This window comes from Bos taurus, chromosome 5, assembly GCF_002263795.3.
Source record: "Bos taurus isolate L1 Dominette 01449 registration number 42190680 breed Hereford chromosome 5, ARS-UCD2.0, whole genome shotgun sequence".
Classification (NCBI taxonomy): Eukaryota; Metazoa; Chordata; class Mammalia; order Artiodactyla; family Bovidae; genus Bos; species Bos taurus.
Genome location: NC_037332.1, coordinates 22,253,082 through 22,325,170, shown reverse-complemented (window position 1 = coordinate 22,325,170; position 72,089 = coordinate 22,253,082). Strand labels below are relative to the sequence as shown.

At 40.9% G+C, this 72,089-nt stretch overlaps 1 long non-coding RNA gene across 1 annotated transcript; it reads left to right on the top strand.

The window, feature by feature from the left end:
* The first annotated feature begins 31,465 nt into the window (after positions 1 to 31,465).
* Positions 31,466 to 63,592, top strand: LOC132345246 (uncharacterized). The gene is made up of 3 exons (XR_009494468.1): positions 31,466 to 35,033; positions 58,787 to 58,997; positions 60,304 to 63,592. It is a non-coding gene; the product is annotated as an uncharacterized lncRNA (long non-coding RNA).
* Positions 63,593 to 72,089: the final 8,497 nt, after the last annotated feature.

The following is a 72,089-nucleotide window of genomic DNA, read 5'->3' as shown; positions in this document are numbered from 1 at the left end:
TTTACTCTTTTCAGCCTGGAATTTTTAGTAGATAAAGATAAAACATTTCAAGCTGTCTCTAATACAGTGCCATCTCTTCAGAGAATCACATTACTCTCCTTTCTCTCTTTTACAAAAGACTCATGTCTTTTTTTTTTTTTTTTCATGTCTTAATTTATCACATGAAATAAAACATTTACGTAAACCCTGAAAATTGCATCCCTGAGAAACCACAAAAATCAAGAGAAAGTAATTAAGGCAGGATTAATCAAATATATGGTTATATTTTTAACTTTCTAAAAAGCCACATGGTTTGGCAATTTATGAGGCTACAATAGTGAACTTGATAGGGAATTACAACTTCTGAGATATTCATGTTTAGCAGCTGGTAATTTATGACAGTATCATTTAGTACATAGAAGAATATGATCTCAGTAGGTATTCCTGACCACATTAAAATTTAGGGGATTCTTGATAAACTGATAAAATAATGATGATGATAATTATTAGAATTAAAGCCAGTTCTTTTCAGCAGCTGAACAGAAAAGAGAGGTCAAGATTAATGATCCTTTAGAGCCAAGAAAGAAACTTAGCGCCTTCTGTGTTGTGGGTTACTCTGCTTTGTAGGGCTTGGCTGTGAAACACTAGATGTAGGATGTATCCCCTTAATATCACTAACCATCAAATAGGATCAATACAGAAATGCGAAAGGTAGAGTTTCAAGTTCTATAGTTTCCACCTGCAATTTCACTGCTAAGTGAAAAGCCTGGGTTGATTACTTCAAAGATTAAATTGCTATTACTGTTAAACTGGTATGGGGAGCAGATTATATTTCCTTTGTAAGTGTGCTCTGCTCGGAGAACCTATGGAATATATTGGAAAGAGCTGAGTTGAAAGTCATAAGACTAACTCTTGCTCACAGTAGACTAAATATGACCTTGGCCAAGTCACTTAATCTCTATTTGTCTGATTCCTCATCAGTAAAATGAAAACCAGAAAATATTGTTTCTTTTGTCCACTTCACTAGATTTTTGAGGTTAAAACAAAACACCTGGTTATCTGTGAGACAAAATACTTCTACATTGATCGCTATATTTTGTTATACAGCAGAGATCAGGGGATTGCTGTGTGGTCACTATACTGTGGTTAGTGTTTATGCCATGTCATACTGAGTCACCCACCCACATTTTTGGAATCCAAAGGACAGCTGTACCTTAGGAGATATTACATTGTAGGAGAGGCATTGTGGATGTATTTGGGTTGGTCAAAAAGTTTGTTCAGGTTTTTCTGTGACATCTTATGGAAAAACCCAAGCAAAGTTTTTGGCTAATCCAATACTCTGTCTTTTCGGTCTCTTACAGGAGCAACTCTAGCACACTTCCTTTTGCTTATGATTCTATGGTGTGATTAGAAGAAGAGAATTCTTAGAAAGCGAACAAGGCAGCCAGGTGGGTCTCTACCAGTTGAAACTTTCATCAACCCCATTATACACTCTCACTGCTGGTTACAAAAACTGTAAATAGAGCAAGCTGCCTAGTGGGTGTCTTTTCTCACGTCTCACTCAACATGACTGCAACTGAATTTGTTTATCTTTCTTCTGAATTTGTTTATCTTCCTTCTCATAATGAATAATAACATTATCATCTCTTTCATTGCCAAACCCAGAAACCTGAGATTTGTTCTAGGTTTTTCTTCTGTTCAACCCCCACATCTACACCCAATATCAATCCTGTAGATGCAGTTTCCTTAATTCATTGTACGGTCATACATTCCATTCCATTTGTGTTGTCTCTGACTTGGTTCTGGTTCTTATGTTTTCACAGCAGAGTTACTCCAGCACAGTAACTTCCTAACTGGGCTCCTCTGTCCAGAACCAGCTCTTATAAGTCATCCTCTTCAGTGATGACTAAGTTCCTAACTTAGAGAGTTGACCGAATTACTCTCTTGCTAAGAGTTTGTTAATGCTCGCCAGAACTCAAGTTACAGGTTCTTAGCATGTATGGCCTTTACTCTAGCTCCTCTCTCAATCAAGCCTGATTATCACATTCCTCTCAGTGTATCCTTTACTCTGTCCACATCATGCTTCTCCATGCTTCTGTACTTTCTCACATGATGCTAACACAGTCTAGAAAATTCTCTTCCCCATTATAATACCTACTGTTTTTCAAGCTTCAGCTCTACTGCCATCTCTTTCCAGAAGCTGCCTTGGTGTCTGTTCATTTAACTGCTCCTTCTCTGGGCTCTGCCACTGCCTTATTTATACTGGTCTGTATTCACTAGTCCTCAGCAGTCCTCATCTTAAGGTTTTCCTGAATATCCCTGGACACTAACAGTGACTGGCTCATGACCTGGTATTCAATGCACTTCTTTTAAATGGAGAAGTCAGCACAATCTATATTTGGCAGTCACACCAGAGTGAAGATGAAAGCTCTACACTGACTAGGTTGAAAGAAAGAAGGGAAATCAAACTGTAAAGACATTACCTGTGAAGACTGAAAGGGAATAAATGGAGCAAGAGAGAGAAGCAAGGAGATGAACAGTGGCTTAGAATGAATCTTAACGGTACTGTAGCCAGGGCTGACATGTCATTAAGTTACAGCCTCATCCTTAAAGTTACAAGATTGCAACAGGCATCATTGTATTTTGCAGTATTTGAGAGACAAGGAATAGACAGTGCAAAGGCAAGTCGTATGTTTGAATAACACGTGAAAGGCCCATTTGGCTGGGGCAGAGTGAGGGAGGGTACTGTGGGCTGAACTGTATCCCCTCAGATTTCATGTTGAAAGCTTCACCTGTGGTACGTGAGAACATGACTGTGTTAGGAGACAGCTAAGTCAAAACGAGGACATTAGAGTGGGCCCCAAGGCTATCTGACCGATGTCCTTGTTAAAACAGGAAAGACCATGGGAGGACAGAATGAGGAGGTGGCCGTTTTTAAGCCAAGGAGACAGACCTCAGAAGAAACCAGACCTGCTGAAACTTTGGTCTTAGACTGTGAGAAAATAAATTTCTGTTGTTTAAGTCACCCATTCTGTGGTTCTTGCCTGCAGAATCCCAGGGATGGCGGAGCCTGGTGGGCTGCCGTCTATGGGGTCGCACAGGGTTGGACACGACTGAAGCGACTTAGCAGCAGCAGCAAACTAGTACCAAAAGGAAGGGTAATAGAAAAAGTCAGCAAAAGTTTGGAGTTTGGGCAGAGGCAAAGGGGGAGAAAGTTGTGGGGCTTTACAAGTCGTTGTAAAGGCTTACGATTTTATTTTAGTAAAATGGGAAGACACTGGAGGATTTGGAGCAGGTGAATATTATGATCTGACTTTTGCTTTTGTGGAGATTGGGAATTGATAATCAGAGTAATACCGATCAGATAGTTAACATTGTCAGTTGTGTAGAGGAGAAGAGGGGAAACAGTCAACAGGGAGAGAGCATGGGAAATGTTTCCTCCCTTCCATTAAACAACTGAAAAAACTAAAGATCCAAGGAGGATCCCAAAGTGACTTGCCCAAGTTGACAGAATAATTTAATAGTGGTCCTGGGAATAAGAATCAGGCATCCAGTTCTCTTTACTACTTGTGCTGGAAGGGAGATGCATTTGGCTTCTCCTGTAAGGAACACTTAAGTTGGGTTGCCTAGTATTTGGGGGAGGCTGGGTGTATCCTTGTGAGCAGCTATTGACACTTGAGTGAATTATAGTGGCCATGGCGTATGCTGTAATGCTTTCGGCTACCTGTCCATGTCTCTATGACGCAAGAACACATAGTGTAAGAGACTGGCAGGAACAAGTGGAAATCATTCAGAGGCTCTAGTCACAGACTGAGTTTCCACAGATGTCCTTCATGGTAGATCATTTCATTGACAGAAAATTTTCAGCGATGATAATAGCAATGGCTGATCTCTAAACTGTCCTCCAACATGCCAGGAGCCTTACATGCTAGGAATGGGAGCTTTTGGTTCTAGGTTGATAAAGAATTTGTATGTGTGTCTGTGTTTATACATATACACATATATATTGTGTATACATCAATTATATATTGTATACACATAAATACAATATACTCATATGTTTGTATGTATGTGAAATGCATATGTATATATGCATATTATGTTGTATTATATACTGTATATACTAACAACACAAGAGAAGACTCTACACATGGACATCACCAGATGGTGAACACCGAAATCAGATTGATTATATTCTTTGCAGCCAAAGATGGAGAAGCTCTATACAGTCAGCAAAAACAAGACCAGGAGTTGACTGTGGCTCAGATCATGAACTCCTTATTGCCAAATTCAGACTTAAATTGAAGAAAGTAGGGAAAACCACTAGACCATTCAGGTATGACCTAAATCAAATCCCTTATGATTATACAGTGGAAGTGAGAAATAGATTTAAGGGACTAGATCTGATAGATAGAGTGCCTGATGAACTATGGAACCAGGTTCGTGATGTTGTACAGGAGACAGGGATCAAGACCATCCCCATGGAAAAGAAATGCAAAAAAGCAAAATGGCTGTCTGGGGAGGCCTTACAAATAGCTGTGAAAAGAAGAGAAGTGAAAAGCACAGGAGAAAAGGAAAGATATAAGCATCAGAATCCAGAGTTCCAAAGAATAGCAAGGAGAGATAAGAAAGCCTTCCTCAGTGATCAATGCAAAGAAATAGAGAAAAACGACAGAATGGGAAAGACTACAGATCTCTTCAAGAAAATTAGAGATACCAAGGGAACTTTTCATGCAAAGATGGGCTCGATAAAGGACAGAAATGGTATGGACCTAACAGAAGCAGAAGATATTAAGGAGAGTTGGCAAGAATACACAGAAGAACTGTACAAAAAAGATCTTCACGACCCAGATAATCATGATGGTGTGATCACTGACCTAGAGCCAGACATCCTGGAATGTGAAGTCAAGTGGGCCTTAGAAAGCATCACTACGAACAAAGCTAGTGGAGGTGATGGAATTCCAGTTGAGCTACTCCAAATCCTGAAAGAGGATGCTGTGAAAGTGCTGCACTCAATATGCCAGCAAATTTGGAATACTCAGTAGAGGCCACAGGACTGGAAAAGTTCAGTTTTTATTCCAATCCCAAAGAAAGGCAATGCCAAAGAATGCTCAAACTAATGCACAATTGCACTCATCTCACACGCTAGTAAAGTAATCCTCAAAATTCTCCAAGCCAGGCTTCAGCAATACGTGAACCGTGAACTTCCAGTTGTTCAAGCTGGTTTTAGAAAAGGCAGAGGAACCAGAGATCAAATTGCCAACATCTGCTGGACCATCAAAAAAGCAAGAGAGTTCCAGAAAAACATCTATTTTTGCTTTATTGACTATGCCAAAGCCTTTGACTGTGTGGATCACAATAAACTGTGGAAAATTCTGAAAGAGACTAAAATACCAGGCCACCAGACCTGCCTCTTGAGAAATTAGTATGCAGGTCAGGAAGCAACAGTTAGAACTGGACATGGAACAAGAGACTGGTTCCAAATAGGAAAGGGAGTACATTAAGGCTGTATATTGTCACCCTGCTTATTTAACTTCTATGCAGAGTACATCATGAGAAACCCTGGGCTGGAAGAAGCACAAGCTGGAATCAAGATTGCCGGGAGAAATATCAAGAACCTCAGATATGCACATGACATCACCCTTATGGCAGAAAGTGAAGAGGGACTAAAAAGCCTCTTGATGAAGGTGGAAGAGGATAGTGAAAAGGTTGGCTTAAAGCTCAACATTAAAAAACAAAGATCATGGCATCTGGTCCCATCACTTCATAGCAAATAAATGGGGAAACAGTGGAAACAGTGTCAGACTTTATTTTTTTGGACTCCAAAATCACTGCCGATGGTGACTGCAGCCATGAAATTAAAAGACGCTTACTCCTTGGAAGGAAAGTTATGACCAACCTAGATAGTATATTGAAAAGCAGAGACATTATTTTGCCAACAAAGTTCCGTCTAGTCAAGGCTATGGTTTTTGCAGTGGTCATGTATGGATGTGAGAGTTGGACTGTGAAGAAAGCTGAGTGCCGAAGAATTGATGTTTTTGAACTGTGGTGTAGGAGAAGACTCTTGAGAGTCCCTTGGACTTCAAGGAGATCCAACCAGTGTATCCTAAAGGAGATCAGTCCTGGGTGTTCATTGGAAGGACTGATGCTGAAGCTGAAACTCCAATACTTTGACCATCTCATGCGAAGAGTTGACTCATTGGAAAAGACTCTGATGCTGGGAGGGATTGGAGGCAAGAGGAGAAGGGGATGACAGAGGATGAGATGGCTGGATGGCTCACTGATTCGATGGACATGAATCTGAGTGAACTCCAGGAGTTGGTGATGGACAGGGGAGCCTGGGGTGCTGCAATTCATGGGGTCACAAAGAGTCAGACAGGACTGAGTGACTGAACTGAACTGAACTGATATACTGTATCATATATGTGTATTATATAATAGAAATATCAAATTTGAAGATAAAATATTCTTAATAGTATAGTGAAGTCGCTCAGTCATGTCCCACTCTTTGTGACCCCATGGACTGTAGCCTATCAGGCTCCTCCATCCATGGGATTTTCCAGGCAAGAGTGCTGGAGTGGATTGCCATTTCCTTCTCCAGGGGATCTTCCCGACCCAGGAATCAAACCCAGGTCTCCTGTATTTCAGGCAGACGTTTTATCATCTGAGACACCAGGGAATAGTATAAAAAAGCTCAATTAAATCTGCAGGATGTTGCATAGAGATCTAGGTTTAAATCACAATTCTGGCTCTCACCTCACTAGATGGACTTGGGAAAGTTATCGAACCTTCAGTTCAGTTCAGTTCACTTCAGTCACTCAGTCGTGTCCGACTCTCTGCGACCCCATGAATCGCAGCACGCCAGGCCTCCCTGTCCATAAACAACTCCCGGAGTTCACTCAGACTCACGTCCATCGAGTCAGTGATGCCATCCAGCCATCTCATCCTCTGTCGTCCCCTTCTCCTCCTGCCCCCAATCCCTCCCAGCATCAGAGTCTTCTCCAATGAGTCAACTCTTCGCATGAGGTGGCCAAAGTACTGGAGTTTCAGCTTTAGCGTCATTCCTTCCAAAGAAATCCCAGGGCTGATCTCCTTCAGAATGGACTGGTTGGATCTCCTTGCAGTCCAAGGGACTCTCAAGAGTCATCTCCTACACCACAGTTCAAAAACATCAATTCTTCGGCACTCAGCCTTCTTCACGGTCCAACTCTCACATCCATACATGACCACTGGAAAACCATAGCCTTGACTAGACGGACATTTGTTGGCAAAGTAATGTCTCTGCTTTTGAATATGCTATCTAGGTTGGTCATAACTTTCCTTCCAAGGAGTAAGCGTCTTTTAATTTCATGGCTGCAGTCACCATCGGCAGTGATTTTGGAGTCCAAAAAAATAAAGTCTGACACTGTTTCCACTGTTTCCCCATTTATTTGCCATGAAGTGATGGGACCAGATGCCATGATCTTCGTTTTCTGAATGTTGAACTTTAAGCCAACTTTTTCACTCTCTGCTTTCACTTTCATCAAGAGGCTCTTTAGTTATTCTTCACTTTCTGCCATAAGGGTGGTGTCATCTGCATATCTGAGGTTCTTGATATTTCTCCCGGCAACCTTGATTCCAGCTTGTGTTTCTTCCAGTCCAGCATTTCTCATGATGTACTCTGCATATAAGTTAAATAAGCAGGGTGACAATATACAGCCTTGACGTACTCCTTTTCCTATTTGGAACCAGTCTGTTGTTCCATGTCCAGTTCTAACTGTTGCTTCCTGAACTGCATATAGGTTTCTCAAGAGGCAGGTCAGGTGGCCTGGTATTTTAGTCTCTTTCAGAATTTTCCACAGTTTGTTGTGATCCACAGAGTCAAAGGCTTTGACATAGTCAATAAAGCAGAAATAGATGTTTTTTGGAACTCTCCTGGTTTTTAAATGGTCCAGCGGATGTTGGAAATTTGATCTCTGGTTCCTCTGCCTTTTCTAAAACCAGCTTGAACATCTGGAAGTTCATGGTTCACATATTGCTGAAGCCTGGCTTGGAGAATTTTGAGCATTACTTTACTAGCGTGTGAGATGAGTACAGTTGTGTGGTAGTTTGAGCATTCTTTGGCATTGCCTTTCTTAGGGATTGGAATGAAAACTGACCTTTTCCAGTCCTGTGGCCACTGCTGAGTTTTCCAAATTTGCTGGCATATTGAGTGCAGCACTTTCACAGCATCATCAAGGCTCAATTTCCTCATCTGAAAAGCATAATAATGATTACTAAGTTTAGAAAAGATACTTGGACTTAAAGCACTTAAGACAATTCCTGGGTCATAGTATGTGCTGAACTAGGGTAGCTTTTATTATTATTTTTCATTCTGCAAGTTCAGATGGTAAAGAATCCACCTGGAATGCAGGAGATATGGGTTCAATCCCTGGGTCAGAAAGATCCCCTGGAGAAGGAAATGGCAACCCACTCCAGTATTCTTACCTGGGAAATCCCATGGACAGAGAGGCCTGGTGGGCTATGGTCCATGGGGCTCCAAAGAGTTAGTGGTAACTTAGTGATTAAATAACAACAACAACAAACTTTGGGTTATATTCCTCTTCTTTTTCTAGTTTCCTAAGTTGGAAGCTAAGATCGCTGATTTATCTTGCTTTTTTTCCTAATGGAAACATTTCATGCTATAAACTTCTATATAAGCACTGTTTTTGTTGCATTCCACAGATTTTGGTATATTGTGTTTTTATTTTCATTTAGATCAAGACATTTAAAAATATCTTTTGTGATTTCCTTTTTGATGCATGAGTTAATTTCAAAATGTTTGAAGAGTTTTTTTAGGTATATTTCTGTTATCAAATTCTGGTTTAATTATCTTATGATCAGAGAACATACTTTATGATCAGAGAACATAATATCAATCCCCTTCAATTTACTGAGAGTTATTTCATAGCTCAAAATAATATCTGCTTTATTTTATTAAATGCATCTGGGTATCTTATTTCACCTGCAAGGAGAACAGAACCTTGGATTTTGCCCTATTTCAAGGGAAGGTCTCTGTGAGTGTGTGTGTATGTATGTGCAGATATACATGTGAACGTGCCTGTATGTACATGTGTGTTAGACTGAGGAAGAAGAAAGTTAAGTGCCCCAAACTATCCAGGAGTATTCACCAACATATAACTAAAAGTTCTGTGGAAATGCCTCACAGGAAGTCCTAACAAATTCAGATTGATATCAGATCTTTTCTGAGTGAACAGAGGAGGAAACGTGGGGGTGTGATGTCTGATACATAGGAAGGCGTCAGGCCCAAGAAACAGAGAAGTGGACAGTTCTGTGACTTTATCAAAGTTTCCATCCTAACTAAAACTGACCAAAGATAGAAAAGGAATCTGAAGCGTTGGTGTCATACTCGACTGTGAATGTATGTTTATTCCCTTTTACAAAAATGTGTCTCTTCTTTTTGCATATACACGTATAGTTTCTTTTTCAAATTCTTTCCCCATTTTATATTGTTACATAATATTGAGCAAAGTTCCCTGTGCTATACAGTAGGTCCTTGGTGGCTATCTGTTTAAAATATAGCAGTGTGCACATATCAATCTCAAACTCCCTAACTATCCCTTTCCCTTTCCCACATCTTTCCCTGCTGGTAACCGTTAAGTTCATTCTCTAAGTCTGTGAGTCTGTTTCTGTTCTGTAAATAAGTTCATTTGTATCATTTTTTTAAACGATTCTGCATATAAGAGATATCATGATATTTCTTTCTCTGTAAAAAAAAGATCTCTTTTACAAGGCAGTTTCGTTCTCAGGTGATTTGTATATTTGTGTTAATGAATAGCTTTTCAGTGGCAGAATTCTGGAAATGGCATAGGGCATGTCTCTTTTAAGAGAATTCTGCAGAAGAAGGTACTCAGCTAAGCAATCTGTTAGAATATCATGTCTTTTAGGGAAGGGATGATGTCTAATGTATTTAGTTAATCCCCAACTTCCATGCCTGCATATAGTAGGCATTCAGGAAATACTTATTGAATGAAAACCTGAAGTTTGAAGAATAAGAACATTTAATGAACAAATGAATATGAAACTGCTTTATCTTAAACCCCATTTTATAGATTTCACAGTGTGTATTAAACTATTAGAGACTCTTAGAGTACTTACAGCAAGAAAAATCCATTTATTTTTTTGAGAAAACTAGTTTTCTGCCAATATCTTTGACCATGGAACTCTTCATAGGATCTACCTATTACCATTTGCAGAAATTCTTTCGTAACTCAATATGTAGCAAAGCCGATGACAAAGATGAGAATTTGAGCAGATGGTTGGGACATCACATCTCACCCTTGCTAAACTGATTCCATGCCACAAAGACCTTTTCAGTATTCAAGTTAAACTGGCTTCTTGTATGAGCTGGACTTGGTTGGTCACACACAGAAAGCAATTTTAATTTTGCTTCTGCCCCTTTGAAGCTGGTGTTTTGACTGTTCACTCTGAACCCCTAGATTCCACTAACCAGTACAACTCTGGGTAGCTGTCCATCAGAGCTTCTGACTACCAACAGGTAGCAAGTGATGGTAAAATGTCTAGTGTAGAAGAAAGTCCAATCCAGGTACACGGTAGCTCTGCTTTCTCTCACAGCTATTATCATCAGGCTGGAGATCCAGGCAGAGGAGGAGGGCAGCTGGGTCCCCTCTCTTTCCCCTCTCGCTGTTTTCTCCCCCTTTTCTATCTGTGCTTTCTGACCATCCAGCAATAGGGGAGGCAAGGGGAAAGCAAGGCTCAGGTGGAAAGGGGGAATGAGCTTGACCGGTAGTCTGCCATTGTGATCCTCTATGTACAGTGGAGTCCCAGCTGACTTTTCCCTCAGGGGGCACTTTGGTGAGTTTTTGTGAATATATCTCCTTTTGCCTGTGTTCCAGGGCATGTTTCAGGAACTGTTCTGCTGACTCTAGTTATGCCTTCTCAGGCCACTGATTATTTCTTCATTCTCTTGGCTTCTAGTGGTACATCCTTTCTAATGAGGTCATGTTAGCCATCCAGGCAATCTCTTCCAAAGTGACCCACTCTTCTTTTTCTTGAGTAGATCCTTAGTTGCCCCACCAAATGCTGGAAATGCTGCTTATTCCCCATGTAGCTGAGTCCTGAATACCAGAAAAGGCTAATTCAGGCCACAGTCTCCTGTATTTTTAAGTGTGAGTCAGGCATCAGTCCCTATGACTCTTAAAGACTGGAAGACATGTAGCAAGCTCTGAGTGGCTCCACTGATATGCCTCTCTTTTGGTTTGTGTTAAAGAAGAAGCACGTCTCTCTGGAGTGGAGGATGAGGATGGGAACACTTGCTGAACTGATAACATCCCCCAAAGAAATCCTTATGCCAACTTCTTTAAAGTCACTCTCTACAGGCTGGAAGTTGCCAGTGTGATTACCTGGGTAGAACCACTTCCATAACCTCTTATGGGGTCCCTGAAGCTACCATCTAGTTACAGAATGTGGGCTTTTTGGCATAAACTATATTGGGCCTGTTCTGAGACTTCTAGAAAAGAGGAACTTCCCATTGCACATGACTTAATGTACTTAATCCACACTAGTACCTTTTATGAGAGATATAGCAAGAGAAACCAAAGCTGAAATAAAAACTAGCCAGAGATCTAACCACTGACAATTAATCATGTTTTTTTTATAATGCATAAAACCTACAAAAAAAGGAAGAAAAAAATGGAAAATACTAGTTTTATGTACCAATTATTACCTTCATATGGTGAGTTTTATAGGTATTAGGATACGATAGAGACTGAATTTCACTTGTGAAAGACTCAGTTTTCTCTATCCCCTAGTTCATGGCCATCAGACAACAAATTAATTTCCCCTATAAATACTTATCTATGCTTAGGCTTACTCTTGTCTTTTGGTTTTTGTGGTGTTTGACCTTTATAACAATACAGTAGCCTTGTTTTCCCAGAGATGATCTGTTGTCAGCACTGGTTCTTAATGAGCTCAAAGACATTAAGGCCACCAGCAGTGAAGCTAGATTTAGGAGTCCCAGCTAAAAACAGAGAAAGAAGTTCATAGTGAATGTCAACTCTGACCGATGTCCAGGAATTAACTGTGCATTTTATCAAGTTAAAACTCACACACGTTTCTGAAATTCTTCCACCTTTTTTTTTAATAACACCCTAACACTGCTGCTGCTGCTGCTGCTGCTGCTGCTGCTGCTGCTGCTAAGTCGCTTCAGTCGTGTCCAACTCTGTGCGACCCCATAGACAGCAGCCCACCAGGCTCCGCCGCTCCTGGGATTCTCCAGGCAAGAACACTGGAGTGGGTTGCCATTTCCTTCTCCACTGCATGAAAGTGAAAAGTGAAAGTGAAGTTGCTCAGTCGTGTCCAACTCTTAGCGACCCCATGGACTGCAGCCTACCAGGCTCCTCTATCCATGGGATTTTCCAGGCAAGAGTACTAGAGTGGGGTGCCATTGCCTTCTCCAACACTATAACACAATGTCTCTCAATTGGAATTGCATACTAGAATCACCTGGTAGTAATTGAAAATTCTAGTACTCAGACTGCAGCCCTCCGTAATTAAATCAGAAGCTTCGTGTGGGGGCCCAGATATCAGTGTTTTTAAAATTTCTTGGTATTCTCATGTGCATCCAAGTCTGAACAACACTGCTAATACCTTTTGCCTGTTGGGTAGCTTCTATCCATTCATAGCAGAGCACGTAATTAAAATTCTTATGAAACTCTATTCCACCTTTATGTAGAAGAGATGGGGAGTGTATAGCTTAGCCTGTGGTAAGTTCAGTTTGTCTGTTCAATTCCTCTTTAAATGTTGATTAGACTCCATCATTTAAAATCAAGTTCTATCCTACAGCTCAACTCCAGAAAAATAAATGACCCAATCAAAAAATGGGCCAAAGAACTAAATAGACATTTCTCCAAAGAAGACATACAGATGGCTAACAAACACATGAAAAGATGCTCAACATCACTCATTATCAGAGAAATGCAAATCAAAACCACTATGAGGTACCATTTCACACCAGTCAGAATGGCTGCGATCCAAAAGTCTACAAGCAATAAATGCTGGAGAGGGTGTGGAGAAAAGGGAACTCTCTTACACTGTTGGTGGGAATGCAAACTTGTACAGCCACTATGGAGAACAGTGTGGAGATTCCTTAAAAAACTGGAAATAGAACTGCCTTATGATCCAGCAATCCCACTGCTGGGCATACACACTAAGGAAACCAGAAGGGAAAGAGACACGTGTACCCCAATGTTCATCGCAGCACTGTTTATAATAGCCAGGACATGGAAGCAACCTAGATGCCCATCAGCAGATGAATGGATAAGAAAGCAGTGGTACATATACACAATGGAGTATTACTCAGCCATTAAAAAGAATACATTTGAATCAGTTCTAATGAGGTGGATGAAACTGGAGCCTATTATACAGAGCGAAGTAAGCCAGAAAGAAAAACACCAATACAGTATACTAACGCATATATATGGAATTTAGAAAGATGATAACAATAACCCTGTGTACGAGACAGCAAAAGAGACACTGATGTATAGCTCAGTCTTATGGACTCTGTGGGAGAGGGAGAGGGTGGGGAGATTTGGGAGAATGGCATTGAAACATGTATAATATCATGTATGAAACGAGTCGCCAGTCCAGGTTCGATGCACGATACTGGATGCTTTGGGGCTGGTGCACTGGGACGACCCGGAGGGAGGGTATGGGGAGGGAGGGGGGAGGAGGGTCCAGGATGGGGAACACAGGTATACCTGTGGCGGATTCATTTCGATATTTGGCAATACTAATACAATATTGTAAAGTTTAAAAATAAAATAAAATTAAAAAAAAAAGAAAAGCTCAAAAAAAAACATAAAGAAATAAAATCAAGTTCTAATGACAAAATTTTTAATTGTTTAGTTTCCCTTGAAAACACAGTTATTCAAGCCACAGTGGCCTGCTTCTCCCCATGACAAGCAGCTGGCGCTGGGCTGCAGCAGATGGCTTTAGAGGGGGCTGGTACTTCCCCCTTTGCCCACAAGCCTCACTCACTGGCATCTCCTGCCTGGCCCCTATAGGCCCTATAGGTAGAGTTCTGGACGCCTGCCATTGTCCAAGTTTGGAGAAGTCTTTCAAATCTTAGCCCCTTCTGTGTTAAAACACAGGCAACTCCAACTTACTCCAAAGAGCCCTCTTTGATCTAAATGGCTCAAACAGTCCCTTAACCCCTGGATTGTTTAAAAGGTTATGTGTTTTCTCTATTCCATTCTCTGCCAGCTCATTTTGTACCCACCCTCCCCCGGCCCCAAGAGAGAATTTGTTCTGTTCTTTTGCTTTAAAAAGGAAAACAAAGTGTGACTACACATCTATTCTCCAAAGGCCATAGCTTCTCAAGGCTGAGAGCCAGATGCTTGATTTGTTTTCCATCCAGAGCTGTACATACAGAGAAAGTCGGCAGCACAAGGCCATTCTGCTTTTGACCTTCCTAGGGCTGAATGCACGGCTGGTCAACAGGGGAGCTGAAAATAGAACCCAGGACTTTCAAATCATTGTTCTGCTCACTGGGCTGTGCTTCCTCCCATAAGTGCTTGGTTAAACAATGTCCTGTTTTGCAAAAGTAGAAATCCTAATATACGTATGAGAAGTTGGACGCAGAACTACAGGCCTCACCATCAGGAGAGATGGCCCTGTAACATAAAGGAGAGTGAATTCATTTCTAGCCCTGAAGCATAGAGGTTGGGAACACTCAACAATGTGTGTTGAGTCATCATCTGTGTAACGTGTGATGTTTTGAACAAGAAGCTTTCACTGGGTGCCAGGCTATATTTGCCTGACAACCCACAGAAAGGAAATTTAGAATATCAGAAAGGTTGCCTCGAAAATGACAGGATCTGTGTATAGAGATGGTCGGGGACCTGGAATCTGGGAGTGGCTTTTCAAGATAAGGTGGCAAGTGTTGTGGGGAGGGACCAGAGGTTGCTAATGCTGTGGTTCTCAGCTCAGGGTATGTGTGTGGCCCACAGAATGCGGAGAAAGCAGTTCTGAACAATAGAAGGATTAAGAGTAGCTGACACTTGCCCAAGCTCCAAGGAAGAGCTTGGAACTGTCTCTGTTGTGTGCAGAGAGCTTACCTCTCTTAGGGAGACTGCACTGGTTTTCAGTGAGCTCTCTGAGGGCTTCCCACATCATGTTAGTGGTGAAGAATCCCCCTGCCAGTGCAGGAGATATAAGAGACGTGGCTTTAGTCTTTGGGTCAGGAAGATCCCCTGGAGAAGGGAATGCAACCCACTTTGGTATTCTTGCCTGGAAAATCCCGGGGACAGAGGAACCTGAAGGGCTACAGTTCATAGGGTTGCAAAGAACCAGGCATGACTGAGCACGCACTACTCCTGAGAGGGCAGGAACCACCTGGTTCTCAGTGCCGTTGCCCCCATGCCTGGCACACGTAGGGAGGTGAAAGCAGAGCTCAGAACCACTTTCTGAGTTTGAGTCCCAGCTCTACAGCCTCCCATCCTCGAGACTTTGGACAAGTGTTTTATCTCTGTATTTCAATTTTCTCATTTGCAAAACAGACATAGTAGTAATGGTTCTCACCTCAAATGGTCATTGTGAAAATTGAGTTACTACCTGTGAGGTTCTTAGAATGCTGTGTGTGTGTGTGTGTGTGTATGGGTACATGCGCACACATGCACATTAAGTCGCTTCAGGCGTGTCTGACTCTTTTTGACCCTATGGAGTGTAGCCCACCAGGCTCCTCTGTCCACTGGAGGCAGAATACTGGAGTGAATACTGGAGTGGGTTTCCATGCCTTCCTCCAGGGGATTTTCCCTACCCATGAATGTAACCTGGGTCTCCTGCATTGCAGGTGGATTCTTTACCACTGGGGAAGCCCTCTTAGAATGGTGTGTGTGTGTGTTAGTTGCTCAGTCATGTCCAAGTCTTTGTGACCCCGTGGACTGTAGCCTGCCAGGCTCCTCTGCCCATGGAATTCTCCAGGCAAGAATACTGGAGTGGGTTGCCACCTTACACTTTGATACACAATAAACATTCACTAAGAGAAGAGGAACTAAAAAGCCTCTTGATGAAAGAGAAAAAGGAGAGTGAAAAAGTTGGCTTAAAGCTCAACATTCAGAAAACTAAGATCATGGCATCTGGTCCCATCATTTCATGGGAAATAAATGGGGAAACAGCGGAAACAGTGTCAGACTTTATTTTTTGGGGCTCCAAAATCACTGCAGATGGTGATTGCAGCCATGAAATTAAAAGACACTTACTCCTTGGAAGGAAAGTTATGACCAACCTAGATAGCATATTCAAAAGCAGAGACATTACTTTGCCAACACAGGTCCATCTAGTCAAGGCTATGGTTTTTCCAGTGGTCATGTATGGATGTGAGAGTTGGACTGTGAAGAAAGCTGAGTGCGAAAGAATTGATGCTTTTGAACTGTGGTGTTGGAGAAGACTCTTGAGAGTCCCTTGGACTGCAAGAAGATCCAACCAGTGCATCCTAAAGGAGATCAGTCCTGGGTGTTCATTGGAAGGACTGATGCTGAAGCTGAAACTCTAATACTTTGGCCACCCCATGCGAAGAGTTGACTCATTGGAAAAGACTCTGATGCTGGGAGGGATTGGAGGCAGGAGGAGAAGGGGATGACAGAGGATGAGATGGCTGGATGGCATCACCGACTTGATGGACATGAGTTTGAGTGAACTCTGGGAGATGGTGATGGACAGGGAGGCCTGGCGTGCTGTGGTTCATGGGGTCGCAATGAGTCGGACATGACTGAGCAAGTGAACTGAAGTGTTAGTTATTAGAGACCATCAATACATTAGTAATGAAGGATAAATAGTCTAGCAAATGATATAGAAGAGTTAGAGCAGGCCAAATGTTTTCATGGAGTACCTTATTTAATTTTAAAAACAAGTGCACAAAACACTACTCCGATTGCTCCATGTTACAGATGAAGCACAGGGGGGTTAAATCAGTTACTCAAGGTCACACAGCTGGTGACAGGAGAAGGATTTGAAACACTGTGACTAATACCACATCTTTCACCACTCTTCTGCCAATTAAGTATTTCCTAGGAGAAATACTGAGGTAATAGCTGCTTCATGATGGTCTTTTGAGGCTTAAATATAACTTATTGACACTTTAAAAGTCGTAAAAATATGTACACATATGTAAGATGATGGTGATGACTAATAAACACGCAAGAAATCTGCACTTAGTAGCCTCACTTAGCATATCAAAGGGTGTTAAAAATAATAATTGGCTTTAGGAACCAAAAAACAAGTAAAACCAGTCATTTTGACACACAAAAATGCCATTTTATATGTGGGTGTCACCTACTCAAGATAACAGCCATTGAATAAATTAACAGTTCTTATTGAGAACTGAAGTGCCATGATCCTTTCCTTGGTTTTTTTTGCTAAAATATACTTAGTTATGATACACTTTACTTATTTACATGCTTTATCTCTGAATAGTTTCCCCAGCCATAAATATGAGGAGAAATGATGACATTTTTTTCATTGCAGGAATTATTTGGAGTGTTGTGGTATCATGGAAAGCAAACCAAACTTGAGGATGGGAGATGAGGTTTCTGGCTCCGGCTTCATTATCATATAATTCCCTCTAGAACCCGAAGCAAATCTCTTAGCTTTCCTAGGCCTCAGATTTCTCTGTTGGAAAACAGAACTTTGGATGCCACTGATTCTAAAATTCCTAGTACCTTTAGAAATCTTTGATTTCTCTCCTGGAAATTTTTAGGATAGAGCATACCTTTTCCTGGGCTTCCCTAGTAGCTCAGACAGTGAAGAATTTGCCTGCAATGCAGAAGACCCAGGTTCAGCCCCTGGGTTGAGAAGATTCCCTGGAGAAGTGAATGGCTCCCCACTCCAATATTCTTGCCTGGAGAATCCCATGGACAGAGGAGCCTGGCAGGCTACAGTCCATGGGTTCACAGAGAGTCAGACACGAGTGAACAACGAACGCTTCACTTCAGCTTTTTCTATCCCCACCCCCATATGTATATTCCAGTATGTTTGAAATCAGGTTATTTCGCAAATAAAGCATACATTACATTTAATCTTTACCTTCTCCTTCTTCTTCCCCTAAAATATTAGCATTAAATCGATAGTGTATCTTAGAATTAAGGCCAAGAAGTAAATCTAAACATAAATGAACAACATAACATCCACCACCATAAACAATAGCTGAAGCTGTTCCAGAGGCTTGGTTGATGTGTGAATGGACTTGTGTCCAAAAATTAGAGAGAAAGAGCACTTAACACATCCCTACTGCTTCGTCTCTTCAGAGTTCAGGCCCTGTTCCAAGGAATGAATTATATTTTCTGTGCAGCAGCTAAGATCCGGGGGTATCCTTTGCCTGTGTCAGCAGCACCCTATCACAGACAAATACCTGTAAAAACTAAAATGTCTCAGTACATTGACAATAAAATGTCATCTCTATGTCCCTGTGACTGATCTGTACAAAGTCATTTCTTTGAAGTCAGCTGAGAATACCAGGGGCCCTTCTTTCCTCCACATGGAAGTGGGAGAACAGCTGCTCTTTGTTTCAGGAAAGGACAGGGCGAAGGTTAGTTCATGGGTAGAGTTTCCTGTTTGTAATGTCTGAATCCAAGGGAGGTGCCAAGAATTTTGAAGGTTTTATTCAAGGGAAGATAGTTTCTTGTTGGGATAGAATTGCAATGAAAGTACAATTTCCTCCCCAGTTGATGCCTTGGATCTTCAGAAGTACTTAAGATTAATCATATAGTTGTCTTGCTAATGGCCATTTGATGGTTGTCCTTTGTCTACCAGAGAATGTCCAAACCCTTTAGCCCTTTCCAAACTCTACCAAGAGTGGCTCAGATCATGAACTCCTTATTGCCAAATTCAGACTTAAATTGAAGAAAGTAGGGAAAACCACTAGACCATTCAGGTATGACCTAATCAAATCTCTTATGATTATACAGTGGAAGTGAGAAATAGATTTAAGGGCCTAGATCTGATAGATAGAGTGCCTGATGAACTATGGAATCAGGTTCGTGATGTTGTACAGGAGACAGGGATCAAGACCATCCCCATGGAAAAGAAATGCAAAAAAGCAAAATGGCTGTCTGGGGAGGCCTTACAAATAGCTGTGAAAACAAGAGAAGTGAAAAGCACTGGAGAAAAGGAAAGATATAAGCATCTGAATGCAGAGTTCCAAAGAATAGCAAGAAGAGATAAGAAAGCCTTCTTCAGCGATCACGGCAAAGAAATAGAGGAAAACGACAGAATGGGAAAGACTAGAGATCTCTTCAAGAAAATTCGAGATACCAAGGGAACATTTCATGTAAAGATGGGCTCGATAAAGGACAGAAATGGTATGGACCTAACAGAAGCAGAAGATATTAAGAAGAGATGGCAAGAATACACAGAAGAACTGTACAAAAAAGATCTTCACGACCCAGATAATCACGATGGTGTGATCACTGACCTAGAGCCAGACATCCTGGAATGTGAAGTCAGGTGGGCCTTAGGAAGCATCACTACAAACAAAGCTAGTGGAGGTGATGGCATTCCAGTTGAGCTATTCCAAATTCTGAAAGATGATGCTGTGAAAGTGCTGCACTCAATATGCCAGCAAATTTGGAAAACTCAGCAGTGGCCACAGGACTGGAAAAGGTCAGTTTTCATTCCAATCCCAAAGAAAGGCAATGCCAAAGAATGCTCAAACTAATGCACAATTGCACTCATCTCACACGCTAGTAAAGTAATGCTCAAAATTCTCCAAGCCAAGCTTCAGCAATATGTGAACTGTGAACTTCCTGATGTTCAAGCTGGTTTTAGAAAAGGCAGAGGAACCAGAGATCAAATTGCCAACATCTGCTGGATCATTGAAAAAGCAAGAGAGTTCCAGAAAAACATCTATTTCTGCTTTATTGACTATGCCAAAGCCTTTGACTGTGTGGATCACAATAAACTGTGGAAAATTCTGAAAGAGATGGGAATACCAGACCACCTGATCTGCCTCTTGAGAAATTAGTATGCAGGTCAGGAAGCAACAGTTAGAACTGGACATGGAAAAACAGACTGGTTCCAAATAGGAAAAGGAGTACGTCAAGGCTGTATATTGTCACCCTGCTTATTTAACTTCTATGCAGAGTACATCATGAGAAACGCTGGATTGGAAGAAGCACAAGCTGGAATCAAGATTGCCGGGAGAAATATCAATAACCTCAGATATGCAGATGACACCACCCTTATGGCAGAAAGTGAAGAGGAACTCAAAAGCCTCTTGATAAAAGTGAAAGTGGAGAGTGAAAAAGTTGGCTTAAAGCTCAACATTCAGAAAATGAAGATCATGGAATCCGGTCCCATCACTTCGTGGGAAATAGATGGGGAAACAGTGGAAACAGTGTCAGATTTTATTTTGGGGGGCTCCAAAATCACTGCCGATGGTGACTGCAGCCATGAAATTAAAAGACGCTTACTCCTTGGAAGGAAAGTTATGACCAACCTAGATAGCATATTCAAAAGCAGAGACATTACTTTGCCAACAAAGGTCTGTCTAGTCAAGGCTATGGTTTTTCCAGTGGTCATGTATGGATGTGAGAGTTGGACCGTGAAGAAAGCTGAGTGCCGAAGAATTGATGCTTTTGAACTGTGGTGTTGGAGAAGACTCTTGAGAGTCCCTTGGACTGCAAGGACATCCAACCAATCCATTCTGAAGGAGATCAGCCGTGGGGTTTCTTTGGAAGGACTGATGCTAAAGCTGAAAGTCCAGTACTTTGGCCACGTCATGCAAAGAGTTGACTCATTGGAAAAGACTCTGATGCTGGGAGGGACTGGGGGCAGGAGGAGAAGGGGATGACAGAGGATGAGATGGCTGGATGGCATCACTGACTCGATGGACGTGAGTCTCAGTGAACTCTGGGAGTTGGTGATGGACAGGGAGGCCTGGTGTGCTGCGATTCATGGGGTCGCAGAGAGTCGGACACGACTGAGCGACTGAACTGAACTGAACTGAATTGAACTCTTCTTGCTCCCCTGTGCTTGGAATGGCTTGTCTACAACTTCACCTGGACAACTCACCTGTTAAGATTCAGCACAGGTGTGGTGTGAATACACCTTAGTAGCCCTTTGGTAATTATCAGTTAGTATTCAAGCCTCTTCTTTGTGGTCTCAAAGCATCCCATGGTTTCCTCTGTAGAGTGTTCTCCAACTTGCTGCAGAATGGAATCACCTGGAAATTTATCAAAACACAACAATACCCAGACCCTACTGAGGGACTTTGATTCCACTGGTCTAGGTTGGAGTCAAACTGAAACCAGGCAATTCTAATGTGCAGCCAGTCTGGAGAACCACTGATTTATTGTAGACCTTATGACATATTATATTAGAAGCTTTGTGTTTATCTTCTCCCAGATTAAGTTTCTTGAGGACTGGAATTATTTTATGTAAATAGGCATGTCTTCTGATATTTAAAAACACCAAGTACTAGGAGGTGCCCAATAAGTCATTTGTGAAGAATTAATGAATAATTAGTATATACATATGCCAACCTCCCTTTCACTTATGTTTAGAAGCTCATTTATGTGCAGTGCAGTTGCTCAGTGTAAGAAACTGTGGAAAATAGAATTGATATGGATCCCAGGTGTTTGGGGACAAAAGATACATTCTAAGAGAGGTGTCTGAAGAAACACAATAAGGGCCAAGAGAAAACCTGGAAAATTTTGAATTAATTAATAGCAGGTGCTAAAAGACAAAACCAGCCATGCAATCTGACCTGAATAGAATTTGGGAAGAGAGACTAACGCAAGAGATTCTGGGCTGGAAATCAGAAGGGACCAACAAACTTAAAAAGTAAGAGACTGAGAAGCAATTTTAAATTCTCCCTACACAGGATAGAAATACGAGACACATGGACTCTATCCAGAAGAGACTTAGCTTTCCCTCAAGTCCCAGGGTCCAGAGGCTCTAAGGCAAGGTACTCTAGTAGCTTGAAGGAGAAGCTGCACAGCAAGATGCTGAGCATCCCTGGACACTGCTGTACTCTAACCACGCGATGAATCTGTGTTTTGTGCCTCCTAGTATGTGCTCAGTGCTTTATATATTTTCCCACATAATATGCAGGATTAGGCTTATGAAGGAGCCTTTATCTTAACAAATTTTATAGATGAGGACACTGACGTTTAGGAGAACTAAGTCCCAAGCCACCTGTACTACAATGGGTAAATGTCACCTCTTACATGGCCAGTGAGCCCTCCTGATCAGATGATTCTCTGTGGAGGGGAGTTACTGGAGAATATGGAAGGATGGACAAGAGCTCCAGAGTCTCAACCCAAGAAGGGAGGTTTCTCCTTCAAGTCCTGCCAGTGGACCAGGAGACAGCAGGTGAAGGAACCTTTGGTGGGTGATTGGTGTGAGTGTTTTGATTTTAAAGAAACGCCTATTTGTGTGTGCCCAGCACCATGAAGTGGCCTTGGACAGTGAGAACACAATGCTGTCCACTTCTGGACTTGTAGTGAATGTATTTGTGAAAGCATGTGCCCTTTTTCAGAAGAGGGAAGATGAATGAGAACACTTAGAATCTTTCAGTGATTCTACAAGATGGAAGAGTGTTTGGGTATAAAGTTTGGACTGTTTTTATTTTAAAGAATGATTCATTACTTTCATAACATGGGGTTTTGGTTTTACTTTCTATAATACGCCATAAAAATTTTAGTCTTGTAATATTTGGTTTTGCATTTTAAGCGGAATTCCCTCTCCCACAATCTCCCTCTTGACTATTGACAGTCTGTGTTTTAGGAAGCGTCTTCTCTCTCATCTTAATAAACTTTTAGGTTCCAAAACAAAGTCTGATCTTAACGATTAGTTTAACCAATCAGTTTAGTCTGTCTACATAATGGTGCAATGAAGATGCTTGCAGATATTGATTCCCTAAAGTCAACTTCCCTTACCAGTCAGCTGTGATGACTAGTTCGTCTGGATTAGTTCCTGCAGTTCCAGCCTTTGTGCCAAGCACGTTGCAGCTGCTGGCCTTCCCCCCAGCCCTGTACACAATTCCCGTCTGTGGAAAGTATAATCACCTGCTGGAAGAGATACTTGCTTGTCCACACGCCAGGAGGAGGCTGGAGTTGGGACATTTCTTTGGCTTGCTGGGAAATAACCTGGACTTTAAACTTAGCTGAACCTAGGTTCAAATCCTGACCTTGCTGTTTGTAAGCACTTCCAGGGCTAAGGGAATCTCAACAAATGTTGCTTTCCTCCCTTGTCTGCCTTTGAGAAACACTGCAACCTTCTTTCCAGTGGATCATTTCTGTGATCCAACCACATGGACATTCTGTCCAGCACATCCACACCAAGAGCACGTGGTTATGGATTGTGCTCTCTGTTGCCTTTGGTTCTTTCTCACAAAGCCTGCATTTCAGAAACAGCTCGTGAACAGTCTGTATTTCAGTGATTTTTTTTATCTCACCTTTCTCTAGATATGGATGTTCTATGACTCCTGGCTTCCTGACACGTGAAAAAATACATTCCTTCTCTCTCAGTCTGTGTCTCCTGAGAACAAGTTCAGACGAGCCTTTTCTAAATAATAAAAGAGAAGATGGCCGCCACATGTTTTTATAACTGACCTTATTTCAAAATTCGGTTGGGTAACTCTTACCTCACTTTCCAGAGAGAGGCAGTGTGTGTCGTGAGAATGTGTGTGTGTGTGTGTGTGTGTGTGTGTGTGTGTTAGTCACTCAGTCATGTCCGACTCTTTGCAATCCCATGGACTGTAGCCTGCCAGCTTCCTCTGTCCATGGGATTCTCCAGACAAGAATACAAGAGTGGGTTGCCATTTCCTTCTCTAGGGGATCTTCCTGACCCAGGGATTGAACCCAGGCCTTCTGCATTGCAGGAAGATTCTTTACCATCTGAGCCACCAGGGAAGCTGAGAATCTCTCTGCTGCTGCTGCTAAGTTGCTTCAGTCGTATTTGACTCTGTGCGACCCCATAGATGGCAGCCCACCAGGCTCCTCCGTCCCTGGGATTCTCCAGGCAAGAAAACTGGAGTGGGTTGCCATTTCCTTCTCCAACTCTCTAGAGGTAATCAAAACAAATGGCTGTGCCTGACCTTGGCATGTTCCCTGGCCCTCTGTGGTCCTGCGTTTGCTCCTCTTTGTGAAAGGCAGACAGTGTTATGTGACATCTAAGGTCCCTTCCTCCTCTAAACCTTCCAGCCTCTAACCCCAGGCTACTGCTTGCTGATTTATAAGACAATATATTGACTTGCCTGAAGATATTAAATGGCAAATATTTTAAAAAGTGGGTCCTTCTCCACTTTTTTATGTCTAGGTTATAAAATTATGATAATGATTACTTTTTCATTACTCACCTAATCCCATAAAACACCTCTCACTATATAAATGCACATAGGCTTTTTTCAACAACAATTACTCATTTTGTTGAAGGGAATCAGGTCCTTGCTAAAGGCCAGTAAGAAAGCACCAGCTTTCTGCTAGTAGACTCTACATTTTCTCTGGGCAAAAGGTTTACTGTGGCTGAGACCAATACAGCGTCACCCAGTGGCCCTCTCCTAAGGGAGATTACCGACTATTCATTAGTTGCTCCAAAGCTGGTAACGTGTGCCATGAGGTTGAGGAGAATAGAAGGAACATTTACCAGAAAGAAAAATTTAGATGTAATAGGTTCTTCCTCCTGGGTCTCTCTCTATTTCTTACTGTTAAACTGAAACCTTTTACATTGAAATCTTGTTTTCCTTTTTTATACTCATGACCATGTTTCAAAGCAAGTCTTATACCTCTTTTACAGCTGAGACTATGGAGGCTCAGAGATGTTAATGAATATCCCAAGCTCACCCAGGAATTCCTAAATGTGTCTAAAATGGATTTAAAAAATTGGAATGTTTAGGATATGGAGAAACCCTGAAATGATCACATCACTAAGGCAGGCCTGCCATAATGTTGTTTTCCACATTTGTAAAGTTTCAAGGAGGTACCCTGTGAACTGGAAGCAAATACTGAGGTATTTCACACCCCTATATCAAGAGGGTTTTTTGTGTTTTTTTTTTTATAGCTTATTTTAAATTTTATTTTATTTTTAAACTTTACAATATTGTACTGGTTTTGCCAAATATCGAAATGAATCCGCCACAGGTATACATGTGTTCCCCATCCTGAACCCTCCTCCCTCCTCCCTCCTCCCTCCCCATACCATCCCTCTGGGTCGTCCCAGTGCACCAGCCCCAAGCATCCAGTATCGTGCATCGAACCTGGACTGATTTGGGAGAATGGCATAGAGACATGTATACTATCATGTATGAAATGAGTTGCCAGTCAAGAGGGTTTTGAATCCTTTTCCCCAGTAGATTTACAGAAGTCAGGCATTATTTGAGATGTGATAGTAATGGATGCCATTGATTGAACTCATTATGCTCCCAGCTCTGTGCTAACCACTTGATAAGCATCATCTCATTTACACAGACATTGTTCCATAAGATGGTTACCACTGTCTTATGCAGACATGGGCACTGAGACTTATAAGGAAGTGTCACTTACCCAAGTATCATGGATTGAAAGATTGGGAATCCAGGTAATATCTGAATCTAAAGCAAATTGCTCCTATTGATTACTCTATAATGCCTTGGCACTGCAGGGCAGAATGGGACAAGGGAACCCCGTTTTCTCTCCCCATTGGAGCTGCACTTCCATATGGTAACTTGAAAGCCTGCATAAATCACTATTGTGACTAACGTCCACACCTAGCAATAGCAATTATGACAACCAGCCCTGTAAGTTCTCACCCTACTTTCATTCATTAAAAGTAGAAATTAAAGGGGAGGAAGGCAGATGGGAAAACCCCTGTCCCAAATGGTCGTTTGAGCAATAGAACAATCTCTGTAGTTATTTAAAGGGAAAAAAACCTGATTATTTATCAGAAATAGAACTATGAAAAGTCCACCTCCAGAAGCACCTCCATTGCAGCATTTCCCAGAAAGATCATTTATTGTTTACTTTAATAGTTTCAAAAATATTAAGGCATAACAAGATCTGCCAAACTAGATTGACTAGAAGATAAAAGATTCCCAAGAATGGAATGTTTTCAGTTGATTACAGCATAGTCAAGCCAAAGCTAGCAAGTCATCATTAAGGAAGAGCATGTAAATTCTGACCTTGGATTTTGCAGTAACGACATTTACACAATCATAGCTTAATCCAAGTTTGTCACAGGATGCTAGACTTTTCATATCATGGCTTTCACTCCTCAGCTGAAATCTGATTATGACAGCAGGCCTTTTCCTGGGAATTGAATAAGATTAAAATATATAGTGACCTGATATTTGTGGATTAAAGAAATGAGGTCAGAGATAGGAATTGGATCCGGGTTGGTAAACAACTGTGGCCACTTGTGTTGCAACTGTGCAGGAGGAAAGGCAGCCAGTGCACTCCCTGGAGTCCTGTAGACTGGACGGGCTTCCAGGCATCTGCAAAGCTTTTCTCCTCTGATCTCCAGCACTCACACGACTTTCTCAAAATGGCAGAAACAAGAACGTCTTTGTTTGTATCCAGTTTAGAAACATCATCATCGCGAACTTCTAACTTAGGTTTGATGTCTATCAGCGTATTAGAAGGTGACGGGAAAAGAAATTCGTTTCTTTCTCAAATATTTATTGGGTGCCTACAAATACACTGGGCATTGTGGAGCGTGTGGTATATAGATGCAGGAGCCGGACAAAGCCCCTGAAAAACAAGCAGCACTGCAAAATGGTTCATGTTCAGTACCAAGGGAGGCCTGGGCCAGAGTGTAAACACAGGAAACAGCCACTGCGGGCAGACGGCTGATGCTCTCCAAGAATTACAGACCAGATACACTCAGAGAAGTGTACAGTCAGAGAAAACTTCCTTGAAGTTGAAATGTGCCAGACAGTATTGTTTTTCTGAAATGGTCTATTTATTAAGTTATGATTTAGATACAGACTTCTTGAAAGAAAGAAATTCATCCACCTGATCGCACAACAGTAGCGCTGTGAAAGGACTTAAAAGAAACATTAGTGCAAAGATATTTTCTGGTTTTAATTCACTTCTTATCCAAGACACATACAGCATCGGTGTCATTTCTAGTAGAAGAAAACATCCACTTAGCGCTTCTACACAGAACAGGAAAGCGAGGCTCAGAGGCACCACATCTGGTGTTCCAGGTCTATACTGCCTCCTTAGTCTTGTTATGACTCAACTTGGCTACTCCTGTACAAAAGGTATGGGATTCTCAAAGAAAAGGTAAATAAATGTTAATTATAAGAGTAAAAGAACTGAATCCCTGATTGACTGCTATCCAGGACAAAAATAAACAAGGCAGAAAAAATAATATGCCCTGTAACTTTCTGAAAGGCATCAGGAATTTAGAGCAAGCTTTCTATTTGCATTTGCAGGACAGGGCATGAAAATATTGATTACTGTAAAGCAGGGAGTTGCCTGCCTGCCTTCAATAAAACACATTCTGCAAGTCTGATATTCTTGGAACAGAACGTTACCCCTTGGAATTTCCCTAACTCTGAAAAGAGAGAGTGGGTTTCGACTGTTTCTGTTCTAAATAGCATATTCTTGTTGTTGTTGTTCAGTGGCTCAGTTGTGTCTGACTCTTTGAGACCCGATGGACTGCAGCACGCCAGGCTTCCCTGTCCTTCACCATCTCCTGGGGTTTGCACAAACTCACGTTCTTTGAGTTGGTAATCCCATCCAACCATCTCATCCTCTGTTATCCCCTTCTCCTCCTGCCTTCAATCTTTCCCAGCATCACGATCTTTTCCAATGAGTTGGTTCTTTGCATTAGATGGCCGAAGTATTGGAGCTTCAGTTTCAGCATTCCTTCCAAAGAATATTCAGGGTTGATTTCCTTTAGGATTCACTGGTTTGATCTCCCTGCAGTCTAAGGCACTCTCAAGAGTGTTCTCCAACACCAGAGTTGGAAAGCATCAATTCTTCAGCATTCAGCCTTCTTTATTGCCCAAGTCTCATATCCATGCATGACTACTGGAAAAACCATACCTTTGACTATACACACATTTATTGGCAAAGTATTGTCTCTGCTTTTTAATATGCTGTCTAGGTTGGTCATAGCTTTTCTTCCAAGGAGCAAGTGTCTTAATTTCATGGCTGCAGTCACCATCTACAGTGATTTTGGAGCCCAAGAAAATAAAGTCTGTCATGGTTTCCATTGTTTCCCCATCTATTTGCCATGAAGTGATGGGACCAGATGCCATGATCTTAGTTGTTTGAATGTTGAGTTTTAAGCCAGCTTTTTTCACTCTCTTCTTTCACTTTCATCAAGAGGCTCTTTGGTTCCTCTTCAATTTCTGCCATTAGGGTGGTGTCATCTGCATATCTGAGGTTCTTGATATTTCTCCTGGCAATCTTGATTCCAGCTTGAGCTTCATTCATTCCAGCATTTTGCAAGATGTACTCTGCATATAAATTAAATAAGCAGGGTGACAATATAGAGCCTTGATGTACTCCTTTCCCAATTTTGAGCCAATCCATTGTTCCATGGCTGGTTCTAACTGTTGCTTCTTGCCCTTCAAGAAACATATTAAAGACACATTCTAACTTCCTTAAAAGGATGGATCTATGTGTGTTAAGAATTTGATGTCTTCATTTCCTCTGGATCCCAATTTTTTCTCCAAATGCACACCCTCACATGGTTTATATCATCACCTTCTTTGAAAAGACTACCATCTGTCTCTCTTGACCATCCACACAGGTCAGCTGCTTCATACATAATATGTTTCTAACATCATTGGTAGAAACTAGTTGCATCATTAGAAGTTTAGATCGCCTTTCCTGCTAAAATTAATCATCCTTCAAGCATATCTGAAGTAGTGTTAATATATATGTCTATGAATATTTTTTATCAGAAGGAGAAATCAAGAAGGGGAGTCCATGCCCCAACCTGCTCCTTGAATCTGGAAGGTCTTTGTGACTGCCTTGATGATAGAATGCCAAGGAGGAGATCTGGGTAACTTCTAGATCTGAGTTGGAGAAGTCCTTTGGCTCTGCCAGTGTCTCCTGGGACAGTCACTGTGGGAGATTTTGCCCCATGTAAGTTCATCTCTCCTGTGTCCACCACGTGGAAAGATCATGTGGAGATAAAGTGGCACCTTAGAGGCCTCCCAGCCTAGATGCCAGATGTGAGTGATGAAGCTTTGGTAATAACTCCTGTCCCAGGCACCATGACAGCCTCATAAGATCCTAAGTGTGAACCATCCCTCCAAGCCCAGTCAAATCCAGGATTTGTGATCAAAATAAGTGGTATTATTGTTTGAAGCCACTGTTTGAAATGTTTTGTACATGATAGTAGATAATTAGAACAGATTGTGAGAACTGGAAGTTGGGTGCTAGTGTAATGAAACCTAGAACAGGACACTGACTCTGGGACAGAGTGGTGGGAGAAGTTAGGAGGGGTTTTGAGGGACTTGAGTAAAAGCCTGATGGCGCTTGAGGAGAATAGTAGAAAAATTAGCAAAATTGTCACTTGCAGTGACGTGAAAAATGCAAAAGATAACTAATGAGCTGGTAGATTTGGCTAATAAGAATTCCAGCTAGAATGTTGAGACTGCCCAATAGCTTCTTTTAGTCACATAAGTATGAGAGAGATGAGTTTAAAAAAGGAACTGTTTCATTTTCAAGAAAACTTAAAGAAAATACATAAAAGATCCAGTACTTGCTACGTTCAAATATAAAATTATTTCTCATTCCCCATTTCTTCATAGAGAAGAAGATTTTCAGATTAAAAAATGGTATCAGGCCAAAGATCAAATCCCAAAGCCAAAGAACCTTTGTTAGTAGCTTAGAAAGATTTAGGGTAATGGCTCATAGACCCTTTGAAACAAAGTTCCTCTAAGGATCTTGAGGGCATGCCCGGCATACTCTCTTAGTTAAACAATGAGGCTTCTAAAAATCTTAAAGAAATGGTCCCATCACAGCTTTACAGAAACCCCCAAGGTAGAGAAGGACTTAAAGAGATTTCTAGGGAGGTTTTTGTCTAGTGGAGTAAATGACAATAAGAATGATAAGAAATCCACAAACAGCCTTTTTTTTTTTTTTTTTGGTTTGTTTTTTATTGAAATATGATTGATGTGTAACATTATTTTTATTTCAGATGTATAACATGATTCAATATTTGCATATATTGTGAAATGATCACTTCCATAAGTCTAGTTAAGGTTTATCACCACAATAATTATAATTTTCAAAAAGTACAATGATAAGTTTGTGTTGATTAACATTTTGCCAGCATGGACTAAAAGGGACAGAAGCAGTTTGAAGCAGAAGGAAGTCTTTAGATTTCAGATTTCCATGGGCAGGAGACAAGCTGATAAAACTATTCAGCTTCAGATACAGGGCACATTTTACATAAAAGGAAAGATAATTTAAAAGGTGGAACCCAGAACTTAAAGGGACACCCTAGAACTTCCAGATGTTCAAGCTGGATTTAGAAAAGGCTGAAGAACCAAAGATCAAATTGCTAACGTCTGTTGGGTCAACGAAAAAGCAAGAGAGTTCCAGAAAAATATCTATTTCTGCTTTATCGACAACACCAAAACTTTTGATTGTGTGGATCACAACACATTGTGGAAAATTCTTAAAGAGATGGGAATACCACCTGACCTGCCTCTTGAGAAATCTGTATGCAGGTCAGGAAGCAATAGTTAGAACTGGACATGGAACAACAGACTGGTTCCAAATAGGAAAAGGAGTATGTCAAGGCTGTATATTGTCACCCTGTTTATTTAACTTATATGCAGGGTACATCATGAGAAACACTGGGCTGGAAGAAGCACAAGCTGGAATCAAGATTGCTGGGAGAAATATCAATAACCTCAGATATGCAGATGACACCACCCTTATGGCAGAAAGTGAAGAAGAACTAAAGAGCCTCTTGATGAAAGTGAAAGAGGAGAGTAAAAAAGTTGGTTTAAAGCTCAACATTCAGAAAACTAAGATCATGGCATCTGGTCCCATCACTTCATGGCAAATAGATGGATAAACAGTGAAACAGTGTCAGACTTTATTTTTTTGAGCTCCAAAATCACTGCAGATGATGACTGCAGCCATGAAATTAAAAGATGTTTACTCCTTGGAAGGAAAGTTAGGACCAACCTAGACAGCATATTAAAAAGCAGAGACATTACTTTGTCAACAAAGGTCCGTCTAGTCAAAGCTATGGTTTTTCCAATAGTCATGTGTGGATGTGAGAGTTGGTCTATAAAGAAAGCTGAGCACAGAAGAATTGATGCTTTTGAACTGTGGTGTTAGAGAAGATTCTAAGAATCTCTTGGACTGCAAGGAGATCCAACCAGTCCATCCTAAAAGAAATCAGTCCTGAATATTCATTGGAAGGACTGATGCTGAAGCTGAAACTGAAACTCCAATACTTTGGCCACCTGATGCGAAGAACTGACTCATTTGAAAAGACCTTTATGCTGGGAAAGATTGAAGGCTGGAGGAGAAGGGGAAGACAGAGGATGAGATGGTTGGATGGCATCACTGACTCAGTGGACCTGAGTGTGAGTAAACTCTGGGAGTTAGTGTTGGACCGGGAAGCCTGGCGTGCTGTAGTCTGTGGGGTCTCAAAGAGTCAGGCACAACTGAGAGACTGAACTGAACTGAACTGAACTGAAAAGCAGTGGGAAAATCCTTCCTAGGAAGTAGGACTGAGACCTGAGGAAGAAACAGGCTGTGATTTCCTGGCTAGACTTCAAAATTGCAGTGAACCAGTGACTGTTATATACTCTCATGGGCTTCCCTGGTGGCTCAGAGGTTAAAGCGTCTGCCTGCAATGTGGGAGACCAGGGTTCAGTCTCTGGGTTGGGAAGATCCCCTGGAGAAGGAAATGGCAACCCACTCCAGTACTCTTGCCTGGAGAATCCCATGGACAGAGGAGCCTGGTAGGCTACAGTCCACCGGGTCGCAAAGAGTCGGGACACAACTGAGTGACTTCACTTTCACTTTCACTTTCCCCCTATTTTCAGCAAGAATGTCTATAGTGATTTTTCCAGTGTATAGCACACCATTGTATGTTGCCTATATAGGTCTTTGTTCACAGATCTTAGGACTGAGAGGAACAATACACAAGAAACTTAACCTAAGGGGCTTCATTTGTACCTAGATCTGATGGTACAGATGGTACAGATCTAGATTTAGATGAAAAGATTCTGAACCTAGACCCTAAGCCTGATGACATATTGAGGTGTCCTGGAAAGGGTGAATTTATGCTTTTTTTTTTTTTTGCATGTGGAAGAAATAGAAATCATTTGTGGCCAGTAGATATACTTTTGAATTTTAAAACATATTCACAATTTTTTGACAGTCTTCTTGTCAAGAGATGGAGTCTAGAGGGTGGAATAAATTGAGAGTAGCATTGACAGATATATACTACCATGTGTTAAATAGATGGCTAGTGGGAAGCTGCTCTATGGCACAGGGAGCTCATTCTTTGTGCTCGTGATGACCTAGAGGTGTGCAATGGGAGTGGGTTGGAGGGAAGCTCAAGAGGGAGGGGATATATGGATATGTATAGCTGATTCACATCATCATACAGCAGAAACTAACACAACATTGGAAAGCAATGATATAGCAATTAAAAAAAAATAAATGGAAAAATATATAAATGTGGAAAAAAGAGAGATGGAGTCTAGTTCCTATCCCCTTGCATATGGACTGGACTCACTAACTCATTTCTAAAAAATAGAGTGGGATGGAACTGGTGCTATGTTAATTCCAAGCCTAAGTCTTTAAAGATGATACAGCTTCTTCCTGATTCCCTCTTGGAACATTCATGCTTGCAACCACCTCCTCCCTGAAACCTATAAGAAAGCCCAGGCCAAAGGGAGAGTCCAGGAAATGAGCCAAAGCCCCAAGCTCCCAGCCCCAGCTGAACTCCCAACTTCTCGGCCATAAGAGGGAGCCACTTTGGACAGAGATTCTCCAGTTCTCCATCAAGCCAGTGCCACGTGGAGCAGAGACAAGTCTTCCCAGACAAAGTGAAAGTCGCTCAGTTGTGTCCAACCCTTTGTGACCCCATGGATTATACAGTCCATTGAATTCTCTAGGCCAGAATACTGGAGTGAGTAGCCTTTCCCTTCTCCTGGGGAATCTTCCCAACCCAGAGATCTAACCCAGGTCTCCTGCATTGCAAGTGGATTCTTTACCAGCTGAGCCGCAAGGGTAGCCCAAACAAACAGCATTCCCAGACAAATGCTGTCCAAATTGCAGATTTGCTTGTAAAATAAATGACTGTCGTTTCTTTGAGCCATTAAATGTAGAATAGAAATTCTAATCCTATATCAATAGAAACAGGAACAATTTCTCTTATCAGTACATAGACAGTTGATTAGCGGTGCTGACCCTCAGTGTCATTGACAATTCACATACAACTTTACAGTCGGTAAAGCCTCAGATTCAACCAACCACAGATTGTGCAGTATTATGGTATTTGTTATTGAAAAAAAAAATCTGCCTGCAAGTGGACATGCACAATTAAATCCTGTGTTGTTCAAGGAGTATATCTCTGATATACACAGTTTATTAAGGAGTAAATATTGGCGAGGCCCTATTTTATATGCATTACATATGTTAACTCATTTCGTTCTAATAACAACTCTATGAGGAAAATATTTTAATATCCCCATTTAATAGATAAGAAACAGTAGAATAAGTCATGAAGAAGTTGACCAAGTAAGTTGATTGAGGTCATACAGCCAGAGGGCCCAAGCCATTGACCTAGCTGATCCAGAGTCCAGAACCATTATGCTTCTCTGAATCTTATAATAGCATTGTTTACTTCAATTTTTCCACTTACCATTAACATAAGGGAGCCTCTTCTCCATAACTCTGGCCTTTACCTTTAGTTGAGGGAACTTTTTGCTAAAAGCAAAGCACAGTTTAAATTTTGTCCCTAAATGCCAGTTTTGCAGAGATCAGCCAGCTGTGGCCCATGGGCCAGATCTTGTCCACTACTGCTTTTGTAAATAAACATTTTTTTTTTTAACACAGCCGTGCTTATTCATTCATGTTTTGTCATGGTTGCTTCTGTACTACATTGCAAAGTTGAGTGGTTGTGACAGTGGCTATGGCCCACAAAGCCTAAAATTTTACTTTACAGAAAAGGTTTCCTGACTGCTGACTTAGATCACTGAAGTTCCCTTTCTCAATGAATTCATAATGTGTCATAAACAGAATGCATGAGAATTTTAGACAGACTGGTCTGGACTAAAACCCACTTCTATTTTCTATGTGTGACCTTTGGAGAATCTCTTCTCTGAATTTTAGTTTTACAAAAATTGAAGAGGATAGTAAGACCCTTGTCTTAATTGATAAGTCATAAGACACTGAGATATAAAATATTATTACTATGTTAAAAGTTTTACCAATCTTTTATGAGTAGAGCCAAATTTAGGGGATCATGTAATTAGAGGTAAAAGAGAAAAAGTGCTTAATATTTTTTTTTCATGTTTATTCATGTTATTCATAACTGTTAGGGCACACAAAGAAAAGAGTGGCAACAACTTCTGTTAGGTGTAAGACATAGGGGGGAATCAATGGTTTGTGAAAGTCCAGGTTATGAATTTCCTTCTATGGTCCAGATTTTTTAAGAAAAATCCTGCAGGAAGAGGCGACTTCACAGGAAGCAGTTTTCCAACACCAATTACTGATTGATTAAATATCAAAGGGTATTTGTCAATCAGACAAAGGGTTGACAAGGGGTTTGCTTATTGAGCTAAAAATATCATATTTTCCCCACTATAACTGGATATTTTTCTTTGAGAATATGAGTAAATTTAGAATCCTAAGGACAGAGGGGGTTGGGATTTTAATAAATGATCTGGGTGGCCGGATGAACTGTTTCTGTCCCGAGAGATGATGGTCACAATCTGATTTCCTGGAGAACAATGAGAACCAGATTCTAGCAGAGTGATGTCAGGGGCATCCATTTTCTTTTGTTGCCTCAAGACTGTTCTCTGTCCTCAGTGTGTGAGCTGTGGAGTCGGAGCTTATCTTAGCTCCCAAGTGACGCAGGTCAGCTTTATAGGTTTTGATGGCATATCTGTTTAGATGGGGGTGACATTGGAGTGTGGGAGAGGCTCTGCTCTGTGTGAGGAGCTGGGGACTGTCACACACGAGGGGTATGAGAGGAGCAGAGACACTTCAGGGGGCCTGATGAGGGAGGTTGAGTGGGAACCAGATGAACATTGCTTTCAATCTGCTGTGAGGATTCTGGTTTTCTTCACTCGAATTCCCACCCCTTCCCTTTTCACTTATCACACACATAAAGGGCAGTGAAATGCCAACCTGGCCCAACTGAAAATTTGGAGATATGAAGCTGTAAAAGAAGATAACGATTAGACACTTGTGGAGTTGACTAGTGACCCTTGATAGCACGCTTTATGTTCCTGGTTAACCTTTTAACTACAAAAACAGTTCTCATTTAATAGACATAGTCTCCTTGAAAGAAATAAAGGAAGGAAGGAAGAGGGGAGAATGAGGGAGGGAAGGAGAAAGGGAAGGAGGGAGAAAGAGAGGAAGGAAGAAAGAGAAAGAAAAAAACAGACATACTTTTGTCTCAAACTGTCACATTTTTAGTATTGTACCATTCCAATGTATTAGTTCATTGAAGAAATCATAGAACCTAAAGGTAGAAAATTACATAGGGGTTAGTTTGTCCAAATTTGGACACCTGCAGAACTCTGCTGAATAACTACCATGGTAGGTGCATTAAATCTTTCTGTGGTGTTTTCTGAACCTGGTCTGTCCCAGGTATTTTTTTTTTCTTTTAAATTTGTTTTTTATTGACGGATAATTGCTTTACAGAATTTCGTTGCTTTCTTCCAAACCTCAACATGAATCAGCCATAGGTATACATATATCCCCTCCCTTTTGAACCTCCCTCCCATCTCCCTCCCCATTCCACCCCTCTAGGTTGATACAGAGCCCCTGTTTGAGTTTTCTGAGCCATATAGCAAATTCCTGTTGACTAGAAAAAGCAAGAGAATTCCAGAAAAACATCTATTCCTGCTTTATTGACTATGTCAAAGCGTTTGACTGTGTGGATCACAATAAACTGTGGAAAATTCTGAAAGAGATGGGAATACCAGACCATCTGACCTGCCTCTTGAGAAACCTGTATGCAGGTCAGGAAGCAACAGTTAGAACTGGATATGGAACAACAGACTGGTTCCAAATAGGGAAAGGAGTACGTCAAGGTTGTATATTGTCACCCTGCTTATTTAACTTATATGCGGAGTACATCGTGAGAAATGCGGGGCTGGATGAAGCACAAGCTGGGATCAAGATTGCTGGGAGAAATATCAATCACCTCATATATGTAGGTGACACCACCCTTATGGCAGAAAGTGAAGAATAACTAAAGAGCCTCTTGATGAAAGTGAAAGAGAGTGAAAAAGTTGGCTTGAAGCTCAACATTCAGAAAACTAAGATCATGGCACCTGGTCCCATCACTTCATGGGAAATAGATGGGGAAACAGTGGAAACAGTGGCTGATTTTATTTTTCTGGGCTCCAAAATCATTGCAGATGGTGATTGCAGCCATGAAATTAAAAGATGCTTACTCCTTGGAAGAAAAGTTATGACCAACCTAGACAGCATATTAAAAAGCAGAGACATTACTTTGTCAACAAAGGTCCATCTAGTCAAGGCTATGGTTTTTCCAGTGGTCATGTATGGATGTGAGAGTTGGACTATAAAGAAAGCTAAGTGCCAAAGAATTGATGCTTTTGAACTGTGGTGTTGGAGAAGACTCTTGAGAGTCCCTTGGACTGCAAGGAGATCCAACAAGTCCGTCCTAAAGGAGATCAGTCCTGAGTGTTCATTGGAAGGACTGATGTTGAAGCTGAAACTCCAATAATTTGGCCACCTGATGCAAAGAACTGACTCATTTGAAAAGACCCTGATGCTGGGAAAGATTAAAGGCAGGAGAAGAAGGGGAAGACAGAGGATGAGATGGTTGGATGGCATCACTGACTCAATGGACATGAGTTTGGTTAAACTCTGGGAGTTGGTGATGGACAGGGAGGCGTGCTGTGGTCCATGGGGTTGCAAAGAGTCGGACATAACTTAGCAACTGAACTGAACTGAACTGAATTGTTTATGTTTGACTGAACTGTATGTTTATTCTTACATACAGAGACCATTCTCTGTATGTTTATTCTTTAATTCTTTTAGGTCTTTGTTAATTGATTCTTGTATTTTCTCCATTTGTTTTCAAGATTTTTGATCATCTTTACTATCATTATTCTGAATTATTTTTTCAGGGTGTTTGCCTATTTCTTCTTCATTTATTTGGACTTCTGTGTTTCTAGTTTGTTTCTTCATTTGTGTAATATTTCTCTGCCTTTTCCTTTTTTTTTTTAATTTATAGTGTATGAGGTTTCAAATTCCCAGGCTCCAAGGTTGAATTCTTTCTTCCTTTTGGTTTCTGCCCTCATAAGGTTGGTCCAGTGGTTTGTGTTAGCTTCATATAGGGTGAGATTTGTGCTGAGTTTTTGTTTGTTTGTTTTTCCTCTGATGGGCAAGGCTGTGTGAGGTGGTAATTCTATCTGCTGGTGACTGGTTTGTATTTTTGTTTTGTTTGTTTTTTAGATGAGGCATCCTGCACAGGGTGTTACTGGGGGTTGGGTGATGCCCGGTCCTGTATTCAAGTGGTTTCCTTTGTGTGAGTTCTCACTATTTGAGACTCCCTAGGGTTAGTTCTCTAGTAGTTTAATGTCTTGGAGTCAGTGCTCCGACTCCAAAGGCTCAGGGCTTGATCTCTGGTCAGGAAAAAGGATTCTACAAGTGGTTTGTTATGGCACTAGGTGAGATTAAAACAAATATCCAAAAATGAGAAACCAAAGATGAACCCCAGACAAATGGCAGTTACAAAATCAGGCAAATAATAATTATAATAATGGAATATACATATATACCTAGGAGCAAAGTTAAAACAGTTCAACAAAAATAAAGTACAATAGATTGACCTGGTGAACAAAGGAAATAAAAAATCATATTTACCAGTTATGCACAAAACTAACTAAAGCACAAACTGAAAAACAAAGCTAAAGCAAGGTGCTAAGTGGGGAATAAAGCAATGAAAACAAAACTAACAAATATGTTGAGAGGAAAGGAAAGAGTAAAGAAAGAAAGAATAGATATGCTAGTTAAATAGAGGTAGACAAAGAAGATTTATATACATTAAAAATTAACTGCAAAGGGAAAAGAACAATAGGAAAAGCAAGCAAAGGAATAAATGTATAAAAAATAATAATAGGTTTAAAAAATTAAAATTAAAAAAAAGAGAGAAAAGGAAAAAGGAAAACTTCCCAGAACTGGAAAAACCCAACATAGAGGCAGAGGTTTGTAACAATAAAAAATGTGACTAAGAAAAAAAAAGAGAGAGAAAAAAAAAAACTTAAGTAGATTTCATAGTTTTCAATAAAATCAACAACTACAACAGAGGAGGAAAAAGAAGGAAAAAAAGAAAAAAAAAATCCAAAGAATCTACAGAACAAGTCAAAACATAAGAATAATAAATGGTTCTCTTGAGTCACTGCTGTCTGAATCCTTTCCCTAGCTGGGAGTCACAGTCCACCTCACCTCCCTAGGATACCCTCTGACACTGTGCTGATCTCTAGATCTGTTGTGGGGGCAGCTCAGATTCTAATCTGGTTCTAGCCTGTATTCTTGCCTCCAGTGTTCACAGCTGTCAGAACTAGTGCGTTTTCTTCTGTGGCAGCTCTCAGTGACCTTTTATATATTCCATAGGCACAGAGTCTGCCTAGTTGATCGTGTGCATGTAATCTGCAGCTTGTACAGCTTGTGGGAGGGTTTTGGGTCTTCTTCCTTAGTCACACTGCCCCTGGGTTTCAATTGTGGTTTTATTTCCACCTATGCATGTGGGTTGTCCACTGGGGTTTGCTCTTGAGGCTGCCCTGGAGGGCTTGGGTTGGCCCCCATGAGGGCCAGGTGTGGAGGTGGTGCAGCTGCTTGCGTCGCAGGGGTTCTGGCAGCACCAGGTACTCAGGGGAGTTGGCGGCTAGGGCAGCAGGAAATACAGTGCTTTAGAAGGGTGTGGCTACCAGTATTGGCCAATACGCTCCAGGATTCTTGCCTGGAGAACCCCCCTCCCTGACAGAGAAGCCTGGCAGGCCACAGTCTACATGGTTGCAAAGAGTTGGACACTACTGAAGCGACCCTGCACGCATAGACACGAGACCTTTTCTCGAGTGTAGCAGCTCTCCCCCAGTGAGAGTTGAGTGTGCGCAGCTGCTTGGCTTGCAGGAACCCTGGCAGCACCAAGTGTGCAGGGACACGGACTGCCTCCACCACAGGAGTTATGGCGGTGTCTTTTTTCGAGCCTCTTGTATCTGGTGATCAGAAAGCCTCTTTGGCCAGTCTTTCTCCATAGCTCCGCCTGTTCAGGCACATAGAGCGGCCCCCCTGGCTGGGGACCTACTTTGTAGTTTGGCACATCCAGTCACTTAAGGGAGCCCCAGGAGTGGGGTCCTACTCTGTAGTTCAGTGTGTCAGGCATTTGATGGGACAGCCTCTCTATTGTTCAGCTGCCAATGCTGGCATGTGGGATGAGAGAGGCTATGGTGATGTGTGACTCAGCTGTATCGCCTTGCTTCCGTAGGTGCCTGGCTTTCCTCCACAGGCACTTCCCACCACGATCTCCTCCCTCACACCCCGCTGGATCCATCTCTCTGCAGTCAACAACAGCCCTCGCCCTGGGATTGCTCCACAATCTCTAAACTCCAGCTCCCAGCCTATGCACCTTCCAGGGGATTTATGTCCCTGTCCAGGGTGTGTATGGCTGCGGCAAGGACTGTCTGATTTTCATTCCATTTAGCTGCCACAGACCATCTGTTTCACTCTCAGCCTTAAATGTTTCTCCTCTAACTCAGACAGTTGCCCCAGTGTGGGGATTGGACCCATGCTTCAGTTCCCCCACCCGCTGAGGGCAGATCCAGTCCAACTAACACTCCTGTTTTTCCCCCTAGTTCCTTCATCCTACTGAGTTTTGTGTGGGCCTATATGTTCTTTTCTGCTGATCAGGTACTCCTGTCTGTGCTCAGCTGGTGTTCTGCACACACTTCTGTGTTTGAAGGTGTATTCTTGATGTATCTGTGGAGAGAGATGTACTCCACGTCCACCTATTCCTCCGCCATCTTGTTCTCTCTCCTGTCCCAGGTATTGATCTTGGTAAAGGCCTGAGCAAAAGAGACAAACATTCTTGCCTTCATGGAGTCAGATTGCATTGCAGGACCTGTGCTTGATCATTTCCAGTAACCAAGAGCTGTCAGTTTAGAAGGGAATAAACCAATTCTTGAGATTTTTATTTATTAACAAACTCTTATGAAACTGAGTTTCAAGAACTTTACAGACATTAACTCATCTAGTGCTCTTTTTAAAAAACATTTGCTTTAATTAATTTATTTTTTAATTGAAGGATAATTGCTTTACATAATTTAGTTGTTTTCTGTCAAACATCAGTATGAATCAGCCATAGGTGGACATATGTCCTCTACACTCTGGAACCTCCCTCCCATCTCCCCCACATCCCACCCCTCTAGGTTGATACAGAGCCCCTGTTTGAGTCCCTGAGACATACAGCAAACTCCCATTGGCTATCTATTTTCCACATGGTAATGTAAGTTTCCACATTACTCTCTCCATACATCTCACCCTCTCCTCCCCTCTCCCCGTGTCCATAAGTCTTTCTCTATGTCTGTTTCTCCATTGCTGCCTTGAAAATAAATTCACCAGTACCATCTTTCTAGATTCCATATATATTCATTAGTGAAAGTTAGTGAAAGTTAAGTTGCTCAATTTTGTCCGACTCTTTGCAACCCCGTAGACTGTAGCCCACCAGGCTCCTCCATCCATGGGATTCTCCAGGCAAGAATACTGGAGTGGGTTGCCATTACCTTCTCCAGGGGATCTTCCCAACCCAGGGATTGAACCCAGGTCTCCTGCATTAGAGGCAGATGTTTTAACCTCTGAGCCACCATTTATCTTTCTCTTTCTGACTTACTTCACTCTGTATAATAGGCTCTAGGGTCATCCACCTCATTGGAACTGACTCAAATTCATTCCTTTTTATGGCTATTAACTCATCTAATGCTCTTAATAATGCAGATGCTATCACCATCATCCCTGTTCTACAGATGAGCAAATTGAGGCACAAAGAGTTTAAGGAATGTCCCAGGGATTTGAGCCCAGCCATCTAGGTTTGTAGTTTGGGTTCATATACTAGGCTACACTGCCAATATTTGGATAGTTTATGTTTAAAACTTGGTCCTCTTTTTCCTGATGTTGCTATCTCTTACCCTAAAATGTTTAGCCCATTTGTATCTTAATGTTTAGCCCTTGGGATGTTCTACTGTATATGCTCATCTACTGGATACAACCAAAGACAATGCCCGACTCTCTTGCATTATATGAGTATACAGGATGAGACAGACAGCCCACAAGAGGTGGGCCCCACTATCCCACCACTCTCCTTGCTCACATGAAGGGAAACTGCCTGCACATTTTGTTGTTGTTCAGTTGCTAAGTCATGTCTGACTCTTTGCAACCCTGTGGACTGCAGCACGCCAGGCTTCCCTGTCCTCCACTCTCTCCAAGAGTTTGCTCAAATTCATGCCCATTGAGTTGGTGATACCACCCAACCATCTCATCCTCTGTCACCCCCTTCTCCTGCGCTCAATCTTTCCCAGCATTAGGGTCTTTTCCAATGAGGTGGCTCTTCGCATCAGGTGGCCAAAGTATTGGAGCTTTAACTTCAGCATCAGTCTTTCTAATGAGTCTTCAAGGTTGATTTCCTTTGGAATCGACTGGTTTGATCTCCTTGCAGTCCAAGTGACTCTCAAGAGTCTTCTCCAACATCACAATTTGAAAGCATCAGTTCTTCAGCACTCAGCCTTCTTTATGGTCCAACTCTCACAACCATACATGACTACTGGAAAAACCATAGCTTTGACTATAAGGACCTTGGTCAGCAAAGTGATGTCTCTGCTTTTTAATACATTTTAATATGTTGTCTGGGTTTGTCATTGCTTTTCTTCCAAGGAGTAATAGTCTTAATTTCATGGCTGCAGTCACTGTTCAAAGTAATTTTGGACTTCAAGAACATAACATATGCCACTGTTTCCACTTTTTCCCCTTCTATTTGCCATGAAGTGATGGGACAAGATGCCATGGTCTTAGTTTTTGAATGTTCAGTTTTAAGCCAGCCTTTTCACTATCCTCTTTCACCTTCATCAGTTAAGAGACTCTTTACTTTCTCTTCACTTTCTGCCATTAGGGTGGTGTCATCTGCGTATCTGAGGTTATTGATATTTCTCCTGACAATCTTGATTCCAGCTTGACCTTCATCCAGCCCAGCATTTAGCATGATTTACTCTGCATATAAGTTAAATAAGTAGGGTGACAATATACAGCCTTGGCATACTCCTTTCCCAATTTTGAACCAGTTTTTTGTTCCATGTACAGTTCTAACTGTTGCTTCTTGACCTGCATATGTTTCTTAGGAGGCAGGTAAGGTGGTCTGAAAGAGATTCCCATCTCTTTCAGAATTTTCTAGTTTGTTGTGATCCACACAGTCAAAGGATTTAGCATAGTCAATGAAGCAGAAGTAGATGTTTTTCTGGAATTCCTTTGCTTTTTCTATGATCCAACAGCTTTTGGCAATTTGATCACTGGTTCCTCTGCCTTTTCTAAATCTAGATTGTACATCTGGAAGTTTTTGGTTCACATACTGTTGAAGCCTGCACACAGTAGGTGGCAATAAGTAATAACTCTTGCTAATAATTCATAAGTTTCTGGCTCACTGATGCCTGAAATTTCCCAGTTTAGTTTCCTTCTTCTAGCACGAGACTATTCTGTAGGAGAAGAAGCCAATTAGACTTTATTGGATATGTTTTCAAAATTTTCTCTGAAAGCAGGTTTTAATAATGGGAGAGGACCCCATTTGGTTGATAGGAGAGAGACTGTCATCACCAAGAATTGAAAAATGAGAGGATGAGGAAGTTGGAAACGTGGAAAAATTCATGTGGGGTCTTCTTAAAGACTGCCTTCCACCAGAGCCCAAGCAATTAACCAGTCCTTAACCAGAACATAAAACAGGTCTATCAAAATAAGGTTTGTTGCCTTGGGTCTTGAAAAAAACAAAACTATGCTGTTCCATCATGGAATAGGAAATAAGGAGCTAGACAGAAGTTTGAATAGGGCTACAATACTTTGGAAATTTTTCTGAGTTAACTCATCTGTTGATTTAATCCTTTGTTTGAAAGAAATAAAAAAATGTCAGATGCATTCTCCTTTTAAGTGGAATTGTCTCAAAATACCTTCTAACATCAAAGCCCCATGATTTCTGGATTATCACTCATGACTCTTCTTCCTGTCATTGATAAGATTAATGCAGTCAACTAGTTTACTGGTCTCAGAGATCTCTGCCAATGAGGCTCAGCCAAGATGACATCCTTTCTCCTACCCAGTCTTCCTACCTGCAAATTTGGGCTATAGAAAATAAAATTCCTCTTCCATTCCTTTTTCTGCTCTGTCATTCCAAACAAGAGGCTCTTTTGTTCACGTAAATCCTGCGTTAAAGTTTGTCTTCTTTTGCAGATACTTCCAGGATGCTGTTCTGAACACAACTTGCTCCCCTGTCTATTGCTCCCCATTTCAGTCCTAGCTGTATAACCACTACTTATCTAGTAAACCAGTGGACTCAGTGAATATTTCCATTTAGAGTGCTGGTCACAGCTGTTGTTCTTTTTCTTTCTTCTTCTTTTTCTGGCTTCACCATGTGGCATGCAGGATTTTAGTTTCCTGGCCAGGGATTGAACCCAGGCCCCCTGCATTGGGAGCACATGGAAGATTTTAGTTTCCTGATTAGGGATTGAACCCAGGCCTTCTGCATTAGGAGCATGGAATCTTAACCACTGGACCATCAAGGAAGTCCCCATAACTGTTTTAAAACCAAAATAATTATCATAGCCAATGCGTAGGTATCTAGAAAGCAAAACCAACAGCTACTTAATGTGGACATTTCCCCAGATTATTTCTATGAATTTGTGAAAGACAGTACCCTTTAAAAATGTTTCACATTACATGATCCTCAATTTTTATTCAACAAAACCTTGAAAGATTCATACACATCTGCAAGAAGGGTTTTTGAAATTAATAAATTTTGGATTCCTTGACACCCATCCGTGAAACATTACGTTTTCTAAGTAAAGAGTAGTCGGCAAAAATAATCTGAGACGTTTCCCATAATCTCTCAAAGAATCTGGCTCAGAATCTGAATCATGGGACCAAATACATATACTGACAAGTCAGGTGGGTTCCTATTTCATCCAGATGAGTTTGTTTTTCTTTTTCCTGGATGGATATTTTTAAAGTGCCTGCTGGTTATTAGTCAGGGAAGAAGGGTGTTATAGGCCATTAACTTTAAAAAAAAAAAAAGACATTTCTTCTCTTGAATTTTTCCCGAATGCTTTGGATGGATTTCTGTGGCTTTGGATGGATTATTGGTTGTGTGTATCCTTACGTGATAATCTCCTTTTAGTAGCTTCATTTACATTAGCTATGACTCTGGGGAGCCATAGTGACAGGCCACTGAATTACTCGAGAGAAATTGCTCTTGGAAGTAATCATTGTGAATGAATTTTTATCACTTGGTCTCATCATTTCATGCTGTTTTGTCTTTGTTTTTTGCCCCTGACAAAAGTGAAGCACAAAGAGTCCTTTGTTATTATCTCATTTTCCTTGGAAAACTTAATCTTATTAAGATAGCAGTCGATTTACACAAACACCTGAAGAGTATCACATATACACACACTCACCCCTGCAGAGTTTGTTTTTTTTTTTTTCCTAATTTTATTTTATTTTTAAACTTTACATAATTGTATTAGTTTTGCCAAATATCAAAATGAATCCGCCACAGGTATACATGTGTTCCCCATCCTGAACCCTCCTCCCTCTTCCCTCCCCATACCATCCCTCCTGCAGAGTTTTTGAAATGAGTTTCATCTTCTTGTGGTGAGCACTGTTTTATTTTACTTTACTCTACCATATCTCATGTAAATTTGGTTTTCCTATAACCTAATCGGTACAATTTTATGTTTTAGGCACAAGGGCTTGTTTTAAGCAGGAGAATTGGACTTATTTCAACAAAAAAAATGTTGAAATGTTAAACTCTTGGGAAGAAAACCTAGAATATAGAAGAAATAATATTCAAAAAGTATTTAACAAGCACTTAATGTCAGGTGCTATTTTAAAAGATTCTTAAAGGGGATTTTTGTTACTGTTTATTTATTAGTTTTACATACTTTCATTTGCCCCCATGAATTTGATGCTACAACTTTTGTTATTTTCCTTATTTTTCAGGTGAGTAAACAGGATTTCAGCAGATAAATAACTTGCCTAAACTCACACAGTTATCAAACAGTGGATCCAGGGTTACAACCCAAAATCTGATTTCTCAATCTTTCTACTACATTCCCTTATATGGTATCTGCTAAGGAACACTAAAGTGAGTGGAAAAAATAGAAATTAAAATTCTAGTCAGTTACTACTTATGTGAGATTGCAAAGCTACAGATTATGACTGACCTAGTTGCTGAACTGTTGAAAAGGTTTCTCCCAAAATGTAATATGCCATTTAATCAAAATGAAACTAAGTTCCTACATGGTACCTAAAAACTAGAAGTTCTGGATTTTTTTGTTTTTTTGTCTTTTAAAATATCTAAAGAATGGGCCAACAATGAGTAACCATTGGGGAAAACAGACACCAACAGCTGTTTTCTTCACCAAAATACATTTGTGTTCAGAGTCACATCCAGCTGTACCAAGTCAGAGTTTTGTATGTTAAGAAACTGCTAGAAATTTCGACCAGACCCAATTTTTTAAAATAGAAACTTAAAGTAATAAAAAGTGATTACAAATGTTACTGTTTTTCATTGTTGAGTTTAGTTAGTACTGTTTCCGGATGTCTGCTCTGCATTTACTCCTTTCTGCAGACGGCCGTTGACACCTGCTCTGTGACCGATTCGGCCGAGGCCCCAGGAAGACAGTGGTAAACAGAACAACTGGCTTTCAGAGGTTCTGCTCTGCTGAGGGAAGCGCTAATTGATAAACTAAAAAGAATAAGCATGTAATATAACATCAGGAAGTGGTAAATTTAGTGAAGAAAAAAAAAAAAAAAACTGGGCAAAGCAATAGAGACAGGGTAAATAGTGAAGCCTTCTCAGATACAGTGACATTTGAAGGCCTTCTCTGCGGGCTTCCCTGGTGACTCAGATGGTAAAGAATCTGCCTGCAATGCAGGAGACTCTAGTTTGATCCCTAGGTCAGGAAGATCCCCTGGAGAAGGGAATGCCTACCCACTTCAGTATTCTTGCCTGGAGAATTCCATGGACAGAGGAGCCTGGCGGGCTACAGTCCATGGGATTGCAAGAGTTGGACAAGACCAAGCGACTAACACTTGCACTTTCTGAGAAGGTCACAGAATCTATACAAAAGGGTAATGGTTCACTTAACAAGGTGAGGCATGGGAGAGGCCTTTCTGCATGTTTTTAAGATTTGAATGTAAATGCATTGGGTTTTTAACTCTGCCACTACCAGCCTCTCCCCTCAAATAGTCTTTTTAAAGCTCCATTCAGAGTGTAAGTTAATAGTTGCTTTGCAAAGAGCTGGCCCTTTAGGTTTTATTAATGTTTGGTTGTTTTATTTCCCACATGTGGAAAAAGAAACATGGTTTAACCAAATATTTGTGAATTCTTTTTCATCTTACAAATATTGTTAAAATTCCAGTGTGCTTTGATGCAACATTTGATATTTTCATTTCCCCAAGCATTTGCTAATCATCCATTTTGAGAGGAGACAAGGTTTTTCTTCATGGTTTTCAGGAATGGGGTGCTTTGACAAATGTCTTGCTATTCAATACAAATAAACTTAGTTTGGCTTCAGATTTAATGATAAAATGTTCTCTGGCCTGTGTTTATAAACACATACCTTAAAAGCTAGTCATTTGTAAAAACGAGTAAGGGTCCCAAACTTCATCTTCCACCTGGGTCTCCTTTCTTGAGCCCTCATTGAGTCAGCTGTTCTTGTTTCCTTGGGATTTCTGACCCTGCATTTGGTTCTCTCCAGTCTAACCACATTGGGAGAGCTCATAAAGCAGCAGTGTATTATGTCATGGATTCCACAGAGCTGCTGCAGCCTTCTTTCCCAACAAAAGTGGTTACAGCAGCTCTGAGGTCCTCTGTAGCTCTGTTTTTCAAAGATTCTCCTGTGTGTCATAGAGGGGCAGCACTTAACGATGGAAGGATACAGAGCTGGGACCTGGGCATCCAGAGGTTGAAGGAAAAGTAGGTTTGAGGGTTAAGGAGTTACAGCCCCAGTAAATGGATTACCCCAATGGAATCATAATGGAAATCAGGTGCTCCATACATCTGAGTGGCCTGTACAAGGAAATCTTGCTTCTGTTTAGTATCTATTTCCTTTCTCTCAGATTGAGTGGGACCTCCCAGGGTGACCAGATAGCCAGAACTGGTCAGTTCAGAGCATTTGAGACCCCTGCCTCAGGATGGGTACCTCCTAACCCAGGTCTGTGCTGTGAAACACACTCCCGGGCCTTTGGTTGGACCGTGGGGAGAGAGAAGTTGTCCTTTTGGGAATACTAAGCTGGTATTGTATGGATCTGGGGCTACCAGAGGCTGTTTTGCCACCTCACTGGGGACAGCCTGTCTGAAAAAGAATCCAGTAGAATGAAAAGCATGCAAGAGGTTGGGGATGCCGGATCACGTTCTATCACATCATCTGGTCTTGGATCTAGCTAGTTCTTTTTCTTTCTTTAAACATTTCTTTATTTACTTCTTTATTTTAGCTGCACTAGGTCTTAGTTGTAGCATGCAAGATCTTTAGTTGCAGCATGAAACTCTTAGTTGCATTGTGTGGGATATAATTCTGTGACCAGGGATTCAACCAGAGCTGCCTGCATTGGGAACATGGAGTCTTAGCCACTGGACCACCAGGGAAGTCCCTGGATCCAACTAGTTCTAAAGCCAGTTTTACTCATGGACTTCTTGGTTCTCTGAGCTCATAAATTTTTGCAATTTGATCTGGGTTTATGTCACTTACAGCTAAAGGACTCCTAATCAGATACTAACGAAGGGAAGACCAAAGACTGGTAGGCAAGCAATCTGTCAAAGCAGGATGAAACAAAAAGGTCTAGGTGACCAGTGGCTTGGGATTCACATGACTGCGTGTTTTGAAATGATCATAACCAGGCAACAAAAATGCCTAAATAATCCTGATCCTAGGGTAGGGGCTACTTACACTCTGGCCTATATTTTTGCATGATGACCCTGAGGTTACAGAAATCTAGGATTCAGCTGGAGCTGGAGAGAGAATCTACAGAGGTAGACGTGATCTAGTCCTGGCTGGGGCCAGACAAGGACAGTTGGGATTATTAGGTGATTCTTCCTATTCCTTTGCTTGATTTCAGGACAAGCCTGGAGTTTCTGTTATTTACTACCTGTGACCATCAGTAAAGTATTTCATGCTTTTTGAGCTTATTTTCCTCTTTGAAATGGAAGAAAGTTCTATTATTACTCGACCCTTGAAGTAGTTCTAGTGTTATCCAAAGTGGGACATTTCATCATGATGAAGGCTTGTTGTTCAGTTGCTAAGTCGTGTCTGGCTCTCTGCGACCCCACGGACTGCAGCACGCCAGACTTCCCTGTCCTTCACAATCTCCTAGAGTTTTCTTAAACTCATGTCCATTGAGTCAAAAAGATGAAGAGCTAGCCAGCCTCAATTAGGGCTGTTCCAGGCAGATCAGGACCTATGGGACCCCCTTTCTGAGTCATTTCTCCTGGTTCTTTTCCAGCTGGGTTTTTCACACCTATCTTCTCCCTTCAATCTTTTTTTTTTTTTTTTTTCCAGAAAAAGCATTCTAGGTGATTTCTCTTTTTTGCTGTGTATACAGCAGGCTACATCATGATGCTACTATGAGTCAGGTCCTGTTTTATATTCACTTTGTCTCATTGCATCTTCCCAGCATTGCTGTGAGGTAAGAATAATTTAGACTTGAGAAACAATCCTAGAGAAGTTGAATACATGCCCTCTGCACTGCCAGGCAGTGGTGGACCTGCCCTACAGAGCAGGCAATCAGAAGCCAGAGCCTTTGCTCTGCTCACAGTGCCTGGTTGCCTCTTTGTCATTCAGATGTGCAGATGAGAACAGTCAGCCTCATTTTCCTCTGTAGCATTTTAAAGCCTGGGGGTTCAATAAAAAGGAATGAAATCTTGCTATTGGCGCAACATGAATGGACCTAGACTGTATTATGCTAAGTGAAATACGATAGACAGAGAAAGGTAAATGCTGTATGATTTCACTTACATGGGGAATCTAAAAAAGGCAAAGCAAACGAACAAACATAACTAGACAGAAACAGAGTCATAGATAAAGAGAACAAACAGGTGGTTGCCAGAGGGGAGGGAGTGTGTGGAGGAGAGAAATAGGTGAGGGAGGTTAAGAAGTATGAACATCCACTTGCCAAGAGTATGAAATTTACAATGTGGGCAACATAGTCAATAATTATGTAATATCTTAGTATGGGGATGGATGCTAACTAGACTTATCATGGTGATCATTTGGAAATGCATAGAAGTACCAAATCACTATGTCATGTAACAGGGACTAACATAGTGATGTAGGTCAATTATACTTCAAATATAAACAAGCAAATAAAAGCATAGGAAAGTAGATTAGATTTCTGGGTGCCAGCGGTGGGAGGTGGGGGAAGAGAGAATTGAATGAAGGTGGTCAAAATATACAAACTTCCAGTTATAAGTAAGCATGGTGAATATAATCAGCACTTCTGTGTGTTATATATGAAAGTTGTTAGGGAGTAAATCTTAAGAGTGCTCATCACAGGAAAGCATTTCCCCCTCTTTCTTTAGTTTTGTATCTGTATGAGATGGTGAATGTTCACTAAACTTATTGTGCGATCATTTCATGATGTATGTAAGTGAAATTACTATGCTATACACCTTAAACTTATACAGTTCTTAGTGGTTAGTCACTAGGCTGTGTCCAACTCTTTTGCAACCCCATTGGCTATAGCCCACCAGGTTCCTCTGTCCATGGGGTTTCCTAGGCAAGAATACGGGAGTCAGTTACCATATCCTTCTCCAGGAGATCTTCCTGACCCAAGGATCGAATCCATGTCTGCACCAGGGAAGCCCCAAACTTATACAGTGCTATATGTCCATTATATCTCTATAAAACTGGAAGAAAAAATGTCTGAGAGCTCATAATTTTCAAAGATAGAGGTAATATTTTTTAAAATCAGAGGTCTCCCTCAAAGTGTTTCCACTGTGGCTGCTGAAGGCTGGTGCTTTTAAGAAAAAAAAGGAGGCTCCTCTCGAAGTGTTGCTGGAACCTGGTTCTCTGGGCTCCAAGTGGTGATCTTTCCCTAGGTCTGCTGTGGCCCAAGCTCTGCCGTCTGTCACAGAGCCTTCTAGGAGGGTGACAATGCGAGAGAGTTTCTAGTTCCATCTTAACTGTTCCTGGAGGCAATGATGTGCTTGTGTGTTTGACAATGAAACATTTTCTACACCCTCTTCCTCTATTCCCCGAATTTATTTTCAGTAATAATCCTATAATAATCAGTGAAAATTATTCTTTTTCTGATTCTTTAGTTTTTAAGTTCAGTTCAGTTGTTCAGTCATGGCCAACTCTTTGTGACCCCATGGACTGCAGCATGTCTGGGTTTCCTGTCCATCACCAACTCCCTGAGCTTGCTCAAACCCATGTCCATTGAGTCGGTGATACCATCCAACCACCTCATCCTCTGTCATCCCATTCTCCTCCTGCCTTCAATCTTGCCCAGCATCAGGGTCTTTTCCAATGAGTCAGTCCTTGGCAACAGGTCGCCAAAGTTTATTGGACTTTCAGCTTTAGCATCAGTCCTTCCAATAAATATTCCGGACTGATTTCTTTCAGGATTGACTGGTTTGATCTCTTTGCAGTCCAAGGGACTCTCAAGAGTCATCTCCAACACCACAGTTCAAAAGCATCAATTCTTTGGCGCTCAGCTTTCTTTATGATCCAACTCTCACATCCATACATGACTACTGGAAAAACCATAGCCTTGACTAGATGGACCTTTGTCAGCAAAGTAATGTCTCTGCTTTTTAATATGCTGTTTATGTTGGTAATAACTTTTCTTCCAAGGAGTAAGCATCTTTTAATTGCATGGCTGCAGTCACCATCTTCAGTGACTTTGGAGCCCAAAAAAATTAAGTCTCTCACTGTTTCCCCATCTATTTGCCATGAAGTGATGGGACCAGATGTCATGATCTTCATTTTCTGAATGTTGAATTTTAAGCCAGCTTTTTCACTCTCCTCTTTCACTTTCATCAAGAGGCTTTTTAGTTCCTCTTCACTTTCTGCCGTAAGGGTGGTGTCATCTGCAAGTCTGAGGTTTTGATATTTCTCCCAGAAATGTTTAGTTGTAAAACAAATGTAAAGTAAATCTTTAGTTGTAAAACAAATGTCAATTCTATAAAGAAAGGAAATTATACTTTTAATGATACTGTGGAAGCTTGGAAAAATATTTCAGGTATTAAAAATTTATGGTTAAAAACCAAAAATATTACATCTTGCACTTAATTCTGCTTCACTGTTTGAAATTTTATATACAAATTAAAATTTCAAGCCATCCCACCAAATGACACATTTAATGCAATTCCAAGGTCTCTGTCTTTACAGTTACTGTATTATTTTTTCTGATTTTGAATCTGTGCTTTGAAATCAGGAATACATGGTACCAAAGTACCACACAGACGAGGGCCATAATTTGCTCCTGAGTCTGTGTAAGTTGAAGGCTGACTGTATGCCTGGATGTTTTCCACAATCATTTTTATGTCAGAGTCAATTAAATGATAAATAATGAAACTATGCTAATTTGAAGCTTCAGTTCAGTTCAGTCACTCAGTCTGACTCTTTGCGATCCCATGAATCGCAGCACACCAGGCCTCCCTGTCCATCACCAACTCCTGGAGTTCACCGAAATTCTTGTCCATTGAGTCGGTGATGCCATCCAGCCATCTCATCCTCTGTTGTCCCCTTCTCTTCCTGCCCCCAATCCCTCCCAGCATCAGAGTCTTTTCCAATGAGTCAACTCTTTGCATGAGGTGGCCAAAGTATTGGAGTTTCAGCTTCAGCATCAGTCCTTCCAAAGAACACCCAGGACTGATCTCCTTTAGGATGCACTGGTTGGATCTCCTTGCAGTCCAGGGGACTCTCAAGAGTCTTCTCCAACACCACAGTTCAAAAGCATCAATTTTTCGGCACTCAGCTTTCTTCACAGTCCAACTCTCACATCCATACATGACCACTGGAAAAACCATAGCCTTGACTAGAAGGACCTTTGTTGGCAAAGTAATGTCTCTGCTTTTGAATATGCTGTCTAGGTTGGTCATAACTTTGCTTCCAAGGAGTAAGTGTCTTTTAATTTCATGGCTGCAATAACCATCTGCAGTAATTTTGGAGCCCCCAAAAATAAAGTCAGCCACTGTTTCCCCATCTATTTGCCATGAAGTGATGGGGCTAGATGCCATGATCTTATTATCTGAATGTTGAGCTTTAAGCCAACTTTTTCACTCTCCTATTTCACTTTCATCAAGAGACTGTTTAGTTATTCTTCACTTTCTGCCATAAGGGTGGTGTCATCTCATATCTGAAGTTATTGATATTTCTCCCAGCAATCTTGATTCCAGCTTGTGCTTCATCCAGCCCAGTGTTTCTCATGATGTAATCTGCATGTAAGTTAAATAGGCACGGTGATAATATACAGCCTTGACATACTCCTTTTCCTATTTGGAACCAGTCTGTTGTTCCAAGTCCAGTTCTAACTGTTGCTTCCTGACCTGCATACAGATTTCTCAGGAGGCAGGTCAGGTGGCCTGATATTCCCATCTCTTTCAAGATTTTCCACAGTTTATTGTGATCCACACAGTCAAAGGCTCTGGCATAGTCAATAAAACAGAAATAGATGTTTTTCTGGAATTGTCTTGCTTTTTCAATGATCCAACGTATGTTGGCAATTTGATCTCTGGTTCCTCTGCCTTTGCTAAAACCAGCTTGAACATCTGGAAGTTCACAGTTCACGTATTGCTGAAGCCTAGCTTGGAGAATTTTGAGCATTACTTTACTAGCATGTAAGATGAGTACAATTGTGCGGTAGTTTGAGCATTTTTTGACATTGCCTTTCTTTGGGATCAGAATGAAAACTGACCTTTTCCAGTTCTGTGGCCACTGCTGTGTTTTCCAGATTTGCTGGCATATTGAGTGCAGCACTTTCACAGCATCATCTTTCAGGATTTGAAATAGCTCAACTGGAATTCCATCACCTCTACTAGCTTTGTTCATAGTGATGCTTTCTAGGGCCCAGTTGACTTCACATTCCAGGATGTCTGGGTTTAGATGAGTGATCACACCATTGTGATTATCTGGGTCGTCAAGATGTTTTTTGTACAGTTCTTCTGTGTATTCTTGCCACCTCTTCTTAATATCTTCTGCTTCTGTTAGGTCCATACCATTTCTGTCCTTTATCGAGCCCATCTTTGCATGAAATATTCCCTTGGTATCTCTAATTTTCTTGAAGAAGTCTCTAGTCTTTTTCATTCTATTGTTTTCCTCTGTTTCTTTGCCCTGGTCACTGAGGAAGGCTTTCTTATCTCTCCTTGCTATTCTTTGGAACTCTGCATTCAGATGCTTATATCTTTCCTTTTCTCCTTTGCTTTTGGCATATTTAATCCTGCTCATTCCAATTTTGTCCATTAAATGTCATCTGTAATAAAGCAATGGGTACTGGAAAATTTTTTTGCAACTTCTATGAGATCTTCCGAGTGCTTTGTTATAAAGTACAGTTGTTGAACCCCTGACATGCATAGGCTAATGGCCTGGGATTCTCTCAAATGATAACCACACCCCCATCAGGAGGACAATTATCCCCATTCACATGCCTCCCCTTCTTTACATACATTTAATCACAACCCTGAATTTTGAACTATAGTCAATATACAGACTAACTGATTAGTGACTCCTTATTTCTTTATGTAATTGGCAGTGAAGACTTGTTGATGGTCTGTGTACTTGATTTTATAGTGACCCAAAGGTTTTAATCAGTACTCAAACTCGATTTCGTTCACCCCAGCTCAGCCTGAACTTGAACTTCAGTTAAAAGTGATGAGGCAGTAGCAACATGGATCAACTTGGAGAGTATTATGCTAAATGAAATAAGTCAGACAGAGAAATATAAATATTGCATTGGCCAAAAATTTTGTTTGGATTTTTCCTTAAGATGTTATAGAAAAGCCTGAACAAACTTTTTTGGCCAACCCAATACTGTATGATTATCACTTATACATGGAATCTAAAAAATATAACAAACTAGTTAATACAACATAAAGGAAACAGACTCAGCGTTGTAAAGAATAAACTAGTGGTTATCACTGGGGGAGGGGAAGCATAGGGTTAGGGGCAGGGGAGGCCCAAACTCTTGGGTGCAAGACAGGCTCAGGGATATATTGTACAACATGAGGAATGGAGCCAATATTTTGTAGTAACTATAAAGGGAAAGTAACCTTGAAAAGTTATATCAAGTTTTTAAAAAAAATTTTAAACTTAGAAGGAAAAACAAAGTGATGATTCTGTGAGTTCTTGGATCTTGTTCCTGGGAACTAGGCAATGAGAGAGGTAGTAACATTTCCTTTTGATGGAATTCTCTTCTTAGTGTCCTTGCTAAAAAGTTTGCCTTCCAAGCAATGCGATTTCAGGGTAAAAGCAAAGAACTACCTATGTGTACATTGTTATTGTTCAGTCACTAAGTTGTGTCCAGCTCTTTGCAACCCCTGAACTGCACCACGCCAGGTTCATTTGTCCTTCACTATCTCCCAGAGTTTGCTCAAACTCAGGTCCATTGAGTCAACGATGCCATCTCATCCTCTGTCACCCTCTTCTCCTCCTGCCTTCAATCTTTCCAAGCTTTAGGGTCTTTTCCAATGAGTCAGTCCTTGGCATCAGGTGGCCAAAGTATTGGAGTTTCAGCTTCAGTATCAATCCTTCCAATGAACATACAGGGTTGATTTCCTTTAGGATTGACTGGATTGATCTCCTTGCTTTCCAAGGGACTCTCAAGAATCTTCTCCAGCATCACAGTTCTAAAGCATCAATCCTTTGGCACTCAACCTTCTTTAGGGTCCAACTCTCACATCCATACATGACTACTGGAAAAACCATAGCTTTGACTATCTGGATCTTTGTTGGCAAAGTGATGTCTCTGCTTTTTAATATGTTGTCTAGGCTTGTCATAGCTTTTCTTCCAAGGAGCAAGCGTCTGTCTACATGACAGCAGGCAAAGGAAATGTTCAGACAGAGAGGATGCTTTCTGGCCGTGTTTCCAGGGTGACGGCCGCACAGGAGGAAAAGTGAAATGTGCAGGCGAGAGTAGGAGAAAGCTGTGTTGTGTGGGAAAGCAGCCATCATAACAACAGCAACACTGATTTGGAAACTAGAACCACTGCACACAGCGTACAGATAAAGCCAATGAAGCCTGAGAACGAAAACCACCCAACAAGAGAAAGCGCAGCTACAGCAGATGTTTCACATGACAACTCAGAACCAGATGACTGACCCCGGCAGCAGAACAGGAGCAACATGAGAAATGGCCGAGACCTGCACATTTTGACTCCTGGACTTGAGTTCAGACCTGTGTCAGAAGAATTAGTGACCAAAGGAAACTATCTTTGGTTTAATTATATAAGTAAGAATATAACTACTTTTATAGTTAGCCACATATGTTTAAGATCTTAATTTGTCTTTAGTTAAATCATAATATATTAGATTCAATCCTTTGAAATTGCAAACATGCACTTTTTTTTTTTAACTTAGAAAAACTATAGTTTTGCATGGTTCAAGCTCATAGATCTGAAGATATTCTTTTTTTTTTTTTTAATTGGAGGACAATTGCTTTACAATGCTGTGGTGGTCTCTGCCATAGAGCAATGTGAATCAGTCATAATTACATATATACCCCATCCCTCTTGTGCCTCCCCTACCCCATTCTACCCTTCGAGGTCATCACAGAGCACCAGGCTGGGCTCCCGGTGTTACACAGCAGCTTCCATCTAGTTATGTATTTTACACACGATAGTATATATATGTCAAGGCTACTTTTCCAATTTGTCTTACCCTCTCCTTCCCATGTTATGTCTACCAGACCATTCTCTATGACTGTGTCTCCATTTCTTCTCTATAAAGAGGTTCACCAGTACTATTTTCTAGATCCCATATGTATGCACTAATGTGTGATATTTGATTTTCTGACTTACTTCACTCTGTATAACAGGCTTTAGGCTCATCCACCTCACTAAAACTGACTCAAATTTGTTCCTTTATGTGGCTGAGTAATATTCCATTATGTACTACAAGTTGTTTATCCATTTATCTGTCCATGGATATATAGGTTGCTTCCAGTCCTGGCTATTGTAAATGGTGCTATAATGAACATTTGGGTGCATGTGTCTTTCTGGATTGTCATTTTTTTTCAGGCTATATGCCCAATAGTGGGATTGCTAGATCATATGGTAATTTTATCCCTAGTTTGTTAAGGAATCTCCATAATGTTCTCTATGGTGGCTGTACCAGTGCAGACATTTTGGTTTTCTTTTGAAGTCCATGTTGGAGACCCAAGGAGAACTTTAGCCTTTACTAAGGTTCCTCCCTTCTCCTGGAGTTTGTAATTTATGAATTTGATGCCATCTGGGGAAGTGACAAACCCATGGTGTCCACCCTGCCTCTGCCCTGGAGGTGAAATGAAGTTGGGGAGAAAGAAAAGTTCCAGCATTGGATAAGCTGAAGGAGGTGGTTGTAGCTTCTGTACATGTTTATTTCTTTTTATTGCTTTGTTTTTTATTTCTAACTCATTTGACTTGGGGTTCCAGATTTGTTTTTCTCTTTGTAAACTAGATTTTGAAATTATTATCTGGCCCATCTGTTTGCTTCTCTTAAATGAAACATAAATTGGCTCGTTTTAAATTTCAGGTACTTTAGATTTGATTCTACTATTCATCTCCTTTCGGCCTTGGCAATAAATTTTTTGCTGCCAAGAAGAGAGAAGCTTTGCTGTTTTGAATCTTTTTCTTTAAAAGAATGTGCATTTGGGTATTAAAAAGAATTCTCAGTTTTTAATAGTCTGATTTCTTTCTTCTGATCTTATGTCTACTTTCTTTATTCTCATTCTTTCCTATGACTCCACATTTATGCTACCTTTTATTTCTTTTCATATTCTCTACTTCCACAAGGAACTCAAGATGAGATACTATCTGTTCCTGTCTCAAAATTTAAAAGAAAAAGTGTGGGATCAGGCTGATTCCTGTGGGTCTCTGGCATAAATGATCATGGTACATTAGATAATGACCCTTCGTTGGCCAATCAATAATTATTGAGTCTCTAGTTTGTGCGGAATCCTGTACACACAATAGTGTGGGTAATAATAGGAACACATTTCATGGGAGACATTGAAATATTTATGGACATGGGCTTCCTCGCTACAATTGCTTTCGAGATCCACTTATAATGGACTCATATTTGGAATGGAAGGAAGCTTGAGACTCTCCGAAAGGTATGATGCAGTGCCTTTTAAATGAATCTAACCATTACGAAGCTTGGCATTATGTGTGTATCCATCACGGTGTACCACTGGTGGTGCCATGCTGTGTAAGGCATGCAGGTTACCAGGCAGACAGCTGTTCTGAGGGTGGGGAAGGTTCTGCCTTACAGAATATTCTCTCCTCGCCACACCTCTGTCATACTACTAAGATGTCTTCTTCTCGAGGATTATCTTAAAGGTACATTCTTCTACATAGTATTTTATTACCTAGAAGAGGTGCTTCTCAGCTCACCACACATTAAACGGAGCAAGTGGTCTGCTTCACATGGCAGGAAACAAGGCCATGAGCCACCAGGAGCAAGGATGATTTGACTTTTTTATTTAGTATATAGGTTTATTTTGGAACCATGCACATGCTTTACATAGTTTAACAAATGAAAGAGAAGTAAGACTTTGACCTCATAGAAGTCGCTTGGGAAAGAGCTTAAAGAAAGGTCACCTTGCACTGCTCTTGGGAAGGAAAAAAAATGTCAGGACCTTCAACAAACAAGAGTAGTGAGAAGGAGGAACAGATGCCAAAAAAGGGAACTGAAGCAACACCGCCGAAGCATCCACTCTTGTTGCAATTTAGCTTTGGGCCAACCTGAGCAGCAAAGTTGTGTGAACAGTGCAGTAACTTGCTGGAGTGCGTGGGGAAGCTTTGATTGGCCATCTAGTTGGGGAGACGCACATGCAGACACCAGCTCGTCCAGGTTTGCCTAGGACTTTCCTGGTTTTAACACCGAGAGACCCATATCCCCAGGACCCCTCAGTCCCCATGTGCCCCTACCTCATACCCCATATACTGAGAATACCACCATCTTTCTCACAAATGATTTTGCCAGGAAATCTGCATGAAAGTCATCGTTACATGAGCTATGTGAAATAATATGATCCAAATTCAAATCTTTTGTTTTTTTCCTGAGGTTTGGGACCGTCCTTGCAGGTTATACTGTCTTTTTTTTTGGAGAGCATTAGCCTTTCCTTCTGGTAGAATGTTACCTCACCTCCTCACTCCCCATAATTGTTTTCCTCTTTAATTTTAGAAATGGATTCATTCTAGGAATATCACCTCTTAAAGATATTGTTTGCCGCTATGTGAGCAGATTCTCAGAGGGCTCTAACTGGGATTGTGAAGCTGAGATATTCCAGAGGTGTCATTCTCACTAGAATCCAACAGTGGCCACCTATTTCCACGTGGAGATGAGTGTGAAGTGTGCTGTGACTTCAGGGACGTCAGGTCCTTGGTCCCAGGAGGTAAGCAGTTAGTGATTTTCTCCCAAGAAGCATAGACTGTTTCAAGAAACACAGCATTTATAAAATATGTGCTTGCCTTTGTCCTGACAAGTCTTTGTTTAAGTTATAGTTTACAGAAAGACATTAAATCCCGGTTATAATCTTATATGTTTACATGAATCTGTAGCATTATCATAAAATCATTTATACATTTCATAACTGGAGAAAATTAAGAAAATTTAGAAAATTTAAGCCAGATTAAATAGTTCACTAAAAGATCATCTGGGTGAAATCAAATACATTCTACTACTTGAAAATATGTATAATAAAATTCCATCCCATGCAAATTGTTTGCTACAAGATAGTCAAGTACTAATGTCCTTAACAGGAAAGACAATGGAAACATTCATAAATTAGGATTTTGCTCATAAAGTCAACTTTCATTAATTCGATTAACAGTGGAAAGAAAATGCATTGTTTTAAGCTGAATTATAGTTAAAAGTTGACAAAAAGTGGTACAAAACTCAGTCAGTTAAAAATGCATCCCATATTTAGAAACACAATTACTATTGAATAGAGATCATCCCAAAGTAGAAAATTAATATGTCACTAAGTTTAGCAACATTAGACATTACATAAACTCTTGGTGAGGGGAACATGTGTGAAGTGGGGTGACTAGCTGTAAGGTTTTGATCTGTCAGAATAATCTACTACTGTTGGTGTTTCTCAGCTGAGCACTTTTTTATTCAAATATTTGAATAGTAAGAATCCTAATAACTACAAGCATATTGATTTCTGTGTGAAACATGTAAAGTTTACTGGGTTTGCTGGTTTTTACTTACATATAAAATCTCGTTTAAATCACCTAACAATCATATGAGGTAGGTACAGCTATAACTCCTTCACATTTATGTCTTGAAGGCTAGGTGGTACCTACAAAGATACCTACTGTGTAGCACACACCTTCTGAATTAGTGTCTCTGAAAATAAGCTCAGGAATCCTCATTAACAAGGTCCCAGATAATCCGGATGCCCTCAGAATACAATGTGTGTGTGTGTGTGTGTGTGTGGAGTGTGTTTTGATAGATCAGTCATGCCCATCTCTTTGCAACCTCATGGACTGTAGCCCACCAGGCTCCTCTGTCCATGGAATTCTCCAGGCAAGAATACTGGAGTGGGTAGCCATTCCCTTCTCCAGAGCATCTTCCTGACTCAAGGATCGAACCCAGGTCTTCTGCATTTCAGGTAGATTCTTTACTGTCTGAGTCACCAGGGAAGCCCTAGCAATTAAAGGTGTGTTATAACCATTGTTGTTGTTGTTTTTCAGTCACTCAGTCATATCCGACTCTTGTGACCCCATGAACTGCAGCATATCGGGCTTCCCTGTCCTTCACTATCTCCTGGAGCTTGCTCAAACATCTACTGAGTCAGTGATGCCATCCAACCATCTCATCCTGTCATCCTCTTCTCCTGGCCTTCAGTCTTTCCCATCATCAGGGTATTTTCCAGCGAGTCGGCTCTTATTATTACTCTCTAGTGACTTCCCAGAATTAGGCAGTACCTTGCTCTCATTTTCAGCCAGAGCAGATACACTCGTTTCTCAAATTAGTCTATGGTGTAGAAGAGTTCTGAACATGAGAAGAAACTTTTCTTAATAGAACTCATACAAAATTTGGACGTAGGAAGTATGAGAGAGAGGGAGAGTTCATTTTTGATTCTTGATCTCCTCCTACAAACGCCATTCCTGGTAAAGTTTATGAAGAAGTTGACACTGAATTGTTTGAATATCTTTGTAAGAATATCATCTAGGAGGTTTATTTAAAGACAAGAAACACATGGAGCTAAAGAGAGCTCAAGAGCAGACTCAGTGGAGAGACTGGTTAATGTAAGGTCAGAGAGTTTGGGCAAAAAAGCATGTTCCTTTATGTGGCTTGGAGAAGTGGAACAAGTGTTTTGAAACCAGGGTTTTGAGAAATATTTCATAGTGTGGAATAGCTTTCTTTTTTAAAAAGCTGAAGTAAATATTTACTGGCCTTTCCCCACCACCCCCACAAACACATATTTACTGTCATATAAACCTGAACTTCCAAACTTGAATTTCTGGATATACTAACAAGGGTGCAAGTGCATTTTGCTCAACATGGTCTTTTAGGAATCGCCACCTCTCGTTTTATTGCCTTCTGTAGTGCAAAATCCGCGGCTTACCTGCCTGCCTCTCTCCTTCGTCATTCCTCCTGCCAACCTGTTTTTCCTCATTTCTTTTTGCCCCTGTTCTTTCTCCCCTCTTTCCCCCCACCCTCACATTTTTTTGTTTGGTTCTTCTCTCTGAATCTCACTCTTTCTCCAGTCACATGGCAGCCCCTCATCTCATCTTGCCAGCCCACTCTAGCCTGTAGTGATGTCTCCTTTTCCTGATTCGTCATATTACTAAATGTCTGCACCAAAGACTTTGGTGCATGGTTATTCTAACACACAGTGTTGTCCAGTTGTATTTCATGTATAAATCCAGTTCCCTCAACTAGATCCTAAATATTTGAGGCCCAGAAAGAGAACATACATTAATTTTACATTTTCAACAAGAGTACCTAACCAATGTTCAGGAAATATACAGTATTTTGAATCACATGAAATTTTTTCCCACCTTCAAATTCAAATGTATCTCTTTCCTTGTTCTTATCCCGCCATGCTAATTTTAACTTGTAACTCCTTTGACAGGCTGAGGGAGGAAAAAGGAGTTAATAATCACAATCAAGTTATTCATTTGTAGAAAGCAAAGTGTTAAAGAATATTGCTATTTATTTATTTATTAAAGAATATTTATTCTTCTATCAAGGAATAAAAAAATAACTAATAAATTTAATTTAGACTGAAAATTTGTTCTCAGTTCACACAAGGAAAGTGAAGACAGTTATATTTCAAATAATGTTTAAAAGTTGAATGACAATAGACAGCAGTCAGCAGATAGATCCCAGATACTACCTAGAGAAGCTACAGATTGGCAAGATAAGTTTCAGCTCAATGAAGTAGCCATGTGAAATGAAGAAAGAACTTCAATCTTATATAAAAAATCTTATATAAAAAAGCCTTTCCTACTAAATTTGACCATTGATTACATTTGATATGGAGGCTTTTTATGTAATTATTAGATGTTGCATACTGAGATTAGCCATATTGTGGAACATGTCTGTATGATTTTCCCCTTTATAGTCAAATAATGCTTTTTAATAACAATAAAACATTACTAAAGGAGAGTAGAGCCCCAGAGGAGAGTAGACAGTGATAACAGCCAAAGGACAAGAAGTTAGCAGGCTTCCAGTGAACTTACTGAGTGAGTGTAAGATTTTTAGAAATCACATATTCAATAAACACTGGAAATATATGAGATCAAATTCGTTCATGATTCATTTCCCAGTGTTATGAGATGAGCACAAGCTGGGGTGCAAGAGAACTTCAGTTCAAGACCCATTTATCTGCTTTCTGGCTGTAAGACCTTGGTCCCAATACTTAATGTATATGAATATTAATTTCCTCATCTGCAAAACATGTAAAAGTATTTCAGTGGGTTTTTGAAAGTTACCTTAGAAAAGTCTGTAAGTACTTGGTGAGAAAAAAAAAAAAATTGCAGGTGCTTTTTGAATGATGTCATCCATACCTCAATTTCTCCATATTGCATGGGATCAGACTGACAAAGGATGCTATAAAACAGAGATAATCAAAATTTACAGTGTGCGACTCAAAGATCAAGAGATATGACTTAAGGATTGAGAACTGATCTATGAATTGAATCTGAAAAATTGTGCTTCTCTGTGTGTCTGTCATCAAGGAAACTAACATTCGCTATTTACTGTGTGAAAAATGGCCACGATTAACATGGAGGTCTACAACACAGAGCCACAATGAGGCAGGCTGGGGGCCACTGATAGCCCAGAGTGCTCAAGTGCAGGAAGCCTGATGGGAAGCACAGTGGGCAGCTACCCACAGTGGGCAGCAGTGGCACAGAAGCCCCCAAACCAGCGGTAGCATGGCACATGCAGCTCTGAAGCCAGGATTGTCCTAGACAGTCCTGTGGACTGACCCCTAGCCACAGTTCACATCTTTAGCATTTACTGCATGCACTGGCTTCCCTGATGGCTCAGATGGTAAAGAATCTGCCTGCTAATGCAGGAGACACAAGAGAGGAGAGTTCAATCTCTGGGTTGGAAAGATCTCCTGGAAAAGGAAATGGCAACCCACTCCAGTATTCTTGCCTGAAAAACCCCATTAACGGAGGAGCCTGGCGGGCTACAGTCCATGGGGTTGCGAAGAGTCGGACACGACTGAGCGACTGACACTTTCACTTTCACTATTGCATGCAGGCATTGTGCTTTACATCTCTTTCCTCACTTAATCTGCTAAAGAACCCCATGAGGTAGGTATGCCTGGTATCTTCAACTTACTGATGAGTAAATTGAGGCACAGAGAGGTTATGAAGCTGGTGCTAAGGTACGCGCCTAGGAAATCAGCAGTAAGAGTTGAGCCCAGGCCCAGTGACAGGCTGCTCTCTTAAATCCTTCTGAAAGGAAAACACCTTTGGTACCTTTACACGAACACCAAGCGAGGTGCCTCCAGGATCTGGGACGGGGTGATGGATGTATGAAGGGAAGGGCTGTTTGCTCAGGTGGCCCTGTGTGATTCCGTCAGTCTGGTGTGCTGCCTACTCAGCAGAGAATCTGCTTCCAGACGGACGCTGGGGGAGAACGTCTGGCGATAAGAAGGGTTGTACGTGCTGTGTGTCCCAGCCACTGGGTGGGTTGTCTATTTCCAGGGCCTGGGGGCAGCTCTCCTTGACTTGACCCAGATAAGTGCCAGACATGGGAGCACAGTTGCGAGATCAACTGGTCTGCTTCTTGTGTGGAATTTTCCTGCTCAAAAAAAAAAAGGAAGGTGCAGGAAAACAACAGCTTCCTATGACCTCATTCTGCTTAAAATTCCTGGATATGTCTCCGTTTCCCTTCTGGTTCCAGACTTTTTCTTACTTACTTTTATACTAAATTCAGCTTCTCTTAAAAGGAAACAAATATCAGCTTTATAAAGAAGTGGCATTAATTTTTTTTTCCAGAATATTTTGAACTATAGAGCCCAGTTATCTTATTTAATTGATCCCTGATTAGATTTTTTCCCCTGATGGTCAACCTTTTAAGACAAGGTGGTTCATATACTTTCTGCATTAGATTCAGAGGACATATTCACTAAATTCAGCCATTGATTTATCAAAGCTATTTACTGAGTGTATACTATGTGACAGGTGTTATGTTAGATTTTGATTGGTGGTCCTCTCCCCACACCTTCTGAATTAATATCTCTGGAGGAAATTCTAGGAAACTTCATTTTTTTATTGAAGGATAACTGCTTTACAGAGTTTTGTTGTTTTCTGTCAAACCTCAGCATGACTCAGCCATAGGTGTACACATATCCCCTCCCTTTTGAACCTCCCTCCCATCACCCTCCCTACCCCACCCCTCTAGGTTGATACAGAGGCCCTGTTTGACGTCAGGAATCCTCATTTTTTAACAAGTTTCCAGAGAAATGTTATGCCCTCAGTGCTTTGAAAACCACTATCCTTTATTATAAACTCTTCAAATATAAAGCTTGGGGTTTTATGTGACTTTGTTTCTAGCCTCTCACAGATTACCTGGCAGGATAGTGTTGATGTGTGAAAGTGAAGTGAAGTCACTCAGTCGGGTCCGACTCTTGGTGACCCCATGGACTACAGCCCACCAGGCCCTCCATCCATGGGATTTTCCAGGCAAGAGTACTGGAGTGGGGTGCCATTGCCTTCTCTGTTAACAGCGGCTAGGCATATTATATTTACTTGGAGCTGGTATACTTGGTGACAGCCTTAGTGCCCTCGGACACGGCGTGCTTGGCCAGCTCCCCAGGTAGCAGCAAGTGCACGGCCGTATGGATCTCCCTGGATGTGATAGTTGAGCGCTTGTTGTAATGCGCCAGGTGCCACGCCTCACCAGCGATGCGCTTGAAAATGTCGTTGACGAAGGAGTTCATGATTCCCATGGCCTTGGACGAGATGCTGGTGTCCGGATGGACTTGCTTCAGCACCTTGTACACATACACGGAGTAGCTCTCCTTGCAGTTGCACTTGCGCTTCTTGCCATCCTTATTCTGGGCCTTGGTCACAGCTTTTTTAGAGCCCTTTCTAGGGGCAGGAGCAGACTTAGCCAGTTCAGGCATGTCTATAATGACAACACCCAACAACACAGAAAGATCTTTAAAAGTGTTGATGTGTGGTTGGTTACAAGTCAGGGAAGAAACAAATTTCCAAACTCACTGCTTAGAGTGATAAAGGAAGATCAAACCTATCATTTCTTAAAAAAGAAATAAAAATTATTTAGCTGGACTGGGTCTTAGTTGCAGCACTCCAGATCTTTAGTTATGGCATGTGGGATAGTTAGTTGCAGCACACAGAGTATTTTTAGTTGTGGCATTCAAACTCTTAGTTGCAGCATATGGGATCTAGTTCCCTGACCAGGGATCGAACCTGGGCCCCTTGTGTTGGGGACAGAGTCTTAGCCACTGGACTACCAGGCAAGTCCCTGTCATTTATTCCTGTTCATGTATTTATACTTTTTAATTTGCTGGTCCTGGACCTAATTTAGAGAAGGAAATGGCAACCGACTCCAGTACTCTTGCCTGGAAAATCTCAGAGAGAGAGGAGCCTGATGGGCTACAGTCCAAGGGGTCACAGAGTTGTACACAACTGGAGAATGTAGATATTCTAACACCTGTAAATCAAAATCTGCTTCTTTCAGAGTTTTGATTTTTATTTTGTCCAGGAGGGTATTGATCATAAGATTGTGATTTTCTTTATTGGGGGATTCTCAAAATCCACTTTGCTTTATTACTCACAAATTGAAGAGTGTCAAACTTGAGCAGACTTTAAAAGAGAAGAATGCCAACCTCTCATCAAGTACTTAAATTCTCCCGACAGTACTGTCTTTGTATTAGTCAGAATAGGGTTACCGCTTTAACAAATAACCTTAAAATGTCACTGGCTTCATCACAATGAAGTTTATTTCTCACTCACAACTTATTCCAAGGCAGATAGCAGGAGGAGGCAGTGTCCTTCAGGGACCCAGGCTCCTTCTAACTTGTGGCTCTGTTCTCACTTAGATAACCAGGGTCTTCCCTGCTTTAGCCAGCAATGGTGTAAGGGGGTGAGGATCACACAGTGATTGAAAGGGCAGCCCAGTATGATGGGTACCACATCCACTCACATTTCATGAGCCAGAACTCATCCACTGGCCCATGCCTGACTGCAGAGGGTACTGGCACATGCAGTCAGAGTAGATGATCAGATGCCCCCAGTCTTGGCTGCCAGGTAATCACATGGCCTCCCTAGTGACAGAGAACTCACTACTTTTTGAGTAAGATAACATATTCTTTAAACATCCCAGACAGTTAGAGTTCTTTAACTGAATTAACATATATTTTGCTGCATTGGCAAGATTGCATAGTACTTAAGAGTGTGGCCTCTAAACCCAGACGGCTTCAATTTGTATCCAAACTGATCAACTTTGGCTACTCATTTCTTGGAATCTATTCCTCATAAATTAACCCATGTTTTTTTGCCTGGGTTTGTGCCTGATAAGTAACAAATTCTCAATATATATGAGTTGTTAATGCTTGGTATATTGGCCCTTGTTCCACCTCTGTGCTCAAAAAATAGGCATCTTTGTCCTTGGATATTTAAATGTATCTCTGCCCCCTATTCTGAGTATCTTTCAGAATCTTCAGCTGCTCCTTATATGACCTTATTTAACATTCCTTCTTCATCCTGGTCACTCTTCTTAGGTTGTGGTCCGGTGTATCTATGGCCCTTTGAAGGGAGTAGCCCTCTTACAAGAATATAAGATTCTAGTATGCTCTGATCAAGGGAAAGAGCAGCAAAACTATAACCTCCTTGTTTTTAGCTGCTATACATCTATGTATGTAGCCTAAGATCATGTTACTTTTTCTAGCTACCACATCACCCATTTGATACCTATTGATCTTATTTTCTACATGATAATTACATTTATAAATTATATTTATAAAGTATTTATAAATTTATATTTATATATGTAATTATAAATTTATATTTATATATGTAATTATAATTACATTTATAAAATTTAAAAAAATGTATATAAATGTAATTGTTGAGCCAAGTCTCTTTTATTGTTGTAAACTTCTTTGGATTCAAGAGAAGATTCTTATATTGCTAGCTATACATTTCTGGCATTATTCTATTTAATCTTCTATTTTCAATGTTTTCAATCTGAAAGGAGGAGTCACTGCACCCTTAGGGCTCTTCTGTTTCCTAACAGTGGTTAATACAGGTTAAATCAATATCCAAGGGGAGTGACTAAGACTCACCTGTTAGTGTGAATTTCTTTTGGTCCAACACTTGCAAGTTTGCGCCCAGTCATGTCTTTGCAACCCACCAGGGTCCTCTGTCCATGGAATTTTACAGGCAAGAATAGTGGAGTGGGCTGCCATTTCCCTCTCCAGGGGATCTTCCCAACCCAGGGATTGAACTCTCCTCTCTTGCATCTCCTGCATTGGCAGGCAGACTCTTTACCACTGAGCCACTTGGGAAGCCCTTTTGGCCCAGAGTACTCGAGAAAAGACCACTAATGCCAAGGATATTTATTAAGCTGGTGTTTGGGATTTTTTCCCCCTCTATTTTTGAAAAGCTGAAGAAAAAAAAAAAAAAAAAGAAACCGCAGCTCATTTTCTTGACATGTAACTTAAATCACTGTCTTAACCCAAATTTCTTTAGCCTTTTCTTCTTTATGGGCAGGAGTTTCTGTGTGTGTTGCCACATCATGTGTGTTTAGGGAAGGATAAGAAGGAAGCAAAAGATGACATGGGATAAGCAGGCAGATACTGCAGATGCTACTTTGGGCAAGCTGCACCCAGCAGGCTCCTTGGTGGCCCTGATGACTTCTTGGAAACCTATGATTCTAAGACTCTGTATCATAAATAAGTGGAGTCCAGCTCCAGAAGATTCAGTGTACCAACCTGGAAAATGGGAACATTCTGATTTTTTTAAATCCTACTAAGTACTCTCTCAAGAATGATCTACTTTCTTTTTAAAAATTCCTCTGTGATCACTCTTCTACAGTCACTCTCTTCATTCTTGTGAAAACTTGAACTTGGAGCTTAATCTATCAAGCTTTCTGGTCTTCTTTACTAAAGTCAGTCTTTGGTAATGATTTATTTGAGACTGGTACACTGACCTTTTCTGTAACAATAGCAGAGAAAATAATAGTAATACAATAGCTAATACTGATTGAGCATATACTCTGTATGAGGGACGTGCTATGTGGTAGGTATTATATTATTAGCCACATGTCATAGAAGAGGAAATTGATAGATAGAAAATATAATTTGTCCAGGGTTACATAGCAGGAGAGCCAGTTAAATAGATTTTGCATCTGTAGAATGCAAATTACCACTCACAAATGAACAAAGGCCCCGCCACTCACCTCCAGATGGCTCAGCTGCCAGCCTGCCACAGTCAAGTCTCAGACCACATAACATGCCCTTTTGTGGACACTCTTCACTAACTTACTTGACTTTGATATATCATGCTTCAAAGTAGAACCTATTAACCCAGTGGTTGATAAGAAGCTAAAATGGTACTTTGGTATAATTTCTAAATTATCAACATCGAGTCCTGGACAACACTTGAATCAGGGGCACTTCAAGGAACACAGGGAGAGATTTTATAGCATATTAATGTGATGACTTAAAAAAAAAATTCCTTACAGAACTGAGGCTACTAATCCCTTGCATTCCCCTGAGCTGAGGGTGGGGAATCCCCAAGAAACAGAACGATCCAATCACCTTCTCCTGTAGCCCACATGCACAGCTGACTTCTGAGAAATGAATTTAACTTTTAGAGGTTTCATGATCAGCTGCTGGACAACATCCGGCACCAACCTAACTGCTAATCTCAGATCTCATAGCAACACAGATTGTCTGGAACCCAGAATAGCCCTGCCTAGAGCTCTTTTCACTTCTTATCACTTGAGCAAGAGCATGTGTAAGAAAGGTGTCTGTTAGCCGACAGCTGCTGATTCTCAGAGAAATGAATGGGCATGTGGCTGCTTCCATTTAATCAGTCACCATCTATCTCAGCAGTATGAATGCTTCTATTTTATACCAGACACATCCCTGAACGCATATTTCTTTTTATCCGAGAGTCCACTGGACTTTTTCAAATCCACTCACACGTGATACTTTCATAGGGCTTGATATTGAATGAAATCCCCTTTAATCCCAATCCTTCTTCACTTTATTTTGTTTCTTAACATTTTCCTTTTGTAGAAACACTAGGAAGTCTGACTTTGCTACAGGATCTTTAACCTGCCTGGAGCTTTGATATCTTCTGATTACAGCTCCTCCTTTTTTCATCCTTTGGCCTCAATTAGAGACTTCGCCACCATAAAATGGATTTTTTTCTGAATAAGGGCATAGTGCCCACTGTGATAAAGTTACTTTCATGCATGATGGCTATGGGACTGGCAGCCTAAGAACACTTCGCTTGATAGTAGGTACCATTTAGTTTTGACTAGAATTCTTATCTAAGCAAAACTCTCTGGGCTTACTCAAGGACAATTTACGTCAGCAAGAGAAGTCAATAAAGAAATACAAACGGAGAATATTGTGGGAGTTTGTTGCAAAGGTGTATTGTTTTATGATGAAAAACCAATAAAGATTTTTTAATTGCATATTTCTAGATCACCTAAATAATTAGCTCCTACACTAAGTTTAATATAAGGAGACAACATGAAAAAAATTGTCATTTTCCCTTAACTTCTGCCCCTCCCCTCTAGTTACATGCAGACTCCATGTTCTTTGCCGTCCTTTTCTGTCCACCTGAAACTATTACAACATTGTTAATTGGCCACACAATACAATATAATCATTTAATAAAATACAACAAAAAGTATTTAATTAAAAAACCAAGTAAATGCTGCTGCTGCTGCTAAGTCACTTCAGTCGTGTCCGACTCTGTGCGACCCCATAGATGGCAGCCCACCAGGCTCCCCTGTCCCTGGGATTCTCCAGGCAAGAACACTGGAGTGGGTTGCCATTTCCTTCTCAAATAAAGGCAAATAAAGAATACAAAATTTCTACAAGAGAAAGCAGTTGGATAGTTTTATTTGTTCTCTACAATTCCCATATGTTCTTGCTTTAAGGTAAAACCAAGGATACTTTGTTGTTTGTGCCATAGGAGCCAAAGACTCAGAGTTGAATTTAAATTAAACAAAAAGAGATCATCAAGCTCCAAACAAATCCTGGTATGTAAGGGTATGTTTATAAAAATCAAGAAGAACTGCTATATTGCAGAAATACCAAGGGTTTGGTAGAATACAGTTCAATCCTTAGGCAGTCATTAATCATTTATGATGAATAAGCCATTTTTTCAGTATAATGGCTATTATACTATATAATCTATAATCTATAGAATAATTATTATTCTAAAGAATAATCTATCCTGCCTTTAAAGCACATTTAAAGGAGAAGAGAAAAGGAGGAGAAGAAGGCAGGAAGAGAAGACAGTGGTGATGACACCACCTTCTTAAAGAATCAAAAAGTAGACCTGTTCATCCTCTCCCCGACCCAGACACCCAATCCCTGGTGATGTCCCAGGGATATGATATTTGATATTCACTAGGGTAGAGGAACAGAGGCTAGCAGGACCCTCCTAAATGCCTGCCTTGGCAATATTACCAGGTACCATCCCTCCTTGAGGTTTTAGAAGGGAAGTAATGTTTACTGGGCTCTTTGGCACTTTATGTGCCTTAGCTATATGGTTTTGTTTAATTCTCAGACAAGCTTGTGAAGGAACAATGTTTTCCCATTTGTATAGATTTAGTGAAAGAGGTTGAAAAACTTGCCCCAGATCACATAGCTAACAAGCCAGGAGCTGGCATCCAAATCTGCATTGAGAATGCTATGCCTGGGCTTGTCCCGTCGTCTCATATGCGCTTCATCTCTGCTCTACCAAGAAATTGATCTAGCACCTCCTTTCCAACCTGGTGGCCCTGGCTCTCTGGCATAGCTTGCCCTCAACAGTGTTTCCTGCACTGCTCCGTATCCCTATACCTCACTGGCAAGACCCTGCCCAAGCATATGCGCTCTGCTTTGGCCAATGATTCTCCCAATGTGGCTATGCATTTGTGTTTGTCACCACTTAAGACAGACCCTCCCTGAGACATGAACACTGACAGCACAGTGGATACACTGACAGTCACCACAAGGTCAGACAACTCTCAGTGGAAATGAAAATGCTGGGGAAAATGTGGGAAACGGATAACGGCAGATGTTGTGTGATTTAATAATATACACAATGTTAATAAAATAATATTTTTAATAAATATTACTAATAAGTTTTAATAAAATATATCTCCTTTCTTTACTTCTAACCACATCAGAAAACGCTGTCATGCATGTTGCTATTTTGAGCTGTGAGTTTCTTTCTTTTTTTTTTTTTTTTTTATGAAGGAAGGGCTTTTTCAGGGTATGCCAGGGCACTTTGACTGAGATAGAAGAAATCCTCCCCCAAGATTGTTGAATTTGACATAATATTTTTCAAAGGGAGAATGTCAGGGGAAAGATATACCATCATAATCCATACTAAGGAGAGGGGAACATGAGTTGAATGCAAGAGGACTTTAAATTTATCAAATGCTCACTCTGTGCCTTGGCTTCACATGCAGCCAACTTTATTTTCTTTGTTCCTCTCAACAATTCTGGGAGATATAAATATTCTACGTACAGTACCACCACTGCCACCACCAAGACTCAAGCAGCAACACTTGGTCCAAGCTCCAACAGCTGTTGAATGGTAGAGCTGGGGTTTGAACCCCTGTCTCCCTGGGGTAATAGCGCTACACTGTGCAATTTCTTAATAAGCGGGGCTCTATTTAAGGTCTGGGGAATAAAAGGGTGACAAAACACACACCCTGTGCTCAAGAGGCTTACAATTCAGTAAGGAGACAAACAGATGTAAAAGATCAATAACTATATATACTTGCCAAAAAATATGGCTAAGGAGAACCA